General features: G+C 45.6%; 1 protein-coding gene across 1 annotated transcript; it reads left to right on the forward strand.

Annotated features, from left to right (window-relative positions):
* Positions 1-12,439: 12,439 nt before the first annotated feature.
* On the forward strand, positions 12,440-53,091 carry IL20RB (interleukin 20 receptor subunit beta). Its single transcript, XM_083174793.1, has 7 exons — positions 12,440-12,787; positions 20,494-20,617; positions 22,924-23,114; positions 30,859-30,983; positions 45,334-45,484; positions 47,484-47,629; positions 52,732-53,091. Exons 1-7 carry the CDS (start codon positions 12,715-12,717, stop codon positions 52,894-52,896), a joined length of 975 nt encoding a protein of 324 aa, XP_083030919.1. The 5' UTR covers positions 12,440-12,714; the 3' UTR covers positions 52,897-53,091.
* The last annotated feature ends 18,998 nt before the right edge of the window (positions 53,092-72,089 follow it).

Below are 72,089 nucleotides of genomic sequence, written 5' to 3' on the forward strand. Positions count from 1 at the left end.
TGTATTCCTAAACCGGAACAAAAACTTCTCCAGAACCTGGCCACAAACTGAGATCCCCTGTCAGAAACTATATCCAAGGGAAGGCCATGGAGTCTGAAAATATGTGAGATAAAGAGCTGTGCCAACTCCTTCGCAGTGGGAAGTTTACGCAAGGGAATAAAATGTGCCATCTTGCTAAAGCGGTCGACCGTGACCCAAATGGTGGTAAAACGAGAAGAAGAAGGAAGGTCGACAATGAAGTCCATAGAAATATGGGACCATGGCCTTTCTGGAATGAACAACGGCAGGAGAGTACCCACTGGTGATGACCTGGGAGATTTATGTCGAGCACATACCGGACAAGAAGAGATAAACAGAGCAACATCCTGTTTTATGGTGGGCCACCAAACCGCCCTAGACAAGTGCTCAAGGGTCTTGGTAACGCCAGGGTGTCCAGTGACCCTACTGGAATGAAAATCTTTGAGGACCAAATTTCTGAGGTGTTTAGGAATAAACAGTCTATTATGTGGAGTCCCCTGAGGAGCAGAAGGCTGGGAAGCCAGGACACGGGAGGCCAAGTCCTGAGTCAGACCCGCAAAAATGACAGAAGACGGGACAATGGGTGTATCTTTGAGTCCAGTGCTCTGACAAGTCTGGAAACTACGAGATAAAGCATCAGCTTTGACATTTTTGGGGCCGGGTCTGAACGTAATGATGAATTGAAACCTGGTAAAGAACAACGCCCACCGGGCTTGTCGTGGGTTTAATCGTTTAGCAGACTCGATGTAGGCTAAGTTTTTATGGTCGGTAATCACAGTGATGATGTGTTTGGCCCCTTCTAACCAATGACGCCACTCCTCAAAGGCCCACTTAATGGCCAACAATTCTCGATTCCCGACATCATAGTTCCTTTCGGCTGAGGAGAACTTACGGGAGAAGAAGGCGCAAGGATGAATTTTCTGATCACGAATGTCCTTCTGAGAAAGGACAGCTCCAGCCCCTACATCCGAGGCGTCAACCTCCACAATAAAAGGAATTCTGGGATCTGGGTGATGTAAGACAGGAGCTGAGCAGAAGGCCTTCTTTAACTGATGAAAGGACTCAACGGCCTGTGGGGACCAAATTTCAGGATTGGCTCCCTTGCGAGTCAGTTCCACAATGGGGGCAACAATGTCAGAAAAGGACCGGATGAATCTCCGATAATAATTGGAGAATCCTAAGAATCTTTGGATGGCCTTGAGATTGTTAGGACGAGCCCAGGACATGATGGCTTGAACCTTGCTGGGGTCCATGGAAAAACCCTTAGGAGAGATGACATAACCCAGAAAAGAGACTTGAGCAATTTCGAATTCACACTTTTCGAGTTTGGCGTATAATTGATTTTCACGCAACTTCTGAAGGATCAGGCGGACGTGTTGCCGATGTTCAGAAAGTGACTTGGAAAAAATCAAAATGTCGTCTAAGTAAACCACAGCAAATACCCCCAGGAACGGCCGGAGTACTTCATTGATGAAATCCTGAAAAACTGCAGGAGCGTTGGCCAAGCCGAACGGCATCACAAGATATTCGTAGTGACCTGAATGTGTGTTAAAGGCTGTCTTCCACTCATCTCCCTTTCTAATCCTGATGAGGTTATATGCTCCTCTAAGATCAATCTTGGAAAACACCACCGCTTCCCGGATTTGATCGAACAAAACAGAGATGAGTGGTAACGGATAGGAATTTTTTACAGTAATTTTGTTCAAAGCCCTATAGTCTATGCAGGGACGCAAAGACCCATCTTTCTTTTCAACAAAAAAAAAACCCTGCACCTACAGGAGATTTAGAAGGACGGATGAATCCCTTTTCGAGACTTTCTTTTATGTATGAATCCATGGCCTGGGATTCAGGTTCTGAGAGGGCATATAGACGTCCCTTGGGCAATCTGGCATTGGGAACTAAGTCTATAGCACAATCAAAGGGACGGTGAGGGGGCAACGTATCTGCTTCCTTCTTGGAAAACACATCGGCAAAGTCTCTGTAGGGTACGGGTAAAGAAGAAAAAACGGGAGGGACAAGACGAAGAGGAAGAGAGAGACAATGATCAGAACAGGAAGAGCCCCAACGTATGATTTCCCCTGTGGTCCAGTCGATACTGGGATTGTGCTTCCTAAGCCATGGTAACCCCAGGACGAGTGGCGTGAGCGGACAGTGAAACAACAAAAAAGAAATCTCTTCTGAATGAAGAGCCCCCACCGAAAGCTGGAGAGAAGGGGTGCACGCGGTAACACTGCCGTTGGCGAGTGGCTGACCATCCAGGCCACAAACCGACAAGGAATTGACCAGGGAAATGGGTTTGAGCCCCAACGAACAAACCAGCCCCCCGTCAATAAAATTGCCGGCTGCCCCGCAATCAACAAAGGCAGTGGTAGCGACAGTGCAGTTATTATAGGTGACAGAAACCTGAATAATGATCGAGTCTAGGGGAGAAAAACAAGATAGGCCCAAGTGAGTTTCCCTAAACCCACCTAGGCCCTGTCTTTTCCCGCCTTCAACGGACAGACCACTGCACGGTGACCCTGACCACCACAATACAGACAGAGACCCTTCAGCCTCCTATGATTCTTTTCTGCGGCCGACAAACGTGTAGCCCCAATTTGCATGGGTTCGTCACAGACAACCTCCGAGGTCTCCCCCAGTGATGTGGAGGGATATACCCCGGAAACCCTCTCCCTCTGGCGTTCCCGGAACCTCCGATCTACCTTGATGGCTAACTCCATAATTTCATCCAGGGAGGTCGGGGTAGGGTAGTGAACCAATGCATCTTTTAACGTCTCAGATAACCCAATGCGAAACTGGCTACGGAGTGCTGGGTCATTCCAACCAGAGTCAATGGCCCACCTCCTGAATTGGGTACAATAAGCCTCTGCGTTACTCTGACCCTGCCGTAGTGCCCTCAGGTTGGCTTCGGCTGAGGCAGCACGGTCTGGGTCGTCGTAAAGCAACCCCATGGCAGAAAAAAAAGCATTCACAGAGGTAAGGGCCTCGGACCCTGCGGGAAGGCCAAACGCCCAAGTCTGGGGGTCTCCTTGTAGCAGGGAGATGACCATTCCCACACGCTGGGATTCCACGCCGGAGGAGGCCGGGCGGAGTTTGAAATAAAGTTTACACGACTCTCTAAAGTTAAAAAACTGGGAACGTTCCCCGGAAAACCGGTCCGGGAGACTCAACTTGGGTTCGGGGTTTCTAGATGAGGATAAGACCCCTTGTACCCGTTCCTCTTGTGAGTTTACCCGGAGGGTCAATTTCTGAAGCTCTTGAGTAAGAGTATGCATCTGCCCCGCCAGAGCGTGATTAGCAGCCTGCTGGGCCGGATCCATAATGGCTGACTGGAAGTTGGGTGAAGTATGGGCCGGCTATAATGTTAGGAACAGGGAGATCTCGCCTACCCTAACTCCGTTGTTACCCCTTGGAATTGGCGGATGCGTGCTAAGCTAACCTTCACCAATAATAGCCGCGTTCGTGGGAGCCCGTTAATCAGGCTCCCATCCCGATGCCACCTGGTCTTACTAGTGACAACGCAGCCGCCAAGGCCGGAGGTAAACAAGGGGAAATCTACCTAACAAACAAAAGAGGCGAGAACCACCCTGCCCCACGGAGGGGGGTGTCAGTGGATAGCGGACTGGGCTGGGACCCGCGGTGCTAATGCTGTGGGCAACAGGCCAGACAAAGTACCGTGGCCAAACTGACTGGTATCACAATACACGAGGTGTACCCAGATGCTGAGTAAGAGTACAATACACGGTATGCTGACACAATCCGAGCTGTTGACGGGTGTAACAATACACAATATGCTGACACAATAAGAACTGCTGACGGGTGTAACAATACACAATATGCTGACACAATAAGAACTGCTGACGGGTGTAACAATACACAATATGCTGACACAATAAGAACTGCTGACGGGTGTAACAATACACAATATGCTGACACAACAAGAACTGCTGACGGGTGTAACAATACACAATATGCTGACACAATAAGAACTGCTGACGGGTGTAACAATACACAATATGATGAGACAAAAGATAAATGCCAATAAGGGAGGCAAGGAGTGAGAGTCTCCCAACTTATCTGAACACCAAGAGATCAGCAGGCAGACGCAAGCAAGGATTCTGGAGGCAGCCAGGAACAGGGACTGGAAAACAGGAACCACGGGTGAGCAGGAGCCTGGAACCGGAAACACTCAGGACGCCAAATCAAGAGCTATAGCCGGCGCCTGAGTGTTCCAGCAACCAGGTTTAAATAGCGCGCCAAGCGCTACCCTGACGCTGCGTGCGGCGTCATGCACACCCCTTCCTCCCTGCGGCCGCCAGGCGTCCTCCGTCGCCTTGGCAACCGCTGCGGCAGGGGAGGAAGGGGTTGTACGCCGGCAGCCTGACTGCCTGCCGGAAGCTCCCGGCTGATGACGCGACGGCGTCGCGGTAACCCGGCAACCGCCGGAAGAACAGAGGAGACTGCCGGGCGAGCGGAGGCGCTGCCCGTGCAGCTCCTAACAGACAAACAATGTCCAGGTACTCTGTTCCTCCTTACGCGTTTCGCTGTAGCAAGGCACAGCTTCAGATTTCACATTCCACATTGCTACTACTCCAGAGGAATCCCCTCATCCGCCACACTGCCATTATGGAGGATGCTGCTGCTATACATTCCTAATCAGGAATCTGCTCCTACCTGTCATTTTTTAAACCCAGACTGTAATATGAAAGGCAGGAGCTGATTTGCTGGTTGTTATCACTCTCCATTTTATCACTTTTTAAAGCTTGATACATCTAGCCCTTAGTGTCAAAGGTGCCTTGTGCTTTTCATGTTTTTACTGTGCTTTTTATTTCATTAAATCATATGTTTTTTTTCAATTGTATATTATTTTATAGCACTTTTTCTTTTCCATTTTGAATCCTTGTTGTTTGAGGCATCACTCCCTTCCCCTCTCAGTAGCTGCTTCACAATCCATCCCCTTCCAGTGCCCAGGTTTGTTGCCTAGGCCAGTGGTTCCCAAACTTTTTTGAATCACGGCACATTAGAGCAGTGGTTCCCAACCTTTTTTGTCTCCCGTACCCCTTGATTAGGCTTTTCATTTATGAGTACCCCCTCGTGAAAGTTTTAGGGGGCGTGGCCTAAAAGGGGTGTGGCTTAACAGGGGCAAGTCGAGAAAAAAAAAGTGCAACCACTTGACCACAATATAAGCTCAGCCCATTCTGCGGACAGCATCTATATAATAAGTTGAAGAGTCTGTGTGCGTGTGTGTGTGTGTGTGTGCGTGTCCGTCGCATTGCGGACACACAGTGGCACTAAGAGACACCAAATTTGGCAACAAGATACCTCTGGACCCGGTGGTGTGCACCTCGAAGCCGTTTTTGAGAAATTTCACTTAGAATTTTAAAAAACACCAAGTTTTAATTTTCCTTCATTGATGATCTGGGGAAAAGATCGACGATCTGGGAAACCGTGTACGAAGTTACAACTCCACACCTGATTTCATTGCTGTCATTGAGTATGACAGACACATTTTAACATTATGGTGAAGGCTTTAAACAATTAGGAAATAATTGAGGATATACATAGACCACACATAACACACACACACACACGTACACATTGTACACGCACACACACAGTACACCACATACGCACACATAGCACACAACACACACATTTATACGTAGAGCACCTCACACACTTAAGCTGTGTACACACGGGGGAGATAGGGGCTGAAATCGCTGGAAACACACCGCATGCAGTACAATACAAATCCATACACACTACAACACACACCCAAAAACAGTACAACAAACACACAACTCCTGGCTTCAATCAATACTATGGAGACGGACCACGATAAAATGGCCGCCCCATAAAGCAGACAGTTCTCTGAAACTGTTTGCGGTATGGGGGCGGCCATTTTATCGTGGTCCGTCTGCATAGAATTATTAATTGAAGCCAGGAGGGGAGCCGGGACGCGCAGACAGGTAAGCCTGCGGCGATGGGGGTGGCACCGGCGGCCGGGGTGGGGGGGGGAGGCGCCCCCCCATTAACGTCGGGGGTGGGGAGGCCGGCGGGGAGGGGGGGGGGCGCCCCCCCATTAACGGCGGGGGGGGCGCCCCAAACCAAGCTACGCCACTGAGAACACACACACTTAAACATTGCCAGGATATGCACAGCACACTACACACACATATATACGTAGCGCACCTCACAAACTTACACATTCGGCTGATATACACACAACACACACATAACACACAACTCACAGTACAACACACACCAACATTCACTACAACACACACCCAAAAACAGTACAATACACAGAACACACACTTAAACATTGCACAGATACACACACATAACATACCTCTAACAGCACAACACACACCCACATTCACCACACACACCCAAAAAACAGTACAACACACACAAAACACACATTTAAACTTTGCACAGATACACAAAGACACAACACACATACTGTATATACATAGCACACCTCACACACTTACGCATTGGACAGATACATACAATATAACACACAAAACCACATACATTACAACACACACACAAAAACAGTACGACACACACAAACACACAGAACACATAAAAAATAATTTGCCGTTTATTTAACAGTCTGTACCGGCAAATAAAAACTGTACCTAATGTACCATTTCTACTTTGTTCCCCATATCCGTCGCTCCAGTCCTCCAGTTGCACTGAGAAATCTTTGTCCTGGCCAATGCACCCATTGATCAATACAAAGTGGGTACACTGCACTCACCCTGTTAGTCAGTTGGATATCAGGCACTGCTCTGCCTTAAGGGTTTCCCAGACTCTTTTGGTTCATAGATAAGTTTGGTCGATGGGCATGAGTGCTGCATGCATTTGTTTGAATGTTATGAGTGTAAGAAATTGAAGAATAAGACTGAGATGAAGATTTGTCATGTTATAAAGTACAATTTACTCAATAAATCGTGAAAAAAATATGTTTACATAGAAGTACAATCAAGAAATGAAAGTAGGATTAAAAAATAAATTATGATTCAAACTGATAATTGTTTGGATGGCGGTGGCTTGCGAAACAAATCTATAGGTGGAGGGGGTATGGATATTGTGGGCATAATTGGTGTTTGGTACACCTACAGGGGGTACCCAGATGATGAGAAATTTTCACTACAGTATCACCGTAGGGAAATTTCCAATTGGGGTTCAGGTGGTCTTTTAGGGACCCCTTTACAATTCCGTTGGTCTCTTCTCCTGGAGCCTATGGTCTCCCTCAGTGATTGACTATCATTAAGGGAGACCGTAAGCTCAAGGAGAAGAGACCTACAGGATTGTAAAGGGTCCCTAAAAGATCACCTGGACCCCAATTGGGAATCCCCCTATGGTGACAATGTGACCGTGACACTGTAGTGAAAATCCCATCAATTGAGGGCCCCATGTAGGTGTAACAAACACCAATTATGCCCACAATATCCATACCCCCACCTATAGCTTTGTTTCACAACCCACCCCATCCAAACAATTATCAGTTTGAATCAGAACTTATTTTTTAATCCTACTTTCATTTCTTGATTGTACTTCTATGTACACTTACATTTTTTTCACGATTTATTGAGTAAATTGTACACTTTGTAACATGGCAATTATTTTTCTCAGTCTTATTATTGAACTTCTTACACTCAAACCTTATCAATGCACCCATTAATGATTGTGATGGCTGGATCAGTGGATTGGCTCGGCGGGTGTAGGGAAGAATTTGGCCCATTGCACCCATTCCCAGTGGGGCATTACAGTGGTGCGGGTAGCGTGCATCGCGTCATGACATCATGTGGCCAGGCCCGTGGACCTGCTCCCACACTCAGGGGCTGCCCCACTGTTTGGTAGAGATGCCCGGTGCATGTGCTTTACAGATCCACAGACCTCAGAGACTGCTGCAGGTTCGGTGAGGGGAGTGGCAGAGAGCAGTGAATTTTTAATTAATTATGGCGGGGTAAGTAACGCCCACCCCGGTCCCTTCGCACTCAGCGCCTGTAATTACACACCCTAGAAACTGTACAATTTGAAAGTATAGAAATGGAGTTGTGGCCACGTCCCTTTCTGATTTGGTATCGATTTCTGACCCTCAGATGTTGGAGGATATGTCATACAGTAGGTGCTAAATCTCAGGAGTGGATGTGGAATTCATCAACACATACAAGTTATCAACTCAGGAGCGTTGTGTTTCAAACAACAACACCACACCTGATTTCATTGCCGTCATTGAGTATCAATGCAAACACATTCTAGCATTATGGTGGAATCTATAACAAATTACAATCTTAGGTCTTTGGCACAGCATACAGTAAGATTACATTTTTCAGCAATTTTGGAAATAAAGAAACCCCAAGGGTTTCCCGGGCAACGCCGGGCGGGTCAGCTAGTATAAAATAACAGAACCTTGTCAAATCTCTATTACTGAAGCAACAGACATTCCAACAGACACGTTAGCCTTCCAATAGTGCCAGATACACATATGCCCCCAAAAGTGCCAGATACACATATGCTCCAATGGTGCCGGGTGTGCCACCACGGTGCCAGGTATGACCCCATGGTACTGGGTATGAGCCCACAGTGCCAACAATGCCCCTACAGTGCCAGCAACAAGTATGCCCCCATAGTGCCAGCAATGCCCCACAGTGCAAGTAACAAGTATGCCCGACAGTGCCAACAATGCCCCACAGTGCCAGCAATGCCCCACAGTGCCAGTAACAAGTATGCCCCACAGTGCCAGCAATGCCCCACAGTGCCAGTAACAAGTATGCCCCACAGTGCCAGCAATAAATATGCCCCCACAGTGCCAGCAATATGGTATGCCCCCACAGTGCCAGCAATGCCCCGATAGTATTTCCCAGCAGCAGCACACTCACCATTGACGCTGCTGCTGGGGAGAGGACAGTCCAGTGTCCCCCTGCCGTGTAGCTGCCGCCGCTGCTTCTCTCGGGGAAGGAGAGTACAGCACACTGCGTATCTCTCCTTCCCTTCACTGTGACTGGGCTGCCCGCCAATCAAAGTTCGCGGGCCAGCTCCTGATTGGCTGCCGGCCCGCAAGCTCTGATTGGCGGACGGGCGGCCAGTCACAGGGAAGCACACTGAGGGGTAGGAGAGATGCGCAATGCACTCTCCTCCCCTCCAGCAACCTGTCTGACTGCCGCGGCCGCCATTACAGGCCGGGCCACCGCGTACCCCCGAGCGGGTGGACGCGTACCCCCTGGGGTACGCGTACCACAGGTTGGGAACCACTGCCCTAGAGCATCAAAATATTTCCAAGGCACCCCTAGGCCAAATGCTTCTTATCGAGAAATTCAGAAAAAAAAAATATTAAATTAAATGCACTGTGTTTATATGTCACAGTTGAGGTGAGGGACAGAATTTGCTTCTGTTTGTCCACATATATTATGATTGGCAGCCGCAAGCACTGGTTTTCCCTGGTATATTGACCATAAATAATATGAATTGATCTTGGTCCACCAACCCAAGGTACCCCTGCAAGTGTCCTAAGGCACCCCAGGGTGCCTAGGCACACAGTTTGGGAACCACTGGCCTAGGCAACTATTTTTTTCCAGGTTGCCATGGTAATGCTGGAAGCTGGACCAGAGCTAGGTGCTATGACGCCGGGTTTTGATGTCAGTGTGCCTGTGGAGGGCCCCAGGCTGTGGTCAAGAGGGGAGAACTAGGTCTATATGATATGTGATTTTGTATACTGTATGTACTCCTGATGGCAAGATTACATGCTTGAAACGTTGAGATATATACTGCGTTCTGGCGAGTATACTTCTTGAGATGCGACAGAGTGGGAGTGCCTAGGCTGGGTATGACAATGTTTGCATTTCTGGCACCCCTCCATCCAAGATTGGACTTTGTTTTATACAGTATATATACACTATGATGAGATTGAGATGATATTCAACTTTATTGTCATTACCCCCACAGCAGGGCAACCCATAATGCCCCTTTCCCCATCCCAGGGAGCCAGGCATTGGGGGGAGAGAGATGACAGGCTGCCTCCACAGCATGTGCTGAGCTAGGGAAAGAGGTAGCGGCAGCCTGTCCTCTCTCTCCCTCTCATTTTTTTTTTCACGAGGGTGTGGCCATGCCCCCTCCCGGAGACCCCGCCTGGTGGCCAGGCTCCCTCCCTTTCTGTAACCCTGTATATAGTTCTGCTGGAATCCAATACACAGAGAGAAATTTTACATGATACACTTTTTGCTTTGTGTCCTCTTATTTCCACTCATTTTCAAATTGTCATTTTTTTAGTTACACAAGTGACACACTCAGGAAAGAAGAACATTTGCAGTTACAGCGGACAATAGGCCAACACAGTGCACAAATCATCCTCAATGATAACACCATTAACCTTTCCTGACACTTCCCATCCACAAAAAAGTAAACTGCAGTTGAACTAGAAAATGCAACATAACAGGACACAACTTTTACTACACAAATCTACCACTATTAAATGCAATATTTACAAAATGTTGGACAGGTAAAATGCGTGTGTCTCTATATAGCTACACTGTGGCCCTTATTCTGGTTCACTCAGGCAAATTCCTTCTCAAATGGACAAAACCATGTGCACTGCAGGGGGGCAGATGTAACATGTGCAGAGAGAATTAGATTTGGGTGAGCGATTTTGTTTCTGTGCAGGGAAAATACTGACTGCTTTATTTTTACACTGCAATATAGATCTCACTTTGAAGTAAAACCCCACCCAAATCTAATTCTCTCTGCACATGTTACATCTGCCCCACCTGCAGTGCACATGGTTTTGTCCTTTTGAGAGGGAGGGCCTGTATCAGCTGCGGGGTATGTACAGAGATGGTTAGATTCCTGATGTAAATAATTATATCTGAAATGTCAAATTAAGTCTGCAGTGACTGACAGTGTCTTCTCTCTATACAAGTCCTACAAGTGTCACCTTGATTTATGTATGAATATAATATGTCTACTGTATCTATCTCTCTATCTATCTATCTATTGATTTTATATACATTTTTGTATATAGCTGTCGCTGGCGCTATAGATATAGATCTCTCTCTCTCTCTCTCTCTCTCTCTCTCTCTCTCTCTCTCTCTCTCTCTCTCTCTCTCTCTCTCTATATATTTATGTTTATAGTAATTCTCCCCTCCCTGCAGTTACCCATTGACCAAGTTTCTACTGCCTTTACTCTGTGTTTTGACAGTGTAATATTCTCCTGTGGGAAGCGGTCATCTGTCAGACCACACTTAGGTCGACAGTCATTAGGTCGACCCCGGAAGGTCGACTGGCCCCAATGTCGACAGGGTTAAAGGTCGACATGACTTAAGGTCGACATGACTTGAGGTCGACATCGGCCAAGGTCGACATGGGTTTAGGTTAGGTCGACAGTCATTAGGTCGACATGAGTTTTTCACTGTTTTTTGAGCCGACATGTGCCGACAGGCGGTATTTCATGCCCTACCATCCACTAGGGCGTGGTGGGAGAATAAAATAGTGCCCAAAGCAACTGTGTCCATGTCGACGGTGTCGACATTCGGGTAAAAAAAACTGTGAAAAACTCATTTTGACCTAATGACTATCAACCTAAACACATGTTGACCTTGGCCCATGTCGACCTTAAGTCATGTCGACATTGACACATGTCGACCTTTAACCCTTTCGACCTTGGGGCCAGTTGACCTTCAGGGGTCGACCTAATGACTGTAAGACCTAAGTCTGGTCTGACAGATGTACCGATTCCTCTCCTGTACAGTTTGCGGCCAATAATGACAAGTGGCAGGGGCCTCCTGTCTAAAGTGACCTGGGCCCCCTGAAGGCTTTATCCAGCCCTGCACACTACAGCAGAGTTGCCGACTTTCAAATGCTCCTCTCCGGGAGAAGCCCGGAGAGGAGACTTTCATTACCCATTCGGGGGGCGGGGCTTAACTGTGACATCATACAGCCCTGGCCCCATTACGGGAAATAGACTAAATCACTGATTGCCATGGAGGGGGTGGGGCTAAAATGACACGAGTGTGACGTTTTAGCTCCGCCCCCTCCTCTGAGACCCGCAGATTGCGGCATTTAAATGCCGCGATCGGGGGGCTCAGTGGGGGTCCCCCTGATTCTGGGAGGGTTGCCCACCCTTCCGGGGGGCCGGGAGGGGACCCGATTTTCGGGAGACTCCCGGTAATTCCGGTAGGGTCAGCAACCCTGCACTACAGTCTTCCAGGTAGTGGATCCCACTTGCAATAGAGAAATTTGGGGTTTTCTTCCAATTCACAAAATCATCTATTCTGGCAGCATCATAGAAATACTGGGCAATGTCTCACACAGATCAATGATATAGGTAAAAGAACATAAATTAATGTATTAAAGACATGAAATCAAAGTTTAGTTTTTGTTGTTGTTGTTCTGTCTCATCAGAATTTCTATATGTGACACTGGGCCGGCTTAACCTACTATTGTGATATGACACTGCAGCCACATTCCTCATTGCTGGTTCATTCTGTACTGTCAGAGACACGCCTCTCAGGAGAGCCGCTCAGGTTGTGGGGAAGAACAGGATTTCCAGGTCTCATTCTGGTTACATACTTACGTATGCCTCCATGTATCATTGTGCGGATCTGTACCTGAACAGAACATGGGTACACAACACTGTGTGCCAGCTTGGATTGTAATGATCTGGGTTAATAAGCGAGTCAGCAGAAAATGGGCACATTTGGGGGGCATATGTCTCAGGTGATGCTGCTGTGCTTTCTCTTCATCCCTGTGATTTGTTCAGGTAAGATTTTAATGTACCACATTTGTTTACAGTTTATTTGTTGCAATTTAACTGGGAATAGCTTAATCCAGGCATGTCCAAACTGTGGCCCTCCAGCTGTTGCGAAACTACACATCCCAGCATGCTTTGCCATAGTTTAAGTATTCCCTAATAGCAAAACTGTGGCAAGGCATGATGGGACTTGTAGTTTCACAACAGCTGGAGGGCCATAGTTTGGACATGCCTGGCTTAACCTATAGTATATCTAGTGTAACACTGTGCCCATGGGAAGCACAGTGGTTAGCATTGCTGCCTCACAGCACTGGTGCGATGGGTTGGATTCCAATCAAGGTCCCTCTCTGTGCTGAGTTTGCATGTTCTCGCTGTATTTTCATGAGTTTACCATACATAGAATGACTCATTGTGAATGGAAATGGTTTAATGTTTGCCCTGTTTTCCTGTGTAGTTAAAATATAGGAAATGATGAATGATGATTAGCATATAGTACTATACGTATACGGTCGTTAGGTTGACACTATTAAGGTTCACATGCATTGGGTTGACCACTGAGTGTCAACAGGTCTTAGGTCGACGAATGAAAAAGGCTGACTTGGCTATGGTCGACATGGATAAAAGGGCGACACACGCAATGCTCGACATTCAACAGTGAAAAGGTCGACATTGGGTTTTCATGGTTTTTTTGAGCCAACATGTGCCAACAGGCGGTATTTCATGCCCTGCCATCCAATAGGGTGTGGAGGGAGAATATAATAATGTGCCGAGGGTAGCGAGGCACTGAGCCCCAAGCATGGCGAGCGCAGAAAGCACGCTGGGTCCCGCCCCCCCCCGCGCGCGCGCAGGGCATTAATTGCTGAATAGCGGCTGGTCACAGGTGCTGAGTATGGATGCACTGCGCAGGTAATAATGTCAGCGTTAGGAGATGTTAGTATTGAAGTCATGTTTAATTATCCATGCCTATCAAAACAATGTTCATTGTCCATTGTTTAATTACTTATAACAATGCTTCTAAAAGAGCGTGCGGTACTTGTGTAGTTTCACGGCGCCAGCATGGATAGTTCATACCCCCACTATCCATGTTGGCATGGAGTTGATTTTAGATAGCGTGGCGAGCGTAGCGAGCCACCGAGCCCGCAGCGTGGGCGAGCGAAGCGAGCCCCGCAAGGGGACTCCGACGCACGGCGCCATGAAACTACAGAAGTACCAAGCGTGCTAAATTGTCCTTCAGAAACCACACATGGTTCAGTCAGACTGAGTTCACATTGGTATTAGTATAAATGGAAGTTATCCATTGTTATCTGATCACTAGTTTAAAATATCCCCAAACATTAGGGATGTGCGCTACTGAAAAGTGGGCGTGGGCTTGGCAAAAGGGGGTGTGGCTTTGTGGGAATGCCCATGATCGTGAGCTACGCCAGAGGGCATGCTCAGGGCTCTATGAGCTGCTGGTATCCCCCCAGTCCCATTGTTTCTTATGAATAGATGCTGTGCGCATGTGCTTTTCTGCTCTGCTTAGCACTTCCAACAGACAATGACCCCCCCCCACCGCAGGACACTGCGGCCCGCGGGTAGGACAGCGGGACAATCCCAAAGAAAAGGGACTGTCCTGCAACAAATGTGACAATTTAGAGGTATTCTCTCACACACGAAGAGACTGTAATATTACTACAGATGGAGTCAGCCTCAAGCAGCCCGCCAGTGAGACATATCCGTAGTGCTGGTGGAGTCTGGCGGGGACCGGGGACCGGGTGCTTCCCTGCTCATCTCTGCTACAGGGAGACAGACAGGCAGGGAGCAGGCAGCTAGCGGGGGAGATGGGCAATGGTGGGAGAAGGCTGCAAGGGCTTCTGACAGAATGGGGTGCACGAGCGCCCCATTCTGGTGGACGGGCGGGGGATGGCACATGTTGATAGAATGGCCAGGAGCCGCTCTAATGCGGCTCCATCTGTAGGCCATTGTGCACTGTAATCTTAGACATCTTGGGTGTTCTGGGACGTTACTCACTGGCCTTGGCTAAGAGGTGATGCTTGGACCTTGGACCTAGAGGACCTCATCTCTAAATTAGTTGGATCCTATTTTTGCCATGTGTGCGGTGCTGTGTTTGACCCTGTGCTACATAATGACACTTCAGTCTCTTTTCAACTTTTTCCATGTCTGAAAGTACCCATTCACTATGCGATATACATGCAATTTGGCCACTTTTATGCAATTGTGGCAATCAATCTAATAATAAGCGTCCCAATTGCATGTATTTGACAGCAGGTCTTGCGATGCGTGGTTCCACGCACATGTCGCCGGAGCCTATTATTTGGAGTGGCTGCAGAAGCAATCCGCAAGATCGCGGCCAAGCCAGGAATATGGTCCTGCTGGTCCTGGGCGGATCAAGGGGGGGGGGGGGGTCGTGGGCAACTTCTCCAAGGGGAGAAGTCGTGCTAGTGTCTGGCCAGCTCTAGTGATCTGCACACTGCCTGCCAGACTCCTTGATGTAATAGCAGAGGATCATGGGCTGCACGCTGCTGCAGCCTGCTGCACACTGCCCACCAGACTCCTTGATGTAACAGCAGCGGGCTGCGGGCTGTACGCTGCTGCTGCCTACTGCACGCTGTCTGCAGCACACTGCCTGCCAGACTCCTTGATGTAACAGCGGCGGGACATGGGTGCTACGATTTAGTGTTTATGTTGACTGTGTTCACATTCTGGTTAAAATTTTTTTTTTACTTTTTCAATGTCGACCTTAACCAGGTCGACATATTGACCCTGTCGATCTTACCCATGTCGACCTAACGACTCTGTCGACCTAAAATCATGTCGACCTTCCTGCATGTCGACCTTAACTCATGTCAACCTAATGATGTTGACCTAATGCTTGTTGACCATAATGCTGGTGACCTAATGATCCATACCCAGCATACTTGCCTACTTTTGAAAACTAGTTTCAGGGAGATTATAGTTCGTAAAATAATTTTTCACAGCCCCCCATTGAGGGGGCGTGTCATGCTTCACCAAGAGGGTGTGTCTAGTTCCATATATGGAGAGATTGTGAAAAGAGATTGTGAACGTGGCACCTAGAAGCGTGGGTGTGCACTGCTACATCTGAGAGGAATCTTTTAAAATGATTTGTATCCAAATGTAGATGAGCCCCAAAGCTGTTAGTAAGAGCTACTATACATGGTTATGTGCTGGGAAATGGTGCTGATGATTCAATGTAAATTGATCCATCTCTCATTCCTTTTTTCCCCAAAAAATGTAACAGTGTAATGTGGGCTAAGTGAAATGAGGAAGATTGCTAGACTAATGAGGGAGAGAGGGAGATTGCTGCTATTTCAGGGAGTCTCCTGCAGAATGCAGGAGGGTAGGTAAGTTTGATACCCAGTCCAATATGAGTCCAGGCAGGCATAAGTATGTAATGCATTATGCTGATTCTCAGGTGCCGTGATTAGCGCTGGCAGTCCTCAGGGGACCAAAGAGTGACATAGCCTGGAAATCTTCCGGGAAGGCCAGCACCAGCATCGCAGCTCGGCCCAGTTGATTTCTGTGCATACCCCTTATGTGGTTAATTATACAGTGGTAAGGATGGCAGATATACTGTATTGGCACACATGGGACTTTATTCTGTATATAATGACACATTGCTACTTGTGACAAAACCCTTGTTCCTGAGCATAATCCACTTCCCTGATGGGGAGTTAGCAGCAAGCTGAGTGGCTTTGTCACTATTATACATTATGTTATTACAATAACATTCAGGAAAGTATGACAAATAGAATTTAGGAGGAACTGCATGACCTACATGCAGCGTTTGGGAGCTTCCATAAGTTTTTGCAGTGTACTGTAAATGATTGCCGCTTTAAAAAAACTGCAGATTTCTTACCAAATCGCTCACTTTCTGAATCTCTCATCTTATTACATTTCACCCTAGAGGTACTGCCATACCTCTAGTGTCTGTCAGAGGATAACAGAGCAGCCAGTGCTACCTGGAAGTGCAGATACTGGTAGCGCTATTTGAAAGAAATCCGCTAGGCAACAAGCATTACTATATACAATCTTACAATTGTATATAGTACTTCACCCCTAGCAACAAGCATGTAACACCTACCCCCTTACCCCAGCAATGAGCATGTAGCACTCCATAGCAACAAGCATGTAATTTTCCATAGCAATGAGCATGTAACATCCCCCTGGCAATGAACATGTAAATTTCCCTTGGGCAATGAGCATGTAATCCCCCATGGCAACAAGAATGAAACCCCTTGCAAGAAGCATGTAACCCCTGGCAACAAGCAATATACCTCTGGTAATGGGCCTTATTCAGATCTGATCTCAGTACAAATTTGTTCTCAAAATGGGCAAAACCATGTGCACTGCAGGTGAAGCAGATGTGACATGTATAGAGAGTTAAATTATTTACCCTGCACAGAAACAAAATAACTCATACAAATCTAACTCTATATATCTATACATTATACATCTGCCCAACCTGCAGTGCACATGGTTTTGCCCATTTTGAGAACAAATTTGTACAGCGATCATATCTGAATAAGGCCCAATGAGCATAAGCGGCACTTACAGTATGTGGTATAATATGTAATAGGCATTATAGTGTGTGTTTTATATTATGTAATGTGCATTACAGTGTGTGGTATTCTGTTTAATGAGCATTACGGTGTATAGCATTATGTGTAATGGGCATTACGATGTGTGTCATAATGTTTAATGGGCATTACAGTGTGTGGCATTATAGTTAATGGGCATTACAGTGTGTGGCATTATGTTTGATGGGCCTTACGGTGTTTGTGGAGAGGCACCTCTCCAATCATATGAGCTTACTTACCAATTAGTATTTGTGGAATATACCCCAAAATCACGTCATACTCTACCTTCAAATATTAATAAATAAATGTAAAGTATCACCAGAATGTATCTAGGGGGGAGATTTCTTCTGGGGTTATTTTTAAGCACAGAAAGAGGCCACATAAAAAAACTACAAGGGCTGCTTTCTAGAAAAATGTACTAAGTTCTGGAGTGCAAATCTTCCTCTAGCTTATCTCAGGTAGAGAACGCCATCTGTAGCATATAGCTTACAGTCCACAAATAGTACTGGGAGAGGGATCATTAAGATCCTTCCCCAGTACTTATCACAACTGCATGTGCGGTCGGAGGACTGGACTAGCAATGCAGCACCCGGCAAATAATAGTAAGGGATCGCTAATGTAATCACTTTACTATTGCACAATGCAGGGATGGGCCCTTATTGGAGCTTCTATCTCTGCATGTGAACAATGGCAAATAGCTGCTAAAAGAATCATACATATCGGGGCAAAAACCTTATAATAAATGAGTTCCATGAGTTCCAGATACCGACGGGTCTGCAGCTGTGCAACATACTGTGGCCCTTATTCTGGTCCACGCGCAAAGCTGCAAAATTAACAGTTTTCATGTGGATTAAACGCTGCCCGCCACCTTCACAAACGCTGACCCCTCCTCGCACGCCGAGTTCCCCGCACATGTGTGAATGGATGTTAGCATAAATATCCATTTGCAGCGTGCGTGCCCAGAGGAAATTATTCGATGCTCGCCGACCATCGAATGATTTCTACAGAGCTCGCAGACCTAAGATACCTCTGTGGCGTCTAAGATCTGCGGGTGCCCTGTGCGGGAAGCGAGAGAGCAGCTGATATCAGCTGTCTGCCCCCCCCCCGCACCAACGTCATCCAGAAATCACCATGGGATCGCCCATGAAACGCTGGACATTCCAATTGGTACAGCCAGTTGCCGCGGCCCCCCACCCGCACTGCTAGGTGCTCATGGGATGGTGAACAGGCAGTAAGCCGTGCCCGCTCGCAACAAGCGTCGGCAACTCTGCATGTGCCAAACATCGCTCCCGTGTAAACATGCAGGGAAGTGAACCAATTAGAATAACCCCCTGTATGTGATTCCACAAAGGTTACACTAGGAAGACTGGCGTAATACGATCAGCTCCAGACTTCTGTATGAGTTTGTTGTTTCTATGGGCCTTATTCTAGTTCACTCTTTCTGACAAAATCCTTCTTAGATGGACAAAACCATGTGCACTGCAGGGGGGCAGATGTAAAATGTGCAGAGAGAATTAGATTTGGGTGAGTTATTTCGTTTCTGTGCAGGGTAAATACTGACTGCTTTATTTTTACACTGCAATATAGATCTCACTTTGAAGTAAAACCCCACCCAAATCTAACTCTCTCTGCACAAGTTACATTTACCCCACCTGCAGTGCACATGGTTTTGTCCATCTAAGAAGGATTTTGTCAGAAAGAGTGAACTAGAATAAGGCCCAATATCACAATGTGTCTAATACTATACAGCTGGAGTTTTATACACTTTGCACTAGTTTCACGTGTTCTTTTGCATTATTAATATGCCAATACCTGTAAAACTGGATTAGAGACATAACAGCAGAGCTAGAGCATACACAAGACATGCACCTCCCCCCCCCCCCCCCCCCTCACATACCCCCTCACCCTGACTGCCAGGTTTGGCTTATTTGACATATTTGACATAGTCTGCATTATTGCATGATGAGAAACTTATATTTACTCTGTTTTCTTGTTTCACTGATTTTGTGAACTGGTGTAGAGGTGTCAGATATATAGGTAGGACGCAGGGCCTGATTATTAGCTGTACTCTATGGATCATTGCAGTGGTGGCTCCAGAGGAGGGGCTGCAGCACAATTTAAAATTCAGTAGGGGAGTCACATTGGGTATGGATCATTGAATAGACAGCCACTAGGTCAACAAGCATTCGGTCAACACCACAATGTCGACATGCATGGAGGTCAACATGACTTAAGGTCGACATTAGGTTAGGTCGACAGGGTCATTATGTCGAAACAAGCATTAGGTCGACATGAGGACACAGTCGACACTAAAAAAAAGTGCACCGCGTCCACTCGCCATGCATCGGGCACAGTGTCTCGCTACGCTCGGCACACTATTTTATTCTTCCACCATGCCCTAGTGGATGGTAGGGCATGAAATACCGCCTGTCAGCACATGTCGGCTCAAAAAAATTATAAAACCGTCGCCCTTTTGACCGTCGACCTTCACCATGATGACCTAATGCTAGTGTCGACCTACTGACCCTGTTGACCTAACCCCATGTTGCTCTTCATGCATGTTGGCCTTCATGCATGTCGACCTAGTGGTGTCGACCTAGACAGAGAGCTATACCACACCCACTGGGCATCACACCCTCATTCTCATCATGCTCCCCGACAGTCGGGATTCCGACAGTCATTACTCCGACGTCGGAATCCCGACTGGGGCTTCATTGCGCTCCCCCCGTTGTGCAGTCGGGATTCTGACGTCGGAGTAATGACTGTCGCTGTGTTATACCACACCCGCTGCAGGATATTTAATTGGATGCAATAATAAACACACTCTCGATACCCGCAGCATGTTGCCTATGTGGTCAGATCCGTGCAAATTGCTCTTGTCAAGCAGGCGTACATTCAGCTGTGCATCCGCACCTTAGCGACTGCCAGCCTGTCTGTGGTTGCTTAGAAAATGATAGGAACCAAACAAATGTGATAAAATGCATCCTGGGTCTCATTGCTTGCAGCCTTTTGTGAGTTTATTCCTATTACCTGCAAAATGGTAACAGGGGTTCTGTTATGGCACAATATGCAATAAGTCTCATCTCATGTTATAATAATATATTATGTATACTCTAGGGCAAGATCTGCTTCCGGCACCAGAAAATATCTCAATGGTCTCCGTCAACCTTAAACATTTTCTGCATTGGAACCCGATATTGGATGTCGGTGGAAAAGTTACCTACACTGTTCGGACCCAAGGGTATTGGCCGATTTATATTCCCTTTCTTCTCTTTGGGGCAAGTGCAGCCTATTTTGTTGAACTGTAATATAGTATCCTTTCTATAAGATATATATGTAAGACTTCATATGCCCAAGTACACTCATGTACAGAATATTGAGACACCTGTCTTGTAATGCATAGATCTTCCTATCTATTGTAAAGCAGCAGTAACATGTCAAGGCATGGTCTCCATGAGCTCTCCGAAGTACTGCGTAGATAGCACACACCATGCCTCCTCAATAATGGTCCATCATTTACTAATAGTCAATGGTGGTGGAACCTTGTCATAGTGACATGAATGTGTTCTATTGTGTTCACATCCAACGACTTAGGCAACTCATTTTGACAAACTCAGAGGAATGCTTCTTCAGCCATAATATGGTGGCAACAGGCCTGAGCGGTGGTGCATCGCCATGCTGAAAGAACCTGCTCCCATGAATGTATTATATGAATGGGTATACCGATAACTTGTACATTACGTCTGCCATTATATCAGGACCTCACACCATAACAGAGGACTGTCCCTGGATGGTCCATTGCCTCTTGGGGTTTTCTCCACCCTCATAATTGTCCATCTGTTGGAAATAGTTGGAACCTTGACTCACTGGAGGTATTCACAGTCATGTTGTGTCCAGTTGCAGTGCTTACCAGCCCAGAAGACGTAAAAAGCCTTGTGCCATGAGTTGTTCAATGGGACCAGAGTCCTGTACCGCATGGAAAAAAGTCAACTTTGCACTGGTCAAACACTGATGTTACTTGTGTCCTCAGCATTACATTTTGCTATTAACTATGGCAATATCACACACCAGTTGGATGTTACAAAGTATGCCATATGGCATGGCCTATAATTGTCCAGAGTTTTTTAACGGCGACAGTGGTGCTGGATGTCATCCCTGATGTTGTGTAATTGTGGTGCAACCTTTAAATAGTTGTACATGGAAATCCAAATGATGTGTTCCTCATTACTGAAATGCTTAGATATTGAGTCAGCTATTTAGCAGTGCAGACATGTGTACAGCACCAGCTTTAGTCCTTCAGTCTAAGTTGAGAATTGCAAAGCACTTGACTTCGGGTTGCCATTGCTTAAATCATAGGCGTAAATATATTAATGGATCATTAGAACATTAGATCTAAATCTGGACAAAACAAGAGCATTCTCTGGGGTTAGGTCTTCCTCCAACTATTTAACGCACAATGGGGGAAATTTACTAAGATGTAAATGGGCAATCAGAATCTACTTCTTATTTAGTTAGCACCCCCTAGAAGATAGTAGACAGGATCTGATTGGTTGCCCAGAGCAACATCACATGTGAAGTAGAATACACATCTTAGTAAATTTCCCCCAATAGCTTTCTTTGGGTTTCACTCAATATAGTCTTTGTTGCATAAAAACATCCAGGGGTACAACCGATAAACAGCATTTAGCCCAAAGTGGAATCGAAGTTGAAAATTCAAAAGGGGATTTAACATCTAGACAACACCCTCTGACGCAGTGGTTCTCAACCCTGATCCTCAGGACCCCCACACAGTGCCCGTTTTCCAGGTCACCAGCCGCTTCCCTCTGTATCACCAACTGTCACATTTTAAAAATGCACAGGTGACCTGGAAAACATGAACTGTGTGGACTGAGGACCAAGGTTGAGAATCACTGCACTAACGGGTCCTGTAAAAGGTTGAACTTGACGGACGTAAGTCTTCTTTTAACCTTAACAACTATTTTACTACATAGCGTTCTCTGAATCTCTCTGGTGAGCTCAAGCAAATAATGTGGTAGTCTACTTAAGAAGCAATGCGCCATTACTTCCATAGGCCTTATGCTCGTCCCACGTGCTATAATATAGTAGTCAGTTCTCATTGTCCATGCCCAAAAAAACCGACTCATTGGTAATGATCGTACCTGTTGATGAATGCAATCAGAAGATTTCCTGTGTGTGTTTGAGTTTTGTCACTGGATAATAAAGCTAAGTGAAATAGAAACAGATCAACAGCTGAGCCCCATGTCTAATTTGGCTTCCTAAATTACATGTGTGTCCAGATTGGACATTAATCCATTCTTTGAGGTTTAATGGCAGAGCTGTCCACGTACGACTTATCACATGTGGCTACACATCTGAACAGGTGTGATTGCATCCGCTGCTCTAATTTGAGTTTATCTATTGTCATATACAAAGCAATGGAAATTAGAACCTTTAATTGGACCATTGCATTTTGTGAGTGTAGAACTCCCTTTTACAATGACTAATGACAGCCAAAATGTGTACGGAACCTTGTGTTTGCTTTCATAGGGAATATGAAACACTTAATACCCCTTGGAAATGGTATTATACTACTAAATGCCAGTCTATCTCCGCCATCCAGTGCAATGTAACAGGAGATGTGGCTGCAAGTGTCTTCTACAGATTTCAGATCCGATCAGAGCTGGGAAACCAAACGTCTGCTTGGGCAGAACTTCAACCACCATTTCACAAGAATACAAGTGAGTATCAACTCTCTTGCTCAGAAGATATATAGCTTGGTTGAATGAGTAAATGAAATTGCTCTGGGACACTTTGTGACAGATTTTCTGTATTTCTCTACTTCCACATATCAATTGATGTGTAGTGAAAGATTATGTAGGAGGATGAGTCAAAAATGATCCGCACTCTAGCTGTATAATTTGTAATCAACTATTAGAAAAGACAAATACATAATTTTTCGACATACTCTTCCTGCTTTTCAATACACTTTGTCCATCTGTCAACAAGATTTCGTATTTCCTAATTAAAAAAAAATGTTTTAGACTGAATTGCACAGGCAGAGCCATGGCTTATTTAAAAATGATTTGCAACATAATCTATAATCACTGGTCTATCCAACAGAATCAGTTAACATGCAGACGCAATGTTATCAATGGATGTGGACAAGCATCCGGCTCCTTCTTCATGGCTGACACTTGTGCAACCATCTAAGACTTCATCATTTCATACATATGTCTTCGTGACCCAACACTTTCTCCATATAGGGCACAAAGACTATCAGTACACACCCTCAGTCCACAAAAAAAGAATAATAATTTTACTTAAGTTTTACTATAACTGGAGTGTTAGACCTACCATCGTATATAAAAACCAAATGTCTTGATGCATAAGAATTAACATAAGCTTTAGAATTTACCAACCAGGTGGCAAACACCCATATCTAGTAATACTTCCATAAAAGCTATGTCATCCTTTAAAGCCTGAATATTAGCACTCTCATTGCTCGCCTGCTGAAGCAGGCCTTTGGCATTCAGGCAGTGTGTTGTCGATACACAACACGCTGCTGATAGAAGGTAGGGCAGTATTGCTGGAATGCAGAAGACACTGATTCACATCACATTCACTGAGAGGCCTGATCTAGTAACATACCTCCCAACATTGGGCGAAAACGGGAATCGGGACAGTATCCGCGGCTGTAATTTGGGGGCGTGGACTAGTGAGAAGGGACGTGGCTATACTTGTGACGCTCCCGTGAAGCCATGCCCCGGTTTCACCGATGTAGTGGCATGGCCAGCGGCTCTGTGACACTGCCAGCCCCGGGCAGGATGCAGGAACGTCCCCAAAAATGGGACAGTCCCACGAAAAGCGGGACAGTTGGGAAGTATGTAGGGTACTTGTTTAGTTTCACAGTGGCAGTTACGTAGTCAGCTTAGCGTCCCTGTCAGAATCAGCGTAGTGTTCCCGTGGCCAGCGTAGTCAGCATCCCTGTCAGAATCAGCCGATCGCAGCGCGGTTAGCCGGAGCTTTTGTAGTTAGCGTAGTCAGTCAGCATTCTGTCACCACTTATTACATTGTGTCAGTTATGGCTGCCGAAGCATTAACCAGATGCTGTGGCGAGAAGGTCAGTGTCCGGTCCGCACAATGGTCTGGCGGATGTCACCTGACATTTATGACCCTTCTCTTCTACACTTCATATTTTCTTGGGCAAAGGAGCTGACAAGAATTACATTTTGTGAGCGCCGCCTCATAATTAAAAAAAAAAATGCCGTGATTTATAACAACCTTATACGGGAGGCGTGTACCCTCGATTTGATGTTGCAGCCCCAATGCCGTATTGGCGGGCCTGGCAAAATTGTTGAGGTGGATGAAAGTCTATTTGTCCAGTGCAAAAATCATGTTGGATGCATCCTGCCTCAGCAGTGGCTCTTTGGTGGCATATCCCGTGAGAGAGGTGAATGTTTTGTAACACCAGTGGCCAGCCCCCTGATGTCCGCCATCCAGATGCATATTAAACCGGGTACCACCATATACTCAGACTGTTGGCATGCGTACAACACACAACAATTTGAGCAGGTTGGGTACCATCATGCGCGCGTCAACCACTGCTACAATTTCGTGGACCCAGACACTGTGGTTCATACCCAAAACATTGAAAGGCTCTAGGGCCCATGCAATTGGAGGAACAAGAGACAGAGGGGCACTGCGTGTCAATGCCTTGACTCCTTCCTGCAGGAGTTTATTTGGCGCAAAACCCTTGGCGCAGAGAACGCTTTCCTGCGCATTTTACACGCACTAACTCTGGTTCCAACGGGCGAAAAATCATCCGACACAAATGCTGACACAACTGCGTCAATATCAGCTGCATTTGAAGGGAATGCAGAAAGTGAAGAATGACTGTTTTATAGTTTCTTGGACTTGTTATTTGATATTATTGAACATTGTCCATTGTTTTTTTTCATCTTTTTTGTTCACTTAAATCCAGTTGCCAGCTAACACATGTCGTCATTACTGTTGCAGATGTATGATATGTGTGAATGTTTTCTTTAAACACTCCCACTATCCACTCCGTTAAGCGTCCCCCCGACCTGTTCATACCCCACTATCCACGTCGGAGTGGAGTTGATTTTATAAAGTGTGGCGAGCGCAGCGAGCCACTGAGCCCGAAGCGTGGCGAGACCCCTGGGGGGCGCGGAATACACGTCAAGTAATCCACATCCCCTCACCACGTTTCGGGCTCAGTGGCTCGCTGCGTTCGCCACACTTTATAAAATCAACTCCACTCCGACGTGGATAGTCGGGGTAGGAACAGGTCGGGAGGATGCTTAACGCATCCCCTCGCGGGGCTCGCTGCGCTCACCACACTTCGGGCTGACGTGGATAGTGGGGGTTTGAAATGGAGGCATTTGCCAGTATGTAACATGGAGCACTGGCAAATGCGTCCTTTATTGTGCATGAGACACACTTGCGCCTGCACCCCCCTTTGTGCACGAGAAGCACATGCTACCGAACCCCTAACCCTGTTTTCCCGAAGTGGACATGGGCAGGGTTGCCGTACCCTGCTGCAAGAATTACTGAGACGCACAAGCGTCTGAGACGCTTGTGCGTCTCAGGCAGATGGAGCACCTCTCCGCCGGTGCCTGCATGATTGCCTCTCCGCCGGTGCCGCCAGCGCAGGGGATATGGTGGTTACAGGCGCTGTGTGAGAGGCGCTCACTAGGCTTGCCGGGGACATAGCTGCAGCATGCGGGGACAGTACGGTGACTATGCTGCCTGACGGGGACACTACGCGAACTACGCAGGGCTGCTGCGGGGACACTACGCTGACTACGCTAGGCAGCCGTTGGGCTACGCTGACAACGTAGCTTAGGCTGCCACCGTGAAACTACACAAGTACCATATGTAGTCAGGGCCACCAAGAGAAATCCTGGGTCCAGGTACAACAAATTCCTGGGGCCCCCACGGACGGAGCTACCCGCACACTCTGTTGACCCTTGTTATGCCACTGCTTCCAAGGTGGATACAGGGACAAAAATGTACACCTTATAGCCTATTAGACATGTCACACACCCATTACATATTATACCACATGCCATAATGCTCATTACATGTTATGCCACACCGTAGTGGCCAGTACACATTATACCATACACTGTAATACCTATTACATATTTTACCACATGCCATAATGCCCATTACACATTATTCCACACACTGTAATGCTCATTGCATATTATGCCACACACTGTAATGTCTATTACATATAATACCACACATATTATGCCACATACTGTAATTTCCACTTACCTAAATGCTCATTGCTATGGGCTTCATGCTTGATGCCCGGAGTTACAAGCTCTGCCAGGGGTTAACATGCTCTGCCAGGGGTTAACATTCTCTGCCAGGGGTTAAAATAGTCTTTGCTATGGGATTAACCTGCTCTGCCAGGGGTTACATGCTCTGCCAGGGGTTACATGCTCTGCCAGGGGTTAACATGCTCATTGCCATGGGATTAACCTGCACTGCCAGGGGTTACATGCTCTGCCAGGGGTTACATGCTCTACCAGGGGTTAACATGCTCTGCCAGGGATTAACCTGCTCTGCCAGGGGTTACATGCTCTGCCAGGGGTTACATGCTCTGCCAGGGGTTAACATGCTCATTGCCATGGGATTAACCTGCACTGCCAGGGGTTACATGCTCTGCCAGGGGTTACATGCTCTGCCAGGGGTTACCATGCTCTGCCAGGGGTTACCATGCTCTGCCAGGGGTTAACATGCTCATTGCCATGGGATTAACATGCTCATTGCCATGGGATTAACCTGCTGTGCCTGGAGTTACATGTTCTGCACAGGGGTTACATGCTCTGCCAGGGGTTAACATGCTCTTTGCCATGGGATTAACCTGCTCTGCCAGGGGTTACATGCTCTGCATGGGGTAACATGCTCTGCCCAGAGTTACATGCTCTGCCAGGGGTTAACATGCTCATTGCCATTAGATTAACCTGCTCTGCCAGGGGTTACATGCTCTGCACGGAGTAACATGCTCTGCCCAGAATTACATGCTCTGCCTGGTGTTGACATACTCTGCCAGGGGTTAACACGCTCTGCCAGGAGTAAACTCCCAAATTACGTGACGGGCTCTCAGCAGGCCCTGGAGTCAGAGAGTGGAAGGACCTCTGTGATGCTGCTGCCCCCACGCCGGCCCACATCCGCCCACATCCGCACTCCCAATGCCGCTGCTGAAAAGTTGACTACGGCGCACTCAGACCCAGCGCACTCGTCTCCAAATTTAACAAAAAAACTGTGTCCAGACCCGGGCCCCCCTGACAGGCCTGGGCCCAGGTAAACTGTACCTGCTCCCCCCCCCTTCTTGGCACCCCTGTATGTAGTAATGTTCTATGATAGTGGGGCAGATGTATTAAACCTGGTGAAGAGATAAAGTGGAAGCCAATCAACTCATAACTGTCATTTTTTAAACATAGCTGATTGGCTGGTGCGTTATCACCTTCTACTTTATCTCTACTTTATCTCTTCACCAGGTAGACATCTGAAGCAATGTGTCATAAGAAATTCCATACCCAGTTTTCAGTTTGGGTGGAGTTGTCCTTTAACTGTACTCATTGGTCTATAATTATGTTGCTTTAATGAACTCTTAAAAATTTACAAACTAGTTCAAGAAGGTAATTAAAAACTGACAAAAACACACTCTGTTCCTGCCCAAACGTGTTCTACCATGCTACAGTAATAGAAGCAAATTTATTTTCATGCCAAGCTAACAAACTTACCTTCAGAGGGGGTAGCAGCTTCATTTATCTCTCACCCACATCTTATATGATCAATATTAGGTAAACAGCGAGAAAGAATGTCCATGACCTACTCACAGTGCAGTAGGGATGGTCATCGACCATCGTTAATTGAAAATCATCAATGGTTTATGGCCGATGTCAAATACTTTTGGCATCGATGGGGGAGAACCAGATGGTTTCCCTCCATCGATGGCACAGCAAGACAATGTTTTGCTGTTTTTTTTTCTTCAGAGCCCCGTCCCCGTGTTTTGATTGGCCCACATGCCAAGTCATGTTTAGACCATAGTGTTATACATTGATATGGTTAATCCAATGAGAAATATAATCAACTTCAGCAAAGTTTTTTTTCTATTTTGTAACTTAGGTCTTAAGGCCCCCATACATTATGCGATTTTCACCCGATTCCACCCGATTCCGATGGATCGTGCCGAGAAATTGGGAGAAATCGGCCCAATCGTATGTGTATGACATCCAATTTGATGCACGGTCCTGTGAGCATCGTAATGGTGTCGAAGGATGGACTTGTTGCCCATCCAACCTCTGACTCGGCCCCCCTCCCGGCAGTGGGAAATGGGATCTCATGCGATATGTCACATGCAAAACGAGGATCTGATGGCCATACACTGCTGCGTCATCTTGGCTCTGCTCACTGATAGAAGAGCCGGCATTGCACACTTCCAAGTCTCCGGGGTGGCTGGTTGCCCCTGGAGTGATGAAAATTAGGTCCCCTCAAGACCACGACCCCTTAAAATTGGGCCACACCCTCTTATCAGATGGTTGTTCCTCTGGTGTGGCATGCAGTGGAAGTGTGAATGCAAAGTGCGCATCAGGTGTCATCATACACTATGTGATTTAGGCCCGATTTAACCTAATTCCGGAGGATCAGGCCGAGAAATAGGGTGAAATAGGGCCAAAATTGAATAGTGTATGACATCCGATCTGATCTGATGCGCTGTACTGTGCGCATCGGATCGGACACGGAGGTCGGACGGTCAATACGGCAGAGAGAGCAAGGTCCAGGGAGCAGGCCCCTGGAGCTCAGCCAATCAGCGACCACCCAGTATTTTGAAAAGGATTTTCTTTATTCTCCCGCCGCTCACAGGCTGATGCTACCCCGGACCCTGCTCTACGGTCCCCGCCTGCAGCTCCCCGGGTTACATGTGATAAATCGCATTGGATTTATCACATGTAAAAAAAATAGCACATTGAGTGCCAAATGCTTGAGCTCTCCCGGGGAGCTGCCGGCTGGGGAGCTCAGGGGAAATCGGGGCCGACTTGTCCTTAGGACAAGTTGGTGTAATGTATGGGGGCCTTACACTGCCATATTTTGGCCAATCAATGTCTCACATTACTTACACCCATGGTCCCTTCTTTGCATCTCTTGCAGTGGGAGAACATGTCGGAGACAAGACAGTCCGACCACCATTATACACATTATTATTTACATAACACATATTGGGGGGTGATTCATGTTAAGTCGGAACGGGGTGAATTTGGTTTCGTTCCGATGGTGGGGGATCTGCGCATGCACCCAGGGGTTGGCTGGATGGGAACGTCCAGTGCTTAATGGGCATCCCCCTGAGAAGTCTGGTGGGCCGATGCCTGCCAAGGGTGAGTGGTTGATGTCACATGATGCCATACATATGATGCCAGCGATTATACATATCAGTCTTAAAATCATCGGAAATGACAATCTAATTCTATTCTCTACAGTCCAAATTATGACTGTTGTGCGTTTTATGGTACATACAGAGCTATTCTTTTGTTTATTTGGAAAAACGAAATTACTTTTATAAAACGCCCATGTGTCGTCACATTAGCCTAGAGTCCTACAGAATGTAAACCTTAAATGATCCAGCTGGGGAGTATGAAGAGATGAGCAGCCTCTATCCACCCCACCTCCTCTCTAGCTTGCAGAGTAATAGGCTGGGCATTATGGTCACTAGGAGACCCTAGCACTGTCCTAGAGACTAGTACGCATACCCAGGTCTCTGGGAAAATGGTTCCCGTTCCATTGTTCTATTGTGCATGTGTGATATGCTGAGAAAATGGCCGCCGTGCCAATATCTCTGTGGTTTCTACAGTGCTACTGCTGCCAAAGTGGGACTCTGAAGGGTAAATATTGAAAAAAATTGGTGCAGTGAGGGCATGCCTGAACCCCGGGGACCTGTGTGCATGACATACAGTGGACCCATTGTAGATACACCAGTGGCCCAGCCAGGGTTAGACTGGCCCACATGGGTACAAAGGAAACCGACGTTGGGTCCTACAGCTTGAGGGCCTACCCTCTCCTTTAGAGATCAGGTGACATACTCTGTACTTGAATTATACATTTACATTATACTACACAGGACTATGGTGTATTCTTTACAGTGCATTGCTATTATTAATGTTGCACATTACCTTGTGCTAACAGTAGTGACATATAATTGGTTACCCAAGCTTCTGTGGAGGCTGATCCCACCCCACATATGGGACCCTATCACTGCATTTGTCAATTGATATAAAGCGCTCATATTCCTTCAAAGAGATGTTTCTGAGCGTTGATGGCCTATTGCTCTATTCCCTATTGCTGAAACATCCTATGCCTAAAATCCTATAATTAATATTAACTCATTGCCAGAGTTTGCCTCCCCTCCTTGGTGATATATATGTCAGACATTTTCTTCTTTGTTCCCAGCTCTCCTGATTCCTCCAAAGCTAAACCTTGAACCCATTGGCCTAAACCTGTTTGCAAATATTGAAGATTATGGATCATCATTCCAGTTTTTTGTTTTTTACTGGCAGAAAGGAAAAGAGGATGAGGTGAGTACCTGTGGTCTCATGACACGCTTGAGCTGAAGCTAGTGGACCTTGAATGGAAGGAAGTTAACTATAATGTATATGTTTAGAAATTCTGCATTTGGAAGTGAGCATACATTGGTATTAGTAGGGGACATAGCTAAGAGTTGTCAATCTGCTAATGTTTCCAAAAATGCTTAAGATGTCTTTCACATTAGAGCGCCCAAGGTAACATTAATATCGGGCAGTACGGATGGTGTAAGGGTTAGCATTACTGCCTCACAGCGCTGAGGTCATGGGTTCAATTCCCACCATGGCCCTAACTGTGCGGAGTTTGTATATTCTCCCTGTACTTGCGTGTGTTTCCTCCGGATACTCCAGTTTCCTCCCACATTCCAAAAATATACTGGTAGGTCAATTGGCTTCCAACAAAATTAACCCTAGAATAGCTGTGTGTGCGTGTGCATGTGGTAGGGAATATAGAATGTAAGCTCCACTGGGGAAGGAATTGATGTGAATGTTCAAATATTCTCTGTAAAGTGCTGCAGAATATGTGTGCGCTATATGAGAAACTGTTACTAAATAAATATCAGAAACTTAGATCTGGATTCAATAATTGGGAGATTTATTAAGGGGATGTAATTGGCATCCATGTGCTCAGGACTGAAGACCAGTGCAAGAATCCTGACACCTCACAAAATACAGACACAAAAATTCAAACAGCCATCATCCTGAACATGAGTGTCTGGGGTAGGTTAGGGTTAGTCTGTGGGGAAGAGGGGGAAGCTATGGTTAGGCTGCAAGGAGGGAGCATTAGGCAGTGGGAGGGAAGGTTAAGGTTAGGCAGTGGAGAAGGGAGATAAGGGTTAGGCTGCGGGGAAGGGAGATAAGGATTAGACTGAGAGGGGAATCTTAGGTTTAGGCTATAGGAATAGATATTTAGGGGGAGGGAGGGGAAAAGGTTAGCATACTTACCCTAAAGCTCTTGTGGATGCTTTCGTCGTACCCAACCTGTATCAAGCCAAGGAGTCGGATAAAGTGATGTAGTTGCCCAAAGCAACCAATAAGCTTGTTCTTATCATTTCAAAGATTGTGCTAGATTTGCTTTGATCAACTGATCCACTACAGTATATCGCTCTGCAAGGCTTGATACATCTCCCCCTGATAAATGCTACATCTGGTTCCAAGCAGTCTGTAATTTGACATATGAGGGGAACACAACGACCACCGAGCCATTCGAACTAGTGCGTACCCAGCATTCTACAACTCCAGTGATGGTCAAATATGAAAAACAAGCTTTGCCCCAGAAGTGGCGTATGCAAACCTAATTCTTGTCTATTGTACTCAATGAATGTAACGAGATCTAAATTCCTGCTGTGTAAAAAAGTCCCGTATCGGATGTACTGTCCTGGCGTCATAATAGCGAATCACTCCATTTATTACTCTGTTATCATTGTGAATAATGGCAATAATAAATGTTTATTAACCCCTTACCGCCACAGCCTGTTTTTGCCTTCCTGACAGAGCCCTTTTTTTCAAATCTGACATGTATCACTTTATGTGGGGATAACTTTTTTTTGCTTTTACTTATCCCATTGATTTTGAGATTGTTTTCTCGTGACACATTGTACTTCAAGTTAGTGGTAAATTTTGGTCGATACAGTCTGTGTTTTTTTGTGAAAAATACCAAAATGTCGTAAAAAAATTGAAAATTTTGCAATTTGCAAAATGTTAAATTTTCTGCTTGTGAGACAAATAATCATACCACTCAAAATAGTTAATAACTAACAAAGACCATATGTCTACTTTATGTTGCCATCATTATTTCAACCTCCTTTTAATTTTTTTGGACACTAGGAGGCTTAAAATATGAATAGCAAATTCTCAAATTTTCAAGAAAATTTCAAACACTGATTTTTTTAGGGACCAGTTCAGTTCTGATGTGACTTTGAGGGACTTGTATGTGAGACACCCCCATAAATGATGCCATTTCAAAAACTGCACCCCTCACAGTATTCAAAACAGCATTTTGGAAGTTTGTTAACCCTTTAGGTGTTTCACAGGAATTAAAACAAAGTGTAGGTGAAATTTCAAAATTTCATTTTTTTTGCTGATTTTCAATTTTAATACATTTTTCTAAGGGACACAGTAGATTTAACTAGAGAAATGTGACTAAAAATTGATTCCCCCAATGCAGCACAGATTCTGGTGGAATGAATGGTGGGTGCTATGTCGCATTAGCAAGACCCCCGAAGCACCAATACAGTGGAACCCCCCCACAAGTGACCCCATTTTGCAAACTACACCCCTCAGGGAATTCATCTAGGGGTATAGTGTACATTTCAAACCCCCAGGGGTTTCACCAATTTTGGTACAACTGGGCTGTGAAAATGAAAAATGACATTTTTTTACACAAAAATGCAGTTCTGGCTCAAAATTTTTCATTTTCACAAGGAATGAAGGAGACAAAGCACCCCAAAAACTGTGCCGCAATTTCTCCCGAGTACGGCAATGCTTCATATGTGACCAAAAAATACCATTTGGGTGCATGGCAGGACTCAGAAGGGAAGGAGTGATATTTGGATTTTGCAGCACAGATTCTGGTGGAATGAATTGTGGGTGCTATGTCGCATTAGCAAGACCCCCGAAGCACCAATACAGTGGAACCCCCCCACAAGTGACCCCATTTTGCAAACTACACCCCTCAGGGAATTCATCTAGGGGTATAGTGTACATTTCAAACCCCCAGGGGTTTCACCAATTTTGGTACAACTGGGCTGTGAAAATGAAAAATTACATTTTTTTACACAAAAATGCAGTTCTGGCTCAAAATTTTTCATTTTCACAAGGAATGAAGGAGACAAAGCACCCCAAAATCTGTGCCGCAATTTCTCCCGAGTATGGCAATGCCTCATATGTGACCAAAAAATGGCAGGACTCAGAAGGGAAGGAGTGATATTTGGATTTTGCAGCACAGATTCTGGTGGAATGAATGGTGGGTGCTATGTCGCATTAGCAAGACCCCCAAAGCACCAATACAGTGGAACCCCCCCACAAGTGACCCCATTTTGCAAACTACACCCCTCAGGGAATTCATCTAGGGGTATAGTGTACATTTCAAACCCCCAGGGGTTTCACCAATTTTGGTACAACTGGGCTGTGAAAATGAAAAATTACATTTTTTTACACAAAAATGCAGTTCTGGCTCAAAATTTTTCATTTTCACAAGGAATGAAGGAGACAAAGCACCCAAAAATCTGTGCCGCAATTTCTCCCGAGTACGGCAATGCCTCATATGTGACCAAAAAATACCATTTGGGTGCATGGCAGGACTCAGAAGGGAAGGAGTGATATTTGGATTTTGCAGCACAGATTCTGGTGGAATGAATGGTGGGTGCTATGTCGCATTAACAAGACCCCCGAAGCACCAATACAGTGGAACCCCCCCACAAGTGACCCCATTTTGCAAACTACACCCCTCAGGGAATTCATCTAGGGGTATAGTGTACATTTCAAACCCCCAGGGGTTTCACCAATTTTGGTACAACTGGGCTGTGAAAATGAAAAATTAAATTTTTTTACACAAAAATGCAGTTCTGGCTCAAAATTTTTCATTTTCACAAGGAATGAAGGAGACAAAGCACCCCAAAATCTGTGCCGCAATTTCTCAAGAGTACGGCAATGCCTCATATGTGACCAAAAAATACCATTTGGGTGCATGGCAGGACTCAGAAGGGAAGGAGTGATATTTGGATTTTGCAGCACAGATTCTGGTGGAATGAATGGTGGGTGCTATGTCGCATTAGCAAGACCCCCGAAGCACGGTGAAATGATGAACCTAATAATCCATGGATGTGTGGTATATTTTAAAACACTCCTTCATACATAGGCCGGGTTTGTCGGGGCAAGTTTCACAGTGGAAAATAGTTTGCTTTCTTATTCCCTTTTTATAGCAAACTTTGCACCTTTTTTGTGTCCTGCCCTTTTTTCCAGTGGAGGGGATTTCGTTAGGAAAATGCTGCCCTGATACAATATGGGGGCCAGTACTAGAAGTACTGGGGCCAGTACTAGAAGTACTGGGGCCCTCTGCCTGCTGGTTCCCAAATATTAGGCCCTTTATGACTTCCTCTTGAAAGTGCATAAATGTCCCCGTCTGGCTGGTAGAACGGAATAGTACGTAAGCGTTATACAGTGCCATCTGGATGATATACACGGCCAGCTTCTTATACCATATTTTTGTTTTCCGCAGGGCACTGTACGGCTTCAGTACCTGATCTGAAAGATCCACTCCGCCCATGTACTTATTGTAATCTAGGATACAAATAGGTTTTGAGGTGTGGGTACTGGTACCTCGTACAGGGACGGAGGTGGTACTGTCTCCGTGAATTGTTGTCAGTATAAGGACATCTCTCTTGTCCTTATATTTGACCAACAACATATTTTCGGTGGATTGTGCCCTGCTTTCACCCTTTCTCAGTAATTGGGCAACGTGCGTTTTTGGGAGGCCTCTTTGGTTCTTGCGCACAGTACCGCAAGCTGCTGTACCTCTTGAACCAAGGGCCTCAAACAGGGGGATGCTGGTGTAAAAGTTATCCACATAGAGGTGATAACCCTTATCCAGGAAGGGGTGCACTAAATCCCAGACAATCTTTCCACTAACACCTACGAGGGAGGGGGGCATTCTGGCAGTTCAATTCTTGTGTCCTTCCCTTCATATACCCTAAACCTGTGGGTGTACCCTGAGGTACTTTCGCACAGCTTATACATTTTTATGCCATACCTTGCCCTCTTATTGGGAAGGTACTGGCGGAATTTAACCCTTCCTTTAAAATGTATCAGTGACTCGTCTACACAAATGAATTTTTCGGGGATGTACATCTCAGCAAATTTGGCGCTGAAATGATCAATGACCAGCCTGACTTTGAATAGCCGGTCAAAGGTGGGATCATCTCTGGGTGGGCACTGTGCATTATCGTTGTAATGCAAAAATTTAAGGATCGTCTCAAAACGAGTCCGGGTCATGGCCATACGATGAAGTGGGGTGCTGTACAGAACATCTGTACTCCAATATTGTCTAATTTCTGGCTTTTTAACTATGCCCATATGTAACATCAGACCCCAAAACGTCATCATCTCTACTGCATCTACAGGGGTCCACCTAGCAAATGATGACGTGGGGTTTTGGGCAATAAACTGCTGGGCATATAAATTACTTTGGTCCACCATTAAATTTATAAAATCATCAGAGAAAAAGACTTTGAAAAAGTCAATTTCTTTGAGGCCTGTAGTATCAAATTGGATTCCTGGGTTGGCCAAAAACTCAGGAACCTGGGGCTCAAAATTGTCTAGTGGTGGGGTCCATACGAGATCAATCATTGGGGGGGGGTCTCAGCTGCTCTACGGGGGCGTCTTTGAGGGGGTCCCTCATCACTAGAGGAGGAAGAGGAGCTTAAGACGAATGCAAATTCATCGCTTTCTTCACTGGCTGTGTCAGTGTCAGAGGCAATAAGGGCATATGCCTCCTCCGCTGAAAACAGTCTTTGCGATGATTGGGACATTTTTATTATTTTTGTGTTTGTGTAAGTGTAGTGTTTCAACACGTGTATAGTGTAGGGGGGGTACAAACTTTATTTCAACACGGGGGGTATGTAGTGTGTATGTAGTGCTTTAACACGTGTAAGTTAAAAGAAAAAAAAAAAAGCTCCTGCGCCAAAAATTGAGCACAGATGTTGGTCAGTAACGTCCGTCACTGATCAGCGCTCAGCGGCCACAGGACACCCACAAAATCACCGTGGGTGTAAAATTTTTTTTAAAAATAGACCCCACAGCACCCTCCAAAAAAAAAAAATTAAAAAAAACTGCTGATGAGTCAAAGGCAACAGGAATTTGTTCCAAAAAAAAAAAATTAGATCAACCCTGTGCCAAAAATGCTGATCAGTGATGTACGTCACTGATCAGCGCTCAGCGGCCACAGGACACCCACAAAATCACCGTGGGTGTAAAAAATTTTTTAAAAATAGACCCCACAGCACCCTCCAAAAAAAAAAATTAAAAAAAACTGCTGATGAGTCAAAGGCAACAGGAATTTGATCCAAAAAAAAAAATAATTAGATCAACCCTGTGCCAAAAATGCTGATCAGTGATGTACGTCACTGATCAGCGCTCAGCGGCCACAGGACACCCACAAAATCACCGTGGGTGTAAAAAAAACTGCTGATCAGTGATGCAACACTGATTAGCAGTGAGGGGCAGCAGGCACACAACTTTTGGTGCAACCTGACAGGGTATATATATAAAAAAAAAACCTGCACCCCAAAAAAGTTGCTGATCAGTTAATTTATACTGATCAGCACAAAAGGGGGGCAGCAGAGACAAAATTATATCACACAATATTATATTCTCTGACACAATGACGCTGCAGCAGCAGCAGCACAAGCACCAGGAAGCAACAGCAACCACAGCAACCAGGAAGCAGCAGCAGCTGGCAGCACGGATGCCACCAACGCTGATCAGGTCAGTATAAGGGGACAGATGGGCACGGAGACCGCTCTGCACGCTGTTCCTGACCGGAATGGCGGCTGCAGGGCTGTCTCCGTTATTTTCTGTGAGGTGTAATGGCTGTGATTGGTCCGTCGGTCCGACGGACCAATCACAGCCTTGGGGGCAGGTGGGGTGAGGTGGGGTGACCACCAGTGAGCCCTTTACACCCGGTGGTGATTGGTGCTGTACTTAACAGCACCAATCACCACCGATCCCTGTGTTACCGAGCGACGTTATTCGCCGGTACACAGAAAACGCTGTAATTGGCTGTTCACATTTGAACAGCCAATCACAGCGATCGCCGATGGGGGGGGGCATCGCTGCCCCCCCTGGGCAATGAGGGAAGATGTCTGCTGTCAGGGACAGCAGCCATCGTCACTCTGTCACCGCGTCTATAGACGCGGTGACAGTTTACATTCATGACGTACATTTATGCCATGTGTCGGGAAGTACATCCCGACCATGACGTAAATGTACGTCAAATGTCGGGAAGGGGTTAATGGGAGCAAAATGGGAAAATTCAGCATTAACCCTTCATTTAATATGTTTCCAACAGCATCTTTGGGTTATGCTGCATATTATTATTTACTAGTACTGTGTCACATCTGTTATCAATAGAGATTAGAGCTACATTATGTTGGGGTTTGCACTGTTAGGGGTATATTTACTAAGGTGCAGGATTTTTTTTTTGTTAAAGTGGAGATGTTGCCATTAGCAACCAAATCGATTTGAGCTATTGTCTTCTAGAAGGTGCTATCTCTTATATATTTAGCCAGATCTGTCACTCATCCCCTGTGTATATAACGTTCCCGCCCAGCGGGATACACAAACCCGCCCCCCGTAGGGAAAAGACCAGTGTTCTATGTGTATAACGTTCCCGTCCAGCGGGATACACAATCCCGCCCCCCTTAAGGAAAAGACCAGTGTTCTACACACCCCACCCCCTTGACATCACCTCCCCCCGCCCACCATCCACCATTACTCCACAGCCACCAGGTGAGCGGCAGGTCTGCCCCCCCCCCCTCTGCCAGCAACCCCCCCCCCCCTGGACCCCCCCATCCCGAGATTCGTGGGACCCCCGCGACACCCCCGTGATTCGCGGGAACCCCCGCGACCCCCTCACGTGATTCACGAGCCCCCCTGTGACCTCCCCGCGATTCGCGGCACTCCCGCGACCCCCCCTCACGCGATTCACGGCACCCCCTCCCTCCCGCGATTCATGCCCCCCGCGTGATTCGCAGACCCCCGCGCCCCCCCTCCCTTGATTCACGGCGCCCCCGCGCCCCTCCCGCGATTCACGGACCCCCGCGACCCCCCCTCCCGCAATTAACTGACCCCCACAACCCCCCTACCGCAATTTTGGCCCCTATGGTGTGGCATAATGTATAATTTGACTCCTATGATGTGGCATAATGTGAATTGTGGCTCCTATTGTGTGGCATGATGTGAATTTTAGCTCATACCGTGTGGCATAATGTGAATTTTGTCTCATAATGTGAATTTTAGCATAATGAATAATGGACGTATTGCACTGGGAAGGGAATGTTTTTCACAGGGGAGACGCAGGTAGATCATCGGTAAGTAAGAGTACAAAAAGTAGATCCCGTGCTACAAAAGTCCGGCCACCGCTGTTCTAGAAGATTCTGATTGGTTGCCCATAGTAACATCCCATCTTCAATAGAACTTCCATATTAGTAAATATACACAGTAGAATCTAATTGATTGGTTGCTCTTCACTGCTTAAAATACCATTAAATATAATAAATATACACCTTTAGTTTTCTGCAGGCTCAGGAACTGAAATGCAGCATTCACATCTCCTATATATTTGGCTACATCTGTCACTCAAAGTGGGTGTCTGTGTCTATAACGCTCTGTTCCTGGACTTTCCTCTTAATGTGTGATTGCCTTCATCTGTGCTGAACACCTTTCTGAGAAATTAACCTGTTTAAAACAGGTGATGGCAATCATACATTAAGGGGAAGTCTAGAAACAGAGCATTGTGTCCCTCCTGGAGAGGGTCATGTTGGGAGGTATGTGACAGAGAACCAGCCCAGTGAGCCCACAGACAGTGCCAGACACCCACTGCCTTCTCATGTTGCCCAGCACTGCTACTCCACAGCCACCAGGTGAGCGCCCCCCTCCCGCGATTTGCGGCAAAACCTCCCCCCCCGCGCGTCCCCCCCTCCCGCGATTCGCTGCAAAAACACCCGCTCCCCCGCGACCCCCCCTACCGCGATTCACAGCAAAAACACCCCCGCGACCCCCCCTCCCGCGATTCGCTGCAAAAAGAACCCCCCCACGACCCCTCCCGCAATTCGCGGCATAACCACCACCCCGCGACCCCCCCTCCCGCGAATCGCGGAAAAAACACCCCCCCCCGCGACCTCCCTCCCGCGATTTGCGGCAAAAAGAACCCCCCCGCGACCCCCCCTTGCACGATTGGCGGCACCCCCCCTGCGACCCCCCTCCCGCGATTCGCGGCCCCCCCCCCCGCAATTCGCAGCAGCCCCAGGATAAAATGGCACATGCAAAACACTGACATGGCTATGGTTGACAATGAAAAAGGTTGACATGAGTTTTTGAAGATTTATTTTAAATTTTTTTAATTTTTTCATATTCATTGTCATGTGTCGACATGAACACCAATGAAGTGGCACACTTATGTCAACATTTACATGTGTTGACCTTTCTGTGTTGATTTTTTCTTGTGGCGATTCGCGTCACACCCCCCGCAACCCCCCCTCCGGCGATTCGCGGCACCCCGGCACCCCCCCGCGCCCCCCCCCCTCCCGCAATTCGCGGCAACCCCCCACCGGAACCCCCATGAACCCCGCTCTCCCGCAATTCGCGGCACCCACCCCCCGCAACCCCCCCCCCTCCCGCAATTCGCGGCACCCCCCCGTGATTCGCGGCAGCTCCAGAATTAAATTGCACATGGAAAACACTGACATGGCTATGGTCGACAATGAAAAAGGTTGACATGAGTTTTTGAAGATTTATTTCATTTTTTGAATGTTTTCATATTCATTGTCATGTGTCAACATGGACACCAATGAAGTGGCACACTTATGTCAACATTTACATGTGTTGACCTTTCTGTGTTGATTTTTTCTTGTGGCGATTCGCGTCACACCCCACCGCAACCCCCCCTCCCGCGATTCGCGGCACCCCCCGTGACCCCCCACCTCCCGCAATTCGCGGCAAACCCCCACCGGAACCCCTGTGAACCCCGCCCTCCCGCGATTCGCGGCACCCAACCCCGCGACCCCCCCCTCCCGCAATTCGCGGCACCCCCCGTGATTCGCGGCAGCTCCAGAATTAAATTGCACATGGAAAACACTGACATGGCTATGGTCGACAATGAAAAAGGTTGACATGAGTTTTTGAAGTTTTTTTTTTGGTACTTGTGAGTTATCCGGGCTGCCGATTTTTTGATTGTATGCCTTAAGTTAAGGCATACAATCAGATGCGATGCGATGCGATATCGCATCGCATCGCATCGCATGCGATCATCGGATGCGATGACCCGATTTTTCCATAGGAATCAATGTTAAAATGGACTGAGTCCATTTTAACATGGAATTCAATGGGAAAAAGGGGTCCTTTTCATACCCCTACTATCCAAGTGGGCATGGAGTTGGATGTAAACCTGTGGCGAGCGTAGCGAGCCACCGAGCCCGAAGCGTGGCGAGCGAAGCGAGCCCCGCGAGGGGACGGTATTCTGTGTCCCCTCGCGGGGCTCGCTACGCTCGCCACGCTTCGGGCTCGGTGGCTCGCTACGCTCGCCACAGGTTTATATCCAACTCCATGCCCACTTGGATAGTAGGGGTATGAAAAGGACCCCTTTTTCCCATTGAATTCCATGTTAAAATGGACTCAGTCCATTTTAACATTGATTCCTATGGAAAAATCGGGTCATCGCATCGCATCGCATCCGATGGTCGCATGCGATGCGATGCGATGTGCCCGATCCGACCCGATTTAGAAATCGGCAGCCCGGATAACTCACAAGTACCTTTTTTTTTCATTTTTTGAATATTTTCATATTCATTCTCATGTGTCGACATGGACACCAATGAAGTGCCACACTTATGTCAACATTTACATGTGTTGACCTTTCTGTGTTGATTTTTTCTTGTGGCGATTTGCGTCACCCCCCCCCCCACCCCCCCCCCCACAACCCCCACTCCCGCGATTCACGGCACACACACACACACCTCCCCCGTGATTCTCGGCACCCCACCCCGTGACCCCCCCTCCCGTGATTCACGGCACACCCCCGCGACCCCCCCTCCCATGATTCGCCGCAACCCCCGCCCCGTACCCCCCCCTCCCGCGATTCGCGGCACCCACCCCCGCGACCCCCCCTCCCGCAATTCGCGGCACCCCCCCGCGATTCGCGGCAGCTCCAGAAATAAATTGCACATGGAAAACACTGACATGGCTATGGTCGACAATGAAAAAGGTTGACATGAGTTTTTGAAGTTTTTTTTTTTCATTTTTTGAATATTTTCATATTCATTCTCATGTGTCGACATGGACACCAATGAAGTGCCACACTTATGTCAACATTTACATGTGTTGACCTTTCTGTGTTGATTTTTTCTTGTGGCGATTCGCGTCACACCCCCCCACCCCCCCGCAACCCCCACTCCCGCGATTCACGGCACACACACACCCCCCCGCGATTCTCGGCACCCCACCCCGTGACCCCCCCTCCCGTGATTCACGGCACACCCCCCGCGACCCCCCCTACCATGATTCGCCGCAACCCCCGTAACCCCCCTCCCGCGATTTGCGGCAACCCACCCCGCGACCCCCCTCCCGCGATTCTCTGCAATCCCTCCCGCGATTTGCAGCATCCACCCCCCCACAACCCCCCCTCCTGCAATTCGCGGCACCCCCCGCGACCCCCCCTCCTGCAATTCGCGGCACCCTCCGCGACCCCCCCTCCCGCGATTCGCGGACACCTAAGTTGCAATACAGGGCATCTTTCATACAATTCTAACCATATTTCTCATATACAAACGTTCACAAATTAAGGGGGCGCAGCCCCTTACGACGGTGTGAAGAGCGCCCGTAGGGCGCGATGAATCACCTAGTACAGTAGTATGTGGCTTACAGTAATTAGTAGTGGCTTACAGTAATTAGTAATGGCACCAGTCCAAATATCAGAATATCTTGTATAATGAGTAATAGGAATAGTTTCTTTAATAGATTTGTAAAAAAAAGAAAGAAGGAAACGCAACAGTATATAGCGCCCCCTACTGGATGTAACATATATAACACATCACACAACTATAATGCAATTTATGATTACAGACAAAGAAATACAGGGGGTTATTCAGACCTGATCGATTTGCGGCCCAGGCGATTATCGATTGACAGCGCATGCATACGGGTCACAATATGTATGTCCGAGGCCATCCTGCAATAAAATCCAGCGTCTTTTCTAATCGCAAGCCGATCGCAAGTTGATTGACAGGAAGCCGGTCTTTGGGGGGTGGTAACCAACCATTTTCCGGGAGTGCCAGGGCGTGCCCAGGCGTCTTTTAGGGAAGGCATGTGATGTCTTTTTTTCGCAGGCCTTCCACAGCCTGGCACAGGGCAGGATTTCACTCTGGCAGGGAGGCGGCAATCTGATCACAGGGCTATGCAAATGATCAGAGAATCGATCAGGACTGAGTAACCCCTACAGATTTAGAATCACCGGTTTCAAATTAACCCTTTAAATAGAAAACATAAAAAGAAACCAATTAACTTTTTTTTTTTTTTAAACCCTTTTATAGCAGAAGATATTTTATATTTCCATGTTCAGGTTTCACGGTTTTAAATGTTTCATCTGGTTTATATATTCAAGTGAACTCTACATAATTCTTCCTTTATTGCATTCCTTCATTGCATTGATGGATATTATCTACACACGTTTCTTTTGTAAGGTACAATTCCCAAAAAACTTACAGAGAACTAGATATATACCCCACCACCCACGTCAATAGATGATGCAGGTGGCACTAATGTCGCTGACAAGCTGGAGCCACCTCCCTTTCCTCAGATCCTGGTGGCTCCATGGTTATCCTACACCAAAGGGGAAATGAGTTCCACCACCTCTCCAGGGCCAAGTTAAGCTTTGCAGGTAATGGGCCTAATTCAGACTTGATCGCACGGCAGCAAATTTGGTGCGGTCAGTGGTCAGGTAGACAACACCCTGTTATAGTGAAATCCTACCTTGCAAATTAATGTGCACGCAGTACAGACATGCAGTTAGCACCCCCAGGCGCATGTTTCCTGTCCACCCCCCTGCAAACGGCTAGCGCAGGAAAAAAGTAGCAGGACTTCATCACTGGAAACCATTTGCATTGCGAATTAGGCCCAATGTTCACAGGTGTCAAATTTTCATTATCATTCTTCCAAGGTTTCTCGGCTCTTAGTAAAATGTGTAAATATACTGTGTACCATGAAGGTTATTCTAGACAAGGCTACTGTAATTCCCGTTTTCTCGTGGAATCATTCCATTCAATCTTACCATAACTGAACGTTTTACTGTTGGCTTTTAGAAGTTAATTTATACATTTTATCTACCAGTATGTTTTGGATATGTAAAAGCTTATTGTTATGAATGTTTTTTAATTGATGATTTCAATAAAAAACTAATTTCCTGTGTGAGATCACATCCAAGGCAACATGTTTTCCTTCCCTTATTCACCTTCATGCAGTTAGCTGCTGTTTCTCAGGGTCAGATGTATTAAGCCTGGTGAAGTGATAAAGTGGAATGTGACAACACGCCAGCCAATCAGCTACAGGTACAGGCTGTGTTTGAAAAAATGACAGTTAAGAAGATGATTGGCTGCTGTGTTCCAATTTATCACTTAATCAGGCTCAGTACATCTGCACCACAGTCTTTGAAATGACAGAAACTTATTGGTTGTAACCAGGGCTTGATTAAGGGGGGTGGGTGGGGGGAGGCACAGTACCCCTGGGCCCCCTCTATCTAGAGGCCCCCTGTATTGCCATGTTTTTTTTTTTTTTTTTAGCTAAAGGTTTTGTGCATGGGAGTGGGGTAGTGCTGCAGCTTCACCTATTTGCCAATGTGACAATGATTACTGATGCTAAGCAAGGGGAGCTGAGGCACACTGACTGCACAAGTGTGCAGTGCATTACTGGGAGTTGACTAAGTCCCATGAGACTTTGCACAACTGGTCAGAGGCTGAGAGGCTTGTGCTGAGCTCTACTTGGTGGAGATCATCATATGCTTCTCAGGCGCACAGCAGCAGCAGCGGCCTTGTCATGGGAGGGTTTTTAATCAGTGATCCTGTCAGGACTCCTACAGAGTAAGGTACAGATGGCCAAACACAGGCTTTTCATGAGGTATTATGTATTTATTTTTATATTAACCCCCCCCCTCCCCTGCAGTTACCCATTGATACTGCCTTTACTCTGTATTTTGACAGTGTAATATTCTCCCGTGCAATTTGTGGCCATTAATGACAAGTGGGAGGGGGCCCCCCTGTCTAAAGTGCCCCAGGCTCCCCAAAGGCTTAATCCGGCCCTGGTTGTAACTACTCAATTTTTCTCTCTCCAAGCCTTGATACATCTCTCCTATAATAATTTTTAATTGCCTGTAATTCTGGATATAGAAAGCATTTCTCATTATCTGTTCCTATTTTGTAAGATGTATAACCTAATGGAATTTTTTATATCTAATGAAGATGATTAAACATGTCTCCTAGACCCTAGCACGCACGACTGCTAAGAAGCCGCAGGCAGGAAAGTCATTTAAAATAACGGGAACTATGATAGTGTGACCTGTGATATTATTTTCATATTGTAGGTGAAGATCGTAAAAACAGAAAAAAACATTCATCGTGCTTATCTCACGAATGCGGAGGGAGGGTATGACTACTGTGCCCGGGTCATTGCTTATGCAAGCTCCATCAACAGGAGCAGCAGCAGCAGTGAGACAGTTTGCCGCCATGTGCCAGGTAAGACAACATGTATGTCATGTGTAATTAGTGTATTTGGGTTTGGGAGTGATAGGGTATTACAGTATTTACTGGTGCTTGGTGAAAAGCAGGCATTGTGCGCGATGTACAGAGATTTACGGAGCAGTGCATGGAAATATTTCATTTTGCAGAGGTGCATAGTTATTTCCAACCCATAAAAGGACTTAAGCTGCTCATTCGCTTATACAATGTGGGCGTTTTTCACCTGATTCCGATGCATAAGGCTGAGAAATCAGGGGAAAAGTGCCCAAATTGTATGTGTCTAATCTCCAATTCCATCCGATGAGGGGTCCCGTGTGCATCAAATCATAGACGTAGATCAGAAGGGCTGCACATAGAATTTTTTGAAGTAGCAGGTTTTCATCCAGGATGTCTCTGTACATTGCTGCATTCATCTTCCCCTCTATCCCGACTAGTCTTCCAGGTCCTGCCTCTGAAAAACATCCCCACAGCATGATGCCACCACCATGGTTCACTGTAGGGATGGCATTGGCCTGGCAATGAGCGGTGCCTGGTTTGCCCCAAGCATGATGCCTGGCAGTCACGTCAAAGAGTTCAATCTTTGTCTCATCAGACCAGAGACTTTTGCTTCTCATGGTATGAGAGTACTTCAGGTGCATTTTGGTAAACTCCAGGTGGGCTGCCATGTGCAGTTTACTAAGAGTGCATTCCGTCTGGCCACTCCTGTACCATACAGGCCTGATTGGTGGATCGCTGCAGAGATGCTTGTCCTACTGGATGTTTCTCCTCTCTCCACAGAGGAATGATGAAATATTGACCATCGAGTTATTGGTCACCTCCCTGACAAGGGCCTTCTCCTCGATCGCTAAGTTTACACCGCCGGACAGCTCTAGGAAGAGCCCCGGTGTTTCCAAACTTCTTCCATTGACGGATGATGGAGGCCACTGTGCTCATTGGGACCTTCAAAGCAGCAGATATTTTCTGTACCCTTCCCCAGATTTGTGCCAAGAGACAATCCTGTCTCAGAGGTCTACAGACAATTCTTTTTACTTCATGCTTGGTTTGTGCTCTGACATGCACTGTCCAGTGTGAGACCTTATATAGACAGGTGTGCGCCATTCTAAATCATGTCCAATCAACTGAATTTACCACAGGTGGGCTCCAATCAAGCTGTAGGAACATCTCGAGGATGATCAGTGGAAACAGGATGCACCTGAGCTCAGCAAAGGCTGTGAACAGTTTTTTATCCTGACATCTGTGAATCCCCGCCCTCACATTTTGATTGGCCCACAGGCCACTCTATCAGTGAAAATGGATGACCATCGATATACAAAAACATTGATGGCAAAGGCAACGATGGCCATCCCCACCTGCAATAAGCCCAAGGACAGCACTTATTGGGATTTTTTTTTACGTGCCTGAACAAACAGGAAAAAATCCCTGATGACCACGGGGTTAATGGGTGCTGAGACCCTATTAACATGCAAATCCATGAACTTTCACAGATTCTGTGTTTAAACAATGCCCATTAACACATTAGGTTTATGGGTGTTAACAAGGGGCTTGGGTGAAAAAGAGTCTGGCATTGAATAGTCACGGACGTTAAACCCCAAGGCTACCACCCTTTTACACCCACAGTCATTTACTGCAGGTATTTGAATGACCCCTATAGTGATCTATTTTGTTTACTTATGTTTCATGTTCCATGTGGGTTATTGATTGCTCTATATATTTTAATGCATCTGAAAAAATTAAAGTATCATTTTATATTTAGAAGAGCGCCCCTGTAATAGAGTACACTGTTTGCCTTACTACAGGCATGTTCAAACTGCGGCCCTCCAGCTGTTGCAAAACTACACATCCCAGCATGCCTTGCAATCATTTTAGCATTCCCTAATAGCAAACTGTGGCATAGCATGATGGGACTTGTAGTTTCACGACATCTGGAGGGCCATAGTTTGGACATGCCTGCTTTACTATGTATATGTAACTGTAATCCTTTTTGCTTTGTCTTCAGCACCTTCCCATTCAGCTCTACAAATTGCACTTCCCTGCGTGTTAGCGGTGCTGGTTATGTGTGTGCCTCTGGTCTGGGGATGCTGGAAAGTCCTGGGTTCTATGCGATACTCCTGCTGCCCAGATGAGGAGATTCCGGATGTTTTAGTAAGGAAAGATCACATAAATGTCTGGGTGTTTGCCTTTATTCTTTAAACTTCACATAACAATGTCTGATTTTGATGGTATGGTCAAATTTATTAATGCAAAATACACAAATCACGTACACCTGGGAATCGTGGCAAATATCTGTAATGGGCGGGGCTTAATGATGCAGCGTCCCCGAAGTGCAGCTGAAAGTCTCCCGGAAAGGACAAATTAAATGTCAGCAAGAATAAAAATGCCTTGGTGGTTCGAGGCGGCTACGATCATGATATAAAATGTTAAAACAAAGGGGCAGATGTATTAAGCCTGGTGAAGCGATAAAGTTGAAGGAGATAACGCACCAGCCAATCAACTCCCAACTGTCATTATTAAACACTGTTTATTGGCTGGTTCGTTATCTCCTTTCACTTTATCTCGACTTTGTCTCTTCTCCAGGGTTAATACATCTGCCCCAAAAATAGATATCCCAAATTTAATTTACAGCAGAGCCTTTGTCCCTTTTCCACTTTCGCTACATGATAAAATATTTCTAATGTCATGGTCTGTCTAGCTCCTCTGTGTCCCACAGACTCCTTGGCATCCATCAATAGCACCACGTTCCCGACATTAACTGGGGCAGCCCAAGCGTTCTCTTGCTTGGGTGCTTTGAGTACCACCAGTCCCGTCTTTTTAGGCTTGGTTTGACAAGGACGGATAATGAAGGTACCTGCAAAAAATATGGGAAACAGACAGTTAGAGTACCGGCAGCTTAAAAAGAGGATGCGACAGAATGCATTTGTTGTATACTCTTATTTCCCATCTGAACATTGCTTATTTAGTTTGCTGCGGGTGGTTCCCCCCTCTACTCATTGTCAGGCTGGGTCGTGTAGTGCCTGTCTGGTGAATGCAGTGATAGAGGGCCATTGTTTAGGGGTGTGGCCAGTTACTGCAGGGGCATGGCCAGCCCTCACAGGGATTTGGCAAACCATTACAAACCATGTAATTGACCCAATTACAGAGGAACAATGTATCATTTATGGGTCTGATTCTGTTTGCTAGGCTTCATATCTTTGCAGCCTAGCAAACCGCCTGCCCGCCATCCATCTGAACGCCCGCCCCCAACCAATGCTTACACAACCCCTTACATGCCTCCGCATGCGCAAAAATAATTTGATGGTCGCTCATGATTTTTCTGCCGCTTGCAGTTAAAAGTCACGTGACCTTAAATATTAGTCTGATATGATTTTTAACTATTTTATGGTATGTGATGGGACATAGCAGGAGATCTAGGAGCCTCTCCTGAGATGAGATAATTACTAGTATAACAATTTCTCGGGGCTGGGAAAGTGCCCAGATTTGATTATTGTGTACTAAAATGTAACTTTTAATGGTAAATTTTTTAAAATAGGTACTAGACAGACGTACAGACATTGACACACATAAACAGAAAAAAGAATGACTGTAATAGTCTATAATATTTCTTGCATAGGTACACTGCTTGAGTTATTTGGGATACTCAGAATCTCCAGAATTCCCTGATCTCCAATAGGAGAAAATTGATCATTTGTTTCAAAAACCAGTTTGCTATGAAAAGAAACAGTGTGTCTAGTATGGAATAATCTTCAGACTGGTCATTTGAGTTTAGTAAAGCAGATTTATTGTGAGGTGCTTTTGACTACTTGGTCTAATAAATCATCAGATGTTTGGAAACATACTAACTTGTAATGCAATCAACATATACGACATCAAGCAGAGGCAGAACTCTGGGAGGCAATGAAGTCATCTGCCGCTGGGCTCCTGCTCCCAAGGGGGCACCTCTCCTTCCCTGTGAGTTTGAATCAGTTAATTGAATGTCGTCAATATCACTTCTTGCAAGTGTCACCCTGTATTAGAACCCATTATCTGTCTTACTGGAGACAGACACCTTACTGATTGAACTATTGGAGGGACACCAATATTTATCTTGCCTCCGGGCAACTAGGACGAACTTGCGCCACTGACATCAAGTATCGCTAGGTGACCAAGTGCAAGAGTACAAGATACAAATAGCATAGTCTGTCAATAATGTGTCTTATTTTGAGAGGTTGGTGAAAAAATATAGGTGTATCATATAAAGAGTAAAATATACATTCAGATACTGGCGTTCAGAATACGCCAGTCATATACCGCAGCCGGTTGTACTAGAAAGAATCTCTATCTATTAGTATTCAGACATGTGTCTCTTATTGGTGATTCCTGTACGTAGAGAAATGGACGCAGTAATATTTGTACACAATTATAATGAATAGGCAATATAAGTAATAGTGTGTCTTTTTTCTTAAATGCTCTATTTTACTCTCAATGGTGCACCTCCACACATCTCAGTTATTAGAGAAGCTGGTACTTGTGTATTTTGGCGGCGCCCACGATGAGGATCGCGTCCATCGTGTGTGAAAAATCGGGTCCATCGCGTCCATCGCGTCGCGTCGTGTGCATTAACATGGCACACGACGCGACCGACGCGATGGACCCGATTTCTCCATAGGCTTCAATGTTAAAATATTTTAACATTGAAATCGTGTCGGTCGCGTCGGTCTTGTGCCATTATAATGGCACAAGATAAGATGGACTTGATAAAGTCCATTTTACATGGAATAAAATGGGAAATGGGCCAATATGGCCCATTTTTCATTGTATATGTCCCCGTCATGTCCAAATATAACTGCCCCCCCATTGTGAGCGGCACCCCAGTATTGACGTCAACCCGAAGCGTGGCGAGCGCAGCGAGCCCGCGAGGGGCGGCGGTGCGCGTCCTCCGACCTTTTCATACCCCTACTATCCACGTCGGCGTGGAGTTGAGAATAGAATAGTGTGGCGAGCGCAGCGAGCCACCGAGCCCGAAGCGTGACGAGCGCAGCGAGCCACCGAGCCCGAAGCGTGGCGAGCGCAGCGAGCCCCGCGAGGGGACGCGGATACCTTCACAGGTAAACGCGTCCCTTCGCGGACTTCACAGGTGTCCGCGTGGCCACGGACACCTGTGAAGCCCGCGTGGGGACGCGGATACCTGTGAAGGTATCCGCGTCCCCTCGCGGGGCTCGCTGCGCTCGCCACGCTTCGGGCTCGGTGGCTCGCTGCACTCGCCACACTATTCTATTCTCAACTCCACGCCGACGTGGATAGTAGGGGTATGAAAAGGTCGTAGGACGCGCTCCGCCGCCCCTCGCGGGCTCGCTACGCTCGCCACGCTTCGGGTTGGCGTCAATACTGGGGTGCTGCTGACAATGGGGGGCATTTATATTTGGACATGACGGGGCCATATACAATGAGAAATGGGCCATATTGGCCCATTTCCCATTGTTTTCTATGTTAGATGGATTTTAACAACTACATTTGATCTTGTGCCATTATAATGGCACAAGTCCGACGCGACCGACAGTATTTCAATGTTAAAAATATTTTAACATTGAAGCCTATGGAGAAATCGTGTCGGTCGCGTCGGTCGCGTCGTGTGCCTTAACTTTAAGGTACAGGACGCGACGCGATGGACCCGATTTCTCCATCGGGTTCAATGTTAAAAATATTTTAACATTGAAGCCTATGGAGAAATCGGGTCCATCGCGTCGCGTCCTGTGCCTTAAAGTTAAGGCACACGATGCCCACGACGGGCGCCGCCAAAAATACACAAGTACCGAGAAGCTTGTTCCCTCTCTATCTATAGATTGTTTGTGGATATCCTATTATCATTTTTCTAATTTAAGTGTTGTACTTGAACCTGTGCACTGGTCAACCTCCCCACTTCCCCTTTCCCCCCCAAAACGCAAAAGTCACGTGACGTCAGCCGCCCAACCCGAGCAGGCAATGACCCGCATGCGTTCACAGGGAGACGCCCAGGGTTTTCATGGAGGCTCCCATAAAACGCTGGGTGTTCCTCTGCACCAGCCTCCCCGTTGGCCCCCTCCCTCCCCTGCCTGCATGAATGCCTCAGCGAGTGTGACCACAAAGGGTCTGCACATGCGTACATTCGCACATGCGCAGAACTACACCATTGGAGTAATGCCAGTGGGTCTGAATCAGGCCTAACATGTATGTGATTGAACGGAATGAGTTTTACATAGAGCAAAACAGAATTTCTACAAAGTACAAAACAGAATTTCTGGTCAGGCGAGTGCGTAAAACACACATTTAGGGCCAATGTTAAACGGTTAATACAATTTGTGTTTTATTGCACCCCATGTTGTCCTGCACCATACACCCCATGTTGTCCTGCGCCATACATAGTTAGACAACTGTTTGGATTGTGGAATTTTCCTGCATCCAGTAATTTTTTCCGAGGAGGAAATACACTATTGAAGAGCTCCTTCAGGCTGTCTTCATCCTGGGTGAAATTGTCTTGGGTGTCACCATTCTAAACCAGGAGTTTATATGGGTAGTATGGGTAGGCAGGGGGAAGTTACATAAAGTCCCATAGTCGTTCTCCCTTAAGGCCCCCATACACTGAGCTGACTTGGTCCGATTTCGGGCCGTTAATTTGGACCAAATCGGCTGTCCCTGACATACCGTCGGGACTGATGTGCGGTCCCGTGCGCATCAGACCCGAGCAGCTGGTCGGACCTGCTGGCCGTCCGACCACCCATCCTGGGACCTCCTTCCTGGCGGCGAGATCGGAACAAATTGTGACTGATCGCATGCGTCCCTGCCGCCCGGGACCTTCCGCAGGCCTTCTCGCAGAGTGTCGGGTGTCCGTACACTGCTGCGAGACACCACAGCAGTGTATGGGCACCTTTAGACCTTGAAGGGGCGTGGCTGAGCTTCATGACATCATCATATCACACCTGTGATGTGTATTAAGCCCTGCCGCTTTTAGGCTATACATTGCAGATCTTTGTAAAAGCAAGTAAATCAGGTTTATAGCATCAGAAAATCTCCATCTGTTTTTTTAGGGAGATTATCAAACTAATTATATTTTTAGGAAATTAAATCTTCTTAAAAATAAGGGTATAATTTGTGTGGGACCAAAAACTGGATTGGTCCCATTCAGCAGTGATTAGAGTTGTAGCTATGACTTTTGTGTGTGTGCAGAATGAATAAAGCCATATACAATTCAATCAGTTTGCCTAACATTATCCGTGCTTCTATTTTATCTCCAGAAAGAACCCAAAGCTCGAAAAATGGTCACTATCACTAAGTCGGGACAGGAGAAATGTGAACAAGCCAACATGGCTGAGCTGCATGAACTCATTTTCTCCCAGGAGACCAGATCTACTTTTACAGTTAAACCCTCAAAGACATATTTTCAAATTCCGGGCACATAACACCTGTGGTTAGCAGTTCCCAGGGTCCAGAAACCCAGATGCTCTAAAGCAGGGGTGGGGAACCTCAGGCCCGGGGGCCGTATGCGGCCCCTGTAGCCGGTCTGAGTGGCCTTCCCACCCGCCCGGTGGCTTTGCCAGGAATCAATTACAGGGGAATCCTCACAAGAGGTTAAGAGATTCCTCTTAATCAACAGCAGCCGGAGACTACTAGTCCTATTCAGCAGCAGCCGCTGGAGCGTGTGACGGCTGCAGCAGGACAATTCGTAAGAGACATTTTTACATATGGCCCCCGAAGGATTTTTCCCCCATACAAATGGCCCTTGGGCCAAGGCACAAAAAAGGTTCCCCACCCCTGCTCTAAAGTCTTCCAAGTTACCGAGCCTGTTATACAGCTCCTCTATTCACCAAAGCTTAAGGAGGAAAGATGGATCAGAGGATACTGCTCTAAAATGAAAATATTGTTGGAGGAAAACTTATTTTATAGACTACAGGTTGAGTATCCCGTATCCAAAATGCTCGGGACCTGGAGAATTTTGGATAACGGATTATTCCGTATTTCGGAATATTTTAATATTTCAATGATGTATTTTGAAGTATCTTGCATTTATGCTGTATAAACACATCAAACACATGAAATGCACATAAATATATTTTATTTGTTCGAAAAACAAGGTTTCAAAACATGAAACAAAATTTGTGTACTATCTCAGATACTGAATTTGAATGCCAAGCAATCATTTTCTTGTACATATATAGTGCCAGTTACATATCATGTCACCAGTAGTGCTGTTACAATTGTCCCTAGTGAGTTCTTAGCAAAAAAAAATTTTTTTTTCACTTTCTGGAATGTATGGTTTTCGGAATAATTCGGATAACGGATATTCGGATACGGGATACTCAACCTGTACAAAGAAGCTGGAATAGATGATCAACTGCATTTATATTAGATATGTGTTCTGATATTGGCTTTATGTTTAAAAATGTTTTTTGTAAAGGTTAAAAATGGTGTAATTTATATTTATATGAGTTAGTTCCTACATTGCTATTAATGTCATTAGTGAACAAATAAAGTCATTTACAGTCAAAACAACATTCAATCATTTTCATCAATATTGTTCACATTCTGCATGGAGCTGGCTGAAAAATGTATTCTGGGCATACACATACAGACAGAATGCCTGGCAGACTGATGGGCATTTTATCTGGTAGCTTCGGACAATGCAGATATCAGAGACATACACTGGATGAGATGTACCAAGCAGCACCCAAAATATTGGGTATTGCTGGCACAGAGCACCAAAATGTCTAGTTACGCCCCCCCTCCCCTTCCCCTTCTACAATTCCAAATGCTTAATGATTATTTTTATTTCCCATTCAACTTGCATATATTTTGAGATTGTGTCCTTCCCTGCCTCCCCACCCTAGTTACAGTCCTAAGTGAGAACCTGCAGACCCCCACCCCCCATTGTTATTAGTATCATTATACCATTCATCTTTATTTGCAATAGGGTTTTATCTCACTCCTTGTGCACTTTTGCTTTATTAGGGGGCTACACTTGGCCCATCTAGTCTGCCCCTTTTTCTAACATGTTATCTCAAACCATATTTTATCCTTATTTCTTTGTAAGGATATCAATATGCCTATCCCAAGCATGTTTAAATTGTTCTACTCTATTTGCCTCTACCTCCTCTAATGGGAGGCTATTCCACTTATCTACTATTCTTTTTTGTGAAGTAATTTTTCCTCAAATTTCCCCTAAATCTTCCTCCCTCCTTATTCCTTCTGTTGCTCCTCTTCCTGTGAATATTGTCTCCCACCTGTACCTTGTTAAAACCCTTGATATATTTGAAAGTTTCTATCATGTCCCCCCTTTCCCTTCTCTGCTCTAAATACATATTAAGATCTTTTAGTCTTTCCGGGTAAGTTTTGTGATGTAGGCCATGCACCATTTTAGATGCCCTTCTTTGTACAGTCTTTAATGTATTTAAGTACAGGCAAATACAGCCTGGCCGAATCAGTGTGGTCGAAGCCATAAATATAGTAGCCTAATCTCACACTCATAGGATGCAGGATTCGGCTGAGTGGCCGAAGGGTGCGATAAGCTGTGCCGTTGCCAGCTTTTAAATTCCATGGCAACAACAACTTGCACCCTTCATCCAGGATCGAATTCCACTCAATGGGCCAGATGTTCTCAGATTAACAATGGTTCGGATGGAGCTGCATCTCCAGGTCTCCACATAAAAATAGGCCCATTACCATGACAGAATCATGATCACCAGCTAGTTGCATGGTTGGTCATAAATTGTAAGTATTAAAATTGCATTTCTATTTTCCACACAAAATGATGCAGTTTTTGTACTTTTATAGAATTTGGGAGACATTGGGGCGTATAGTGTACATGCCTACATAGAACTGGTCTCACCTCCCCTGCTTCTCATAATAGGCCCTAGAACATTTTCTGTTCCATGCCCATGAGGCCTTGACTACTGCCGCTCTATCTTTCCTACTTACTCTTAACCTTGGTTGAACTAGATGGACGCAAGTCTTTATTCAGTCTCACCTACTATGTAACTATGTAACCTTGTGCTTCCAAATTATTTCCTTTAAATAAGAAAAAAAGTAATGTACAATGGCTGCACTACAATAACACAGTATGAATAAAAAACTATATAATTACTGTTATTCACATCTGAAAACATAACGTTATGTTTTTTTACATGCTCCCAGTTATTTTTATTTTAAGTTAATTGACATAATGTTTTTTTAATATTCTACTAGCTATGTTGTTTGTTCCTTGTTCCAATTACCTGTCTCGGTGATATGTGAGTCTTTGAACAGATTATTATTAATCATAATAATAAGAATATAAATGTAAACCATCTATTATTGACACCTGTTGCACTTACTGCGAGATTACGAAACTAAGGGTTGATCCTATTAGCCGCGAAGGGTGTGAGGTGCCATTCCAACCTGTTTAAACGCTGGCAACGGCACCTGATTAGGGCCATATGTATCAAGCGTCAAAAAGTGATAAACTGGAGGGTTATAAACAGCCAGCCAATCAGCTCTGAACTACCATGTTGCAAGCTGGGTTTGAAAAATAACAGGTAGGAGCTGATTGGCTTGCTGCTTATCATTCTACATTGTATCACTTTTGGAAGCTTGATACATCTGACCCTTAACCTGATCTTGCAGACTTGCACCCTATGCCGGGCTGAATTCGCTTAAAATTGCTCGCAACCCTATGGAGGGGAAAATGCTTTTAGGCAAATTTCGACTTCCGTAAAGTGCGCCTGGTGCCATGATGATTCGCACTCGTGAATCATCTGCATCTAATAAGATTGACCCCAAAGTAGTATAATATAAATGTAATCCTTTTTTTTTTTTTTTTTTACCAAGATATGATAATTACATTAAGGGGAGTATTCAATCCGGCATCACGACTGTTGGACTAGACCGACAGCCGTGACCCAATCCCGTTCTCGGCCGGCTCGGCAGGCGGTAATCAATGTCCCACCTGCCAGGTGCCGGAAAGAGGGCATGGCCGCAAGAAACGGATGGAAATCGCTGAGCTGTGACCGGGAGCTCGACAATTCCCAGCCGTTCTCAGCAGAACGGCCCTGACTGTTTGCCAAGATCCCTATTCAATTCTCTCAGGGAAGACAGCATTGAATAGGGCCCTGCCGCTATTTCCCCCATCGGGAATAGCGGCAGGGGGTTGAATACTCCCCTTAATCTGTAATTTCTTATGTGGTATGTGGTAAACCAACAGCATTTAGAGGAACTATAGGTTCCTCTAAAGGTACCTCTTGGTTGTAGTTGAACATCATGGGCCAAATATAATACGTGAGAATAAGAAACTGAAAGATTTTGGGAGAGTTTTTCCATTTTTTTTAAAGTGGCAATCATGTACAAGATAAAAACAAACTGTTTTTTTTTTTTTTTTTTGCAGTGTAAATGATTGCCGCTTTAAAAAATTGGGAAAATCCCAAAATCTCTCATCTCTGATTTTCGTGCCCTATTCAATTTTCACCCTATATATTTTAAATAATCTCTGCCTCTACACGCGTGATCTAAAGGTATTCATATTTTATGTGGCTGTTTAATACAGATTTGTGGTGAACTAAAGCAGCCAGTTTACATAAATTCTATCAGTATTCCAAACACAATTCTTATAAATAGCTCATGTGATATTGCATACAAGATGTAGTATTCATATATTGTTATGTACAAAGACGTTATATTTTTATTGTACTTTTTGTCATGCTTCAATAAAAGAAAAGATTTAAAAAACACTTTTACGAGTGAAGTTATTTTCACAGAGGTATTTTTCACAAGATTGTGGATGAAATGTAACCCAACGCGTTTCATCTCGTTTAGTGAGACTTCATCAGGGGTATTAGTATTTAAACAAATCTAGAAAAGTACAAAAGTAAAATACAATTATAAATAATGGTAAAAAAAGAGAGATACAAAACATATAACAACAGTTGCTTACTATAGTTTGGATTAAATGAGACCAGGGAACAAACAAGTATAAAGAGTAATACGAGATATCTATCCAATAGTGGTGATTTCATAAGTTTTCATAGGTTTTAACTTATCCAACCTTTAAGAGAGATATATAATTTTGGTACTTGTTTCCTAGAACGGCCACAACGATTTAGATCGTTGTGGTCGGAAGATAAAAAATCGGTCGGTCGCATCGCATGCGATTTGGTCGCATGCGATGCGATCGACCGATTTTTCACCCGATTTTTTATTTTTTTTCACCCGATTTTTTGGAATTGCCCCCCCAAATGTTAGTAAGTGGGCTAGACCCCACGATAGACGTGAACCCGAAGCGTGGCGAGCGCAGCGAGCCCGCGAGGGGCGGCGGTACGCGTCCTCCGACCTTTTCATTCCCCTACTATCCACTAGGGCGTGGAGTGAGAATATAATAGTGTGGCGAGCGCAGCGAGCCACCGAGCCCGAAGCGTGGCGAGCGCAGCGAGCCCCGCGAGGGGACGCGTATAACTTCACAGGTATACGCGTCCCCTCGCGGGGCTCGCTGCGCTCGCCACGCTTCGGGCTCGGTGGCTCGCTGCGCTCGCCACACTATTATATTCTCACTCCACGCCCTAGTGGATAGTAGGGGAATGAAAAGGTCGGAGGACGCGTACCGCCGCCCCTCGCGGGCTCGCTGCGCTCGCCACGCTTCGGGTTCACGTCTATCGTGGGGTCATGGCGGGCACATAAAAAATGTGAAATGGGTCATATTGACCCATTTCACCTTTTTTATCATTTTTCCCTATGTGAGATGGACTTAATCAAGTCCATCTCATCTTGTGCCATTATAATGGCACAAGACCGACCGATTTCAATGTTAAAAGATTTTTTAACATTGAAGTCTATGGAAAAATCGGGTGAATCGGTCGGTCGCATCGCGGCCGATTTTAATTGGTCGCGACCGACCGATTGACCCGATTTCTGTCAATCAAAGTGAAAAATTAGTAAAAAATCGGCCACATCGGGAGGATCGTGTCCCTTAATTAAGAGCCACGATCCCTCACGATTGTGGCCGTTCTAGGAAACAAGTACCATAATTTTATTCTCTTATATTTCAGGTGTTACTTAATGATATAATTATTCCCCGTATGGGTTATATACATACATATAAATATATACACTTATACCTCACCTTTTATATATTCGGTTAAGGTTCTTCTAATAAGACGAATTATTGGCTGACCATCTAGTAAAGTGAATGAACCCTTCTGTACTGGGTCGATTTCCTATTAAGGTAAAGTTTTACAGTTTATGAAACGAATTTCAATATACCGTCTAGGTGGATTCTAATGTGTATTTACTGTAATTTACCTGTGATGGATTTAAGATCACTATAATGTTTGCCTTGGTAGGGTCTTTATAACATATCTACATATCTATGTGTGTACATATTTAACTTTTTATGGAACATGTGGTATACATACCCTTTAAATGGGGGATGAGATGTTCCCCTGTTCGACTGTGTTATTCCCCCGTACAAGGTTCAAAGGGCAATCCAAATTCTGGCCCTTATTCTGAATCGTGCGGTACGGGCCGCGTGCGGCTGTACCGCCGATGTTTTCAGTCTGCACATGCGCAGAGGTCAATCTGCGCATGTGCAGCCGAATTCGCCGCAGACGTATTTCGTCCGCCGCAAAGGGGGCGTATAGGGGCGTGAGGGGCTTCATACCCTCATTTCCCTATGCATACGCCCCGCGTTTCATGGGCGTTCCCATGCAAACGCGGGGCGTATGCATGGTAATGAGGGTATGACGCCAGTGATGGGGGCGGAAAGCTGACGTCGCCGGATGTCAGTTCTCCGGCCCCATACAAGCTATCACACGGACGATTGTCCGTGTGGTCTCAGCTTGTGGGAGCTGCTGGGGCGTGCGGCCCCGCCTTCGATGGTCGACGACCATCGAATGCAGGGGGCAGCTCCCACCATGGTGGAGGCGTACGCCCCACCATTTTCATGCGGATCGCCAGCCGTCCGTGTACGGACGGCCGTGGCGATCCGTAGTGTGGGCGGGGATTGGTTTGTGCGGCCGGAGCACCGTGTGCGGCTCCGGCCGCACGATTCAGAATAAGGGCCTCTGATTGAATCAGGTAATGGCCTCTGTATATCCTACAAAGGGTGTATTTACCTTTACTCTCATCCCCCATACAGAGGCCATTACCTGATTCAATCAGAATTTGGATTGCCCTTTGAACCTTGTACGGGGGAATAACCCAGTCCTGAAGTCCTGAAGACGGACCCAGCCCGAAACGGCGTAGACATTGCGCAGTAAACTTTTTGTGATTGACACCAGACCCGGAGTGACGTGCATCTTTCTTTGGTTGTACATGCTGGTGATTTCTCGCCCTCAGCACGGGCACCCAGGCAAGTAAAACAGCTGCACCTGTCAGCAGAGGAGCTGCCGGACACAACACATTGTGTATATATATATATATATATATATATATATATATATATATATATATATACATTTTATTTATTTATTATTTATTAACAGGTTCTTATATAGCGCACACAAATTCCGCAGCGCTTTACAGAGCATAGTTATGAGCAAAAACACATAACGAATTAAAGCACAAGACAGTTTAGGACAAGTACATGGTTAAAGCGGATAGTTGCATCAGGGGACAGGACACTGAAGCAATTATCAGGGTGGCAGTGGTTTATATATATACTAAGAAAGGCACATGAGGAGAGAGGGCCCTGCTCGTGAGAGCTTACATTCTAAAGGGGAGGGTTAGACAGGGGTGACACAGAAGGGTAAAAAGTGAGCATAAACAGTAGGTTAGGATGAGAGATGGTCAGGTTTTATGCTGGAGGGTGGGAAGAGGTCAGCTTAGTCTTTGATAATTTTAAGTCTAAAAAGCGCTGGGTCATCTAAGAGTAGATACCAGAGAGACAGATATAAGTGAGGATAGAAGGAGAGAGATCTGGAGAGGAGCGGTAGATTTCAGTATTATCAGCATAGAGGTGATAGTGGAAGTTGAGTGAGCAAATAAGCTCACCCAGAGAGGATGTATAGAGATAGGCCAAGAATAAAATGTTGGGGGACACCTACTATCAATGGAAGAGCAGGAGAGGTGGTGGGGTCGTTAGAGGTACAACTGGGCATTTTCAAAACTGACAGTGCACATACAAGCATTAGCAGTGATAGTAAAAGTTGTTTGCAGATGTAAAAATGATGATATTATGGTTGAATAGCCAGATTAAGTAGCCAGGAGTAGTATGTTGAAGCAGTCTTTGGTTTTCTCAGTTGATGTTTTCTGTCCTTCTGTTTCACTTCAGTGTAACGCCAGTATAATGCTATGACAATATCAAATCAATCTAGGACAGAGGGTGGAATAATCTGCAGCCCAGCCCAGACCAAGTATGTAGAATGTTGGTTACCTATGCCAATATCAAATCAATCTAGGACAGAGGGTGGAATAATCTGCAGCCCAGCCCAGACCAAGTATGTAGAATGTTGGTTACCTGGATGAGAAGAGATGAGAAGAGAAGTCAGTTCATTCAGGATAAGATGAAGATATGTCTAGAACGCCAGTATAACGCTGCAGTTACTGTATATTTAAATTATGCCGCACTTTAAAAATGATGCACTTCAAAACTATTATGCACACAGCTACACCATGCACACAGCCTATATGGCCCACAGCCTATGTATGCCTAGCAACAAGCAAAGGCAAGCCAAAAGGTGGAGCTTGACACGACCTTTTTGGGCAGAGAATGACACGCCCCCACTGCAGCACATCCCGATTATTGCAATGCATTATACCCATCCACAATCTACATCAGGGGTGGGGAACCCTTTGGGGTCCACGGGCCATTTACATTGAGGCATAATGCCTCGGGGGCCATTTAAAAAAAAAAAAAAACCTTACAAATCGTCCTGCGGCAGCCGTCCCACACTCCGGTAGCTGCCGCAGGTTACAAGTCGCCGGTCTGTGTGGTCCAGCGGCTGTGCAGGGAGTCTCATACAGGGGAAATCTCGCGAGAGGACGGTAGCTCTCGCGAGATTACCCCTGTATGAGACTCGCTGTACTGCGGGTGGGCGGGCCACAAACACCGGCTCCGGGGGCTGTATACGGCCCGCGGGACGGAGGTTCTCCACCGCTGATCTACATGAATAACGTTTCCAAAAGTAGGCAGGTATGCTGTTCAGGTTTAACTAATGATAGTTTAATTACTTACTAAAGAAAAGTGTATCCTGTTCAATCGAAGGGAGGCTTAGTATGTATCTACATTTAATAATTGACTATATTTGTTGAAGGGATTTAAAAAGGACTTCTAAAGTTATACTCATCAGAGGATGACAGTTGTCAGACAGGGGCTGCTTAATTAAGGAGTAATTGGAAAGATAGTGGTGTGCCAGTCACTGTATGTGGCTTTCTGTCTTCGCTTTTTTTGTTGGATCTTCACCGCCCTGGATGTGTCCTAGCAGCATCTATGAGTAAAGGTAGAAAACGAGATACAGGATCCAAAGTATATTCCCTCCAATATATGCTGTAAAGGTGACCCAATACTACAGTACATATAACAGTCTGCAACAATGTGACTCTATCGTTCCGTTCACCACATACTTGCCCACTATCCAAGATCTTGTGGGAGACTCTGCTACAAAGGTGACATTGTGGGCAAGATGAACTAAGCCATGAAAAGTGATAAAATGGAGAGTGATAAACCACCAACCAATCAGCTGTTATCTGTCATCTTTCAAACAAAGCCTGTGACATGGCAGGTAGGAGCTGATTGACTGGTGGTTTATCGCTCTCCATTTTATCACTTTTCGAGCTTAGTACATCTGGCCCTCTGGAAGACCATTTCATGTCACAGGACATACACCAGGGTAAGACTAAGCACAGCAGCAAGACGCACGGTAGTTGTACTGCATCAACAAGGTCTCTCCCAGGCAAAGATTTGGTACTTATGTATTATATGGGTGCCCGATTTTTTTCATTGCATGCCACTACTTAAGGCATGCGATGCGATTTTTCATTGTAAAGACCCGATTTTTAATTATATAGTCAACCATGGGTGATTTCATACCCCCACTATCCAACTACGCATGGAGTTGATTTTATATAGTGTGGCGAGATCAGCGAGCCACCGAGCCCAATGCGTGGCGAGCGCACGCGGATTACTTTACATGAATTCTGCGGCCCCTCGCCACGCTTGGGATCGGTGGCTCGCTGTGCTCGCCACTCTATATAAAATCAACTCCATGCGTAGCGGGCGCCCAGATATTACATAAGTACCAAAGATTTCAAAGCAGGCTTGCATTTTAAGATGTGCTGTTCAAGATCTTTTGAGGACCATAGACAAAATGGTTGGCCAAGATAACTTAGTGCATCAGATGAAAGACACATTATGCTTACTTCCCTTTGAACTTGGAAGATATCCAGCAGTGCCATCAGCTCTAAACTTGTAGAAACTAGGGGACTCTGGTATACCCATCTACTGTTCAGAGAAGTATGTCCAGAAGTGGAATTCATTGGAAGAATTGCGGCCAAAAAGCCATACCTTCAACATGTACACAAGGTCAAACGACTCAACAGAAGGCAGTTTGCCAAAGTGCTGGAGAGCGGCACAATACTGTAGGCAATGGTGAAGCATGGTGGAGTTTCCTTGCAAGTTTGGGACTGCATTTCAGCAAATGGAGTTTGGGATTTGGTTAGGATTATGGTGACCTCAATACTGAGAAATACAGGCAAATAATTATCCATAATGCAATACTATCAAGGAGAACTCTGATTGGCTCTAAATGTATTTTGCTGCAGCACAACTACCCCAAACATACTGTACAGCCAAGAAAATTAAGACCTGTCTTCAGCATAAATAACAAATGTATCTGGAAGCTGGGAAATTGCTGGAGTGGGGGGTATATGTTACAACTTATTGTGATGTGCTTTAAATTATGTTGTTTTTATGTGAAACAGGTGGGTGTCATCTGTGTATATATACAGTATACTATGGGCGGTATTCAATGTGAATACCGGCGACGTGCAGCGAATCCTGTTTAGGATTCGCTGCATATTCGCCACTGGTCGCCGCGTTCCGGAGCCTCGCTGGCTCCGGTATTCAACGAGTCAGGGGCTAGCTGCCCCTGACCGGCGAATTTGAGCTCCTGCGGCGAACGACGCAGGGAGCCTGAGGACGGTGGCAGGCAGGTAGATGGAAGTCTCCCTGCCTGCCCCAGAACGTTTGTGGGGGGGAGGTGGGCTCCCCGGGAGCCAGGCAGCACAGGCTGCCCCACGGGGGTGCCAGCAGGGGACCGGGTATATTCACTACACCCGATCATGAATATGTAATGATCGGGTGAAGTGAATATATGAATATCTAATGAGCGGCTCGGCTCCGGCCCCCTGCTGGCTGGTCTGTGTAAAAAAAAAAAAAAAAAAATTTTTTATTAAATATATATTCATGAATAAAAATAGCATGCCCCTCCTCAGAATAAAATTCCAGATTTTTTGACACCAATTGTAAAAAACAAAACACTTTATTTTAAAAGTTCACCTTCCACTTCACCATAAAAAGATAGCGATTGCTACTCGGTGAATCATGGCGAAAAAAACCTTGAAATGTATTCGCCATCTGGTCATTGAATAGGGTGATTCACCGTTTTAGTCAGAAATTCGCCTTACAGCACAAAATCGCCATAAAAACATGTCGAATCAGCCTCATTGAATACCGCCCAATGTATGTGTGTAGGCTGTGTGTCTGCATACTATGTGTGTGTGTCAATTATGTATACTATATGTGTGCCAGTTGTCTGAATGCATGTATACACTTTGTGTGTGTGTGTCAGCTGTCTGTATGTATTCTGTATGTGTGTCAGCTGTGTGTATGTATGTATACTATGTGTGTGTCTCCTGTATGTACTGTATGTGTACTATGTGTTTGTGTGTCAGCTTTGTGTATGCGTACTACAGTATGTGTTAGCGGTGTATGTATACTAGGTGTGTGTGGGTATATGTATTCCATATATATGTGTGTGTGTTGGCTGTGTGTATGTATACTATTGGAAGGGTAGCCAAGTGTTTCAGACCTTTATGTATGTATGCTTTGTGTATGTATGTATGTATGTATGTATGTATGTATGTATGTATGTATGCTGTGTGTATATGTATGTACAGATGTATTTATGTATGTATGTATGCATGCATACATACACACACACACATATATATTACACAAAAAATTTGACCCTTTTGTTGCGCTAAAGGTGGCAGCACTTCTATACAACCTCGCTTTTAATAGAGGAACAAAGCGTAGATAGAACAAAAGAGTATAGAAGTGCGCTCTGTATGTAAGTTCACCAAAGCAACAGTATAGATATTTATAAAAATGAAGAAAATAATGACAAGTAAAATTAATAATTTATTAAATTTTTCAACAAATTGATAAAAAATTACAAGTTTTTCTGAAGGTTTACTGATTAGCTTCAATTCATAAAGAATAGACAGAATGCACGTTTCGTCCAAAACACGGATATCCCCTAGCCGAAAGAATATTAATAAATTGAGTAAACATCTGTTATTCTCGCACTAGGAGCAATTCCTTCTATCCCTATGGCAGTTTATGCCACTTATTGCTTTTAAAGACTATCCATCATTTCTGATTCCAATTGATCCGAATAGATTTTATACACCCCTGATGAAGTCCGTGTTTTGGACGAAACGCGCAGGGAATTCTGTCTATTCTTTATGAATTGAAGCTAATCAGTTTTCGGATCAAAACCTTCAGAAAAACTTGTAATTTTTTATCAATTTGTTGAAAAATGTAATAAATTATTAATTTTGCTTGTCATTATTTTATTAATTGTTGATTTGGTGAACTTACATATAGAGCGCACTTCTATACTCTTTTGTTTTATATATATATATATATATATATATATATAGTATATTAGGCAACTTGCCGTGTTATGATTTCATTATTAAGATAATGTGTGTGTGTGTGTGTGTGCGTGAGTGCGCATGCAGAGACCCCCTCATGAGAATCCTGCGTTTGCCCCTGACAACACTTCTATTTTGCAAGCATACTTTCTTTGTAACATTTTTTCCACACCTGCCTGAATATTTTGCAAAGTACTCAATATAAACCCAATGGCTGGTGTAGATCTCCAGTGGCTACTGATATGCACATACACGGCATCAGCACAGGATCAGCACTGAGCATGTGCCGATCAGTGCCTGGGACAACGGTTGCAGTGCCCTATGTGCTGCAGCATGGTATTAATGTTTTACAAAGCCAGGGCGTGTTTATGTGCCAAGACCGAAGTGTACATCTTCTGATGCTGATTTCCTGGACTCTGCTTCGTGATTACACTGGCCATTCCTGAGTAAGCTGATGGCCAGTGATCACACAAATAAACATACTGCATCTTCCGACACAGCAGTGGCTCAAAGAAACATGCAGAAGGCATCTACTGACATCAGATGCCTCATTCAGCATTAGTATATTATTACGCATTAGCTCTGTTCAAAAGATGTACTATAATGTGACTAGCGATGTCTTCATCTGTCCCTGTATTCCTCCGTTAAGCATTCATATCTAAACCTCTGTATTTGCTTTATAAGAATCCTTTTTTTTTTTTTTTTTAAATTAGATTTTTGTTAGTTTTTTTGTGAAACCAATATGGGGAAATGGGTACAGAATAGAAAAAAGGGAAGGGTGGGACAGTGGGGAATAGGGATACAAACGTGTCATTACAGTTACAGATTATTGTTGTGAAACATAAAGGCAACACTATATAAAATATAAGAATCCTTTTTTTGTGAAGTGGAGAATTATAGATCTTTAAACAGCTCCTTCTATTTCATTTAAATGTAAAAGTCGTATCTACAGATCAGTTTATGCAAACTATTGGTAAATAGAAATATGTTGTCATTTCCAATTTCCGCAGTAGCTGTAAATATGAACTCTGCCACAAGAGGGCAGTGTAGGACTGTATTCTGGTTACTGGTTCTAATTTGCAAACAAATATAATAATAACAACAACAATAATAACAACAACAACAACAGTTTATTACAGAGAACACTATAATACTGCAGATAAGTAGCAAAAAGCACTACAACTCCTAATACAACCGCTGATACATGGTATGTAATGGGAATACTTGGCCTAATCTGAAACATGTACTTATTGGCTTGGGCACAGATAATGAGTCTGGATCATGTGAAGAAACAACTAAGAAGCGAGAGCTCAAAGAGAAGGTGTAGAGTGTATTTGGTAGTAAGAGAAGTAGAATTAGAAAAGGAGATGAAGGACCCTGCTCATGGAGCTTACAGTCGACAGGCAAAGGGGAAACGAATGCAAGCTTGAGGAGTCAATCATTATAAAGGTGCCCACACACTTGTCCGGCTTTTCCTAAGAACAAATCAGACCCAATTTCCCTTGAGCTCCCCGGCAGCCCCCCAGGAGGCTCACATACCATCTGGCACTTCCTGTGCATTTTTCTCATGGGGAGCTGAAGGCTATGCAAAATTCTGCTACCAACTATAATCTCCCTGAAACTATATTTTAAAAGTAGGCAAGTATGCTAGTAGCATGCAGGTCTGTATCTAACTGTATCCAGTGAACTGGTAATTCCGCATCTCTGGGTGAGTCAATGCATCTTGGAATTGTTCCAATTTTCACAGCAGGGGAACGATTAGTGTTTTATGGGCGTCCCTGTGATATCACTGGATGTTCCTCTGGGTACACAAGTGGGTCCATACCTGCTCGGGATGTGGAGCTGACACCACATGACGCCTGCGCCCGTCCCCCTTTTCGGCTTTCTACAGCAGAAATAAAAGTCAGTTCAGGCTGATTTATTTCCGGAGGGGAGAAAAATCATTTGATGGATGTGACCATCGGCCGCATGCGAGGACATGTGTTCTTGTACATATCCCTTTGCGTGCTAGCGAGGTGATGCGGGCAGCAGCAGTGGGTGGCACTGACCTGTTTGCAAGCCTGCGAGCATTCCCAGCCTAGTATACAGGTCCGAATCAGGAACATCATTTCTTTCTTCATTTTGCAAGGAGTCTGCCAGAACCCAGATGTGCAACTCCCATGGCTGCATTTTATTCTTCATAGGTACAGAATACACGTTTGCTTTAATGATACCGGTCCAGGCTGCAGTTATATACAGATTTGCAAAAAAAAAAAACCAGCAACTGTTCACCTGGGCAAAACCATGCTGCACTGCAGGTGTGGCAGATGTAACATGTGCAGAGAGAGTAATGCTGTGTACACAAGGGGGCGATAGGGGCTAAATTGCTGGGAATATGGTCGCAGGCGACCATATTGCCAGTGATGGAAGTGTGCCCCGGCGATAAATCGCCGGGTGCGCGCTCCCGTTTTCTGCCCCATTGTAATCGCTGGTCGCAGGAGCTTGCTCCTGCGACCAGCTAATTACCTCTGCGGCTCCCCCAGCAGAGGTTCCCTTTCATCAGCGACCATCTCTGGTCGCTGATGAAAAGGAGACACTGAGCAATATATTCCCCCCCCCCCCCCCCGTGTGTACGCACCTTTAGATTTTGGAAGGGTGTGTCCAAATTGAAATTTTTAGTGTAAACAAACATTGGAGGGTAGGCAAGTAAATATAGCTGTCTAATATTTGAGGACTACATGCAAAAGCTGACAGTTTTTACCCACCACAGAAACATATATGTATGTGCACCCTGGTGTTGCATTATGGTTTATTTCAGGTACAAATTTACTTTTAATGCAGTTCTTCCAAATCCAAAATCAGGCCGAGTGCAATCTTCTTTTATTGCTGTGTGGCACAGTACCAGTGTACTATCCCATTGCTTACATGTTATTACCACTACACTGGTGCATACATTTCATATTGCCATTGTATTGCCAGTATTACATTTTTATTCAGCTTAAGGTCTGCTTCAAGTGTTTCCTCTTGTCGCACAGAGCTCTCACAGCTTCTCAGTTATAGCTTTTTACATTTTTTTCTTTTGGTGTTTAGAAAGAAACCATTTACCCCAACTACCCACTTCTTGCCAGGAGTCATGCCACAGGTCACTAGGCCTGTATTCCAATAAATGACTAATCCACTCTTCCTATGTGTGTTCCTACAAGTGGTTTTCAGGTGGCTGTTTTCTGAATCAATTCAGGGTGGAAACATAAGGATGATCTGGGTGCATTGTCGATGTTGGACATACCATAATGGAGCAATTTTCTGCATGTACTGTAAGTCACATTGCACATGTACTGTAAGTAACACCAGGCATATACAATTGGTCACACCAGCAGTCAAATGTCATAGCCTCTGGGTTTGGTGGCTGTGTGAGATGCCAGCTGGACTCAGAAGGTTTTTCTAACTAAACCATTCTTTAATGCAAAATATGTTTATTGAATTTTAAAGGGGGGGGGTACAATAAACGGGAATACAGAGTGCAAGATAGTCTTAACAATAATCCAACAGTATACAAAATTGCGTGGATATATGAGCGTTGGAAAGCTTAAGAAGGTAGGGGGTGGGGGGAAATTAGGTCATAGAAAGGGGGGGCGAGGTGGGGTAGGGGATTGGGAGGTGGGGGGGGGATCCGATATAAAGCATAAAAGTCTGTTAGGAGGTGATAAGCATATATTCCTCTAGAGTATTTAAGGGGTGTGGGTGGAGTGTGTGTGGGGTATATAAGAGGTGGGGCGTCATCAGCGAGCTGGGGTATCGCTAGGGCAGTTGTGGTGGGAGAGGATTTAGTGCTGTTCTATATGAGGGAGATTCTTTAAAGTTTATCCATGCTGACCAAGTATCCCTAAAGGCGGCTGAGTCGTCTTCAGCCGAGCATACTATATCCTCCATATCCATATAGGAGTCTAACCGGTTAAACCATTCTAAAGTTGTTGGGGGGAGTGGCGAGCGCCACCGGACTGGAATAACTGCCTTTGCCGCATTGTTTAGGCGGCAAAGGATAGATTTTTTATATCTTGAGATTGAGCCTGTTGAGTAGTGGAATAACCAGAACAAAGGGTCTGATGGGGCCGGTTCACCCAGTATTTTCCCAGAGATGGCAATAACATTATGCCAGTAGGGTTTTATGGATGGGCAGCTCCACCAGATGTGTAGGAGGTCTCCTGGGCTCGCGGAACACCGCCAACATTTGTTGGGAAGACCGAGGCCCATTTTAGAGAGTGTGTCGGGGCATCTGTACCATCGTGACAACAACTTATATTGCGTCTCGACTACCAGTGTGCTAGGGGAGCAATGATGTGCTAATTTGAAAATTTTTCCCCAATCATCGTTTTTTAGATCTACCTTCAGGTCTGTATTCCATCTCGTAGTGAAAGGAGGAGGGCTATGGCTCCTGTCTTCCAATAGGAGATTGTAGATCTGGGATACTGGGCGTGATGGATGGTCTTTCGCCTCACATAGCTGTTCAAAGGGGGTAAGGGTGGAGGTAATTGGGGTCGAGAGGTTCAGGGAAGTGAGGTAGTGGCGTGTTTGAAGGTATCTCCAAAGGTCATTCGCAGGTAAGTTCCATTTATTTTGTAGATCCGCAAAAGGAACTACTGATCCCTCGGACAGTAGCTGGCCTACTCGGTATAGACCCCGGTCATACCAAGGGCGGAAGGCAGTGGCCTCGTGTCCGGGGGGGAAGCGTTTGTCAAAAAGAAAGGACATGTAAGGGGAAGTGGGTGCGGAGATGGATGGTGATTTGCGAACAGTCTTCCAACAGACTAGGGTTGGGCTTATAGTGGGGTGGGTAGAGCTGGGTAGATGTGAGAGCCAGGGTGTAATATTGATAGGGGAAGAGAGTGAGTGGTTCTCTATATGGACCCATTGTTTGTTGGTGTTTGATCTGGACCACTCTATTATTCTGCTCAATAAACAGGCTTGGTAGTACCCTTGAATGTCCGGCAACCCAATACCCCCTGCATTTTTTTGTCTCTGAAGTAGAGTAAGGCCCACTCGTGGTCTCTTATTTCCCCAGACAAAATCCCGGAAAAGGGATTGAATCTCTTTAAACCATCGAGGCGGAATTTTAATAGGGAGAGTCTGTAGGAGGTATAATATTTTCGGAAGTGAGTTCATTTTGAGAATCCCTACTCTGCCAAACCAGGAAAAGGGTCTAGATTTCCAGGCTTGGTGGTCCGCGCGAAGTTTGTGTAGGAGTGGGGTGAAGTTGAGTTCAAACAGTCTAGTGGGATCACTGGAGATGTTTACTCCCAGGTATTTGAGGTGGGATGTGTGCCATGTAAAAGGAAATGAGTTTTTGAGGTTTGTCACAATAGTCGGAGAAGTGGAGACGTTCATAGCCGCCGACTTAGTAAAATTTATTTTAAAATTAGAGAGGGTGCTGAAACCCTGAAACTCGGACATTAAGTTGGGAAGGGAGGTCGTGGGATTAGTAATTGTAGCAAGTAGATCGTCCGCAAAGAGCGCTAGCTTATATTCTTGTCCAGCTATTGTAATCCCGCTAATGTTTTGGTTTCCCCTGATAGCTCTGGCCAGGGCTTCGATGCACAGAACGAAAATTAGGGGGGAGAGAGGGCACCCCTGTCTGGTCCCATTGCTGATAGCGAACGAGTTAGACAGTGTGCCATTGATCCGTATTCTAGCGGAAGGGGAGGTATATAGGGCTAAAATACGTTGTAGACATATCGGTCCCAACCCTAGGTGGTCCAGCACCCCCCTCATGAAGCCCCAGTCAATTCTATCAAATGCCTTCTCGGCGTCAGTTGATAGAAGGATTCCAGGGGTTTTGGTGGTTGTAAGGTGATGTATAAGGGCGATTATTTTGGAGGTATTATCCTTGGCTTCACGGCCTGGCACGAAGCCTACCTGGTCGTTGTGAATAATGGTTGGCAGAAGATGTTTTAGTCTGTTTGCAAGTAATTTGGCATATAGTTTCACATCGATATTAAGGAGCGAAATGGGACGGTAGCTGGGGCAAAGGGATGGGTCTTTGCCCTCTTTAGGGATTACAGTAATGTGGGCCTCTAGTGATTGGAGGGGGAAGGGATGAGTCGCACTTACTGTGTTGCAAGCCCGCAGTAATAAAGGGAGAAGTTTGTCCTTAAAGGCTTTGTAGTAGGAGATGGTAAACCCATCCGGGCCAGGACTTTTACCTGAGGGGGTTGTCTTAATCGCCTCGGTCAACTCTAATTCTGTGAAGGGTCTCTCGAGGTCGTTTTTAAGCTCATCGGTTAGGGTCGGGAAGCCAATTTTCATAAGGTAGGATCTAATATGTCGTTGTTGTTCTTCGAGTTGGTCGGGGGTCTTTGGAGGGTTTAAGTTATATAGGGATGAGTAATATGAGCAGAAGGTAGTTGCAATGGAGTCCGTGTCATGTAGTGTTTGGGCTTGAGTGTTTTTAATAGAGGGGATGAAAGAGAGGGACCTTTGGGTGCGAAGTGCCTTAGCGAGCATTTTGCCTGGTTTATTCCCCCATCGGTAATATCGATTACGACATTTCCGAAATACCATTTTCACTTTGTCCAACAGTAGTTTATTAAGAGCTGACCTAGCGGAGGTGAGTTCTACAAACGTGGTGGAGGAGAGGGATGCTTTATGGGTCGTTTCTAGTACTTGGATTTTCTGAAGGAGGTCATCGATTTTCTTCTGTTTCTGTTTTTTAATAAATGACCCTAACTGAATACATTTTCCCCTCATAACACACTTGTGTGCCTCCCAGATCACCATATCAGAT

Source organism: Crinia signifera, chromosome 3 (genome assembly GCF_055691185.1).
Source record: "Crinia signifera chromosome 3, ASM5569118v1, whole genome shotgun sequence".
In the NCBI taxonomy this organism is placed as follows: domain Eukaryota; kingdom Metazoa; phylum Chordata; class Amphibia; order Anura; family Myobatrachidae; genus Crinia; species Crinia signifera.

Bases quoted from the DNA above. Each gene is read 5' to 3' on its own strand.
- IL20RB (XM_083174793.1), top strand. From the start codon at position 12,715: ATGGGCACATTTGGGGGGCATATGTCTCAGGTGATGCTGCTGTGCTTT. The intron at 45,485-47,483 runs GTAAGACAACAT...CTTTGTCTTCAG, and splicing joins AGTTTGCCGCCATGTGCCAG to CACCTTCCCATTCAGCTCTA. The intron at 47,630-52,731 runs GTAAGGAAAGAT...TTTTATCTCCAG, and splicing joins AGGAGATTCCGGATGTTTTA to AAAGAACCCAAAGCTCGAAA.